The 72,089-nt window shown below is 37.9% G+C and overlaps 4 protein-coding genes across 12 annotated transcripts; 3 read left to right on the plus strand and 1 right to left on the minus strand.

Annotated features, from left to right (window-relative positions):
- Nucleotides 1-356: 356 nt before the first annotated feature.
- LOC130433175 (endothelin-2) lies at nt 357-3,937 on the plus strand. The gene is made up of 5 exons (XM_056762896.1): nt 357-725; nt 1,272-1,422; nt 1,787-1,900; nt 2,411-2,569; nt 2,673-3,937. Exons 1-5 carry the CDS (start codon nt 671-673, stop codon nt 2,761-2,763), a joined length of 570 nt encoding a protein of 189 aa, XP_056618874.1. The 5' UTR covers nt 357-670; the 3' UTR covers nt 2,764-3,937.
- Nucleotides 3,938-10,705: 6,768 nt separating this feature from the next.
- phactr4b (phosphatase and actin regulator 4b) lies at nt 10,706-48,572 on the plus strand. 9 transcript variants are annotated; one of them, XM_056762130.1, is made up of 16 exons: nt 10,706-10,839; nt 20,385-20,491; nt 20,955-20,999; nt 34,264-34,431; nt 35,076-35,156; nt 37,121-37,579; nt 38,552-38,950; nt 41,490-41,621; nt 43,509-44,019; nt 44,096-44,382; nt 45,763-45,943; nt 46,081-46,136; nt 46,509-46,570; nt 46,709-46,846; nt 47,109-47,185; nt 47,280-48,572. In XM_056762130.1, the coding sequence occupies exons 3-16, from the start codon at nt 20,987-20,989 to the stop codon at nt 47,293-47,295; spliced, it is 2,580 nt and encodes an 859-aa protein (XP_056618108.1). In that variant the 5' UTR covers nt 10,706-10,839; nt 20,385-20,491; nt 20,955-20,986; the 3' UTR covers nt 47,296-48,572. The 9 variants fall into 9 exon arrangements, with proteins under 9 accessions (XP_056618108.1, XP_056618109.1, XP_056618110.1 ...); XM_056762131.1 differs by lacking the exon at nt 10,706-10,839 and adding an exon at nt 10,888-11,707; XM_056762132.1 differs by lacking the exon at nt 10,706-10,839 and adding an exon at nt 13,798-13,891.
- A 2,102-nt stretch (nt 48,573-50,674) lies between these two features.
- Nucleotides 50,675-56,458, plus strand: rcc1 (regulator of chromosome condensation 1). Its single transcript, XM_056762564.1, has 10 exons — nt 50,675-50,797; nt 51,721-51,826; nt 51,922-52,109; nt 52,305-52,484; nt 53,723-53,819; nt 54,303-54,425; nt 54,645-54,791; nt 54,887-55,006; nt 55,243-55,395; nt 55,689-56,458. Exons 2-10 carry the CDS (start codon nt 51,745-51,747, stop codon nt 55,862-55,864), a joined length of 1,266 nt encoding a protein of 421 aa, XP_056618542.1. The 5' UTR covers nt 50,675-50,797; nt 51,721-51,744; the 3' UTR covers nt 55,865-56,458.
- A 3,640-nt stretch (nt 56,459-60,098) lies between these two features.
- oprd1b (opioid receptor, delta 1b) lies at nt 60,099-66,875 on the minus strand. The gene is made up of 3 exons (XM_056763518.1): nt 66,478-66,875; nt 62,633-62,985; nt 60,099-62,515 (listed from the first exon to the last, which is right to left on the minus strand). The coding sequence occupies exons 1-3, from the start codon at nt 66,702-66,704 to the stop codon at nt 61,986-61,988; spliced, it is 1,110 nt and encodes a 369-aa protein (XP_056619496.1). The 5' UTR covers nt 66,705-66,875; the 3' UTR covers nt 60,099-61,985.
- Nucleotides 66,876-72,089: the final 5,214 nt, after the last annotated feature.

The following is a 72,089-nucleotide window of genomic DNA, read 5'->3' on the forward strand; positions in this document are numbered from 1 at the left end:
ATTGTGTACCACACCCTTACCCCCGCCAATATCCAAGGGAATCATATAAAACCAGATCATTTTTCTATCCCCTTAGGAGACTCTTTATCAGTCATTCATTTGTGCATTCAGAATCAAAGATTGACCCGAGGGCACAGGAAGCTCCCAAACACTCGCATCCTTTCCATACTGTCCACCCACACCTGGACCTCACAGATTGAACGTTTCCCATGGTCATCATTCTTTCCATGGGACACTGGATCGTCCTGCAAAGTGTCTGTGACAGGATTCATGCAAAACCACAAATCTGTAGATATCCCTCATGCCAAATGTCCACCCCCACAACCTGCATTCCCAGTCGAACCGTGTTTACCGGTTAACGTTGTATTTTACCCTAAAATTTATACCTTTATCGTGTTTTGGGTCTCTATCTCACAAACAATCCACTGACCTCGGTTTTGCCAAAGCAGAGATTCTTGGGATGTCACACGGTGCGAAGGCAAGCTGAAGTTGTGCAACTGCCACCCATGAGAGTCACCCTAGCAGGGGGTGGTGCATATCTCCAGAGCTATAAGTGAGGCCAAACAGGACGCTTCCACATTAGACAAGCACCTGCAGCTGACTAAGAACTGTTGGAGTTGCTTTAGGTGAACATCTGGACTTGTGTATATCAAGACTTAACTTCTGCACAATGGAACCAAGAACTACACTGATCTTCATGTTTATCTTGTGTACAACTCGGGAAGGTAAAAACCTTTTGTGCATATATGTCTGTCTTTTTGTGTGTGTGTTGTATTTATTATTTTATAAAACCCCATATTTTCAAAGCAAGATTTCTAGGATTCTTTAAAAAGTTTTTTGTACATTTATTTATTTGATCATTTATACTTGACTGCACATTTCAAGTTTCATAAAAGTAATGGTGAATTTGTATTTTGTTAACACCAGTTCAGCTGCCTAACAAAATGTGTCAAGAGCTCATAATCGATTCAGTGTCACTTTTATAAAGGCAAAGTTGCCACAGCTCCCACAGAAGCTTGTATAAATTATTGTGGACGTAAGCCACCCGCTTCAAAGATTAAGATAAAACGTCTTGGATCGTGTTTGACTACTTAAGATATTAAGATAACGCAATTTGCACAGAGCAGAAGGAACGAACCGAACGCAATTGTGTGAATAATTTGATGTACAAAGCGTTTCATGTTGTACAAAACTTTTCTCTTGAATCTTATGGCCTTCACTGTTTACGGGAAATTTAAAGGAGTTCTATTTCCACTCCTCTCTCTTTGCAGGTGGGGGGTTGCCTCTAGTTTCCCAGACTGACCCGGGCGACCCGCCGGCAACCCATAGGGTCAGGACCAAACGCTGCTCCTGCAACAACCAGCTGGACTCAGAATGCCATTATTTCTGCCATCTGGATATTATCTGGGTGAACACGCCAAGGTGAGTGTTCGCCCATGAATGGGCTAGCCCGCGTTATTCGTACGCAAGTAAACAACATTACAAAAGTTCAACCGATGCTGAAGACTCTTTAGATAGATCGCCAGATTGTAAAGGCATCATGGCAGAGCCGTCCACGTTCCAAGAGTTGCACAGAAATGCAGTGAAAGTGCTTATACATGAACTCAGTTCAGTAGGACGTAGGACTCGAGTCAAGTGCTGGATTTATTGCTTTTTATCTTGAAATGTCTTGGCGCCGGTTGTAATCCTCCAAGCTTTAAACAGTACAAAGTCCCGTTGTGCTATATTTGATGCTATACCCATTGTGATAAGTTAATCAATGACTCCCTGGGTGTCTTCTGTACAGTAAGACTACAATTTACGGATTGGGAAGTCCACTGTCTCGCCGGCGAAGGTCCACTGGCCGCTGCTTCTGCGCCAACCCTGCAGATCGGACCTGCAATGCTTTCTGTCTCTACAGGTGAGCATTATCTCTCATCTGCGTCAGACGTCACTTACTCATAAAGGGAGTCATTGGACATGTTGTTTGAATACCAGTGTTCGTAGGAAGGGCGTACTCAAGGTGTAAAGAGTTATCAATAGGGTGTAAAGTAATACCAGAGGAGCAGGAGGATGTTTTGTTGTTCGAAATACTTAGATGAGAGCGTTTTATCTGATGAGTCAGTGTTTGAGAGCGCACAAGAACAACTCGGGTGATAGGAATGCAATTTCTCAGAGAAAGAGAAACCCTTTGTCATCAAGACGGGTTGCTTAGTCACCGTGACATTCGGGTTTATTGTCAGCTTTATCAGCTGTTTTCATAAGTTATGAACTGCCGATGGAGTTTTGGTGTAATAATCTTGTTATTCGATTCTTATGACCTCATGATCTAATGAATAATAAACCTATCGATACATGTTGCTTAGAACAGTCAATACCTTGTTTATTCAAACGCATTTACAGTCATTTCGATTATGTTTGTCTTTCCAAGTTCTGAGAATCCTGCCATAATGCTCGTGAAGCCATCTGAACCCGTGCGTGAAAAAGAGGATCGGCCCAAAAATGACTCGAAGAATTCCAGTCCAGGAGTTCTGGTTTTAGGGGAGTCTACCGCCCCTGGGGCTCGGTCAGACGTCATGACTTTCCTCAGGTAAGGTCAAATTGTGCATTAGGTCCACACCTCATTCACTGACTCAGCTGTGATCGTTCCCTTATTAGCGCCATTGCTCATGCAAATTCATCTGTCGTTTCAGGAACCTGGTTCAGGCTAGAGTCAGGGCCATGGAAAAGGCCACCGGCACTAGACAGTGGGCATCCGGCGCTAGTAAACCTGGCTACAGATGAAATCCCGACCCCGAGGCAGGAGGGACGGGAGAGCGAGCGTTTGAACAAGAAATGACCCTTGTGCAACATGGGCTAGCAGAACAAAGGGATGCTGCAAGCGGGAAGCAGCACATCGCTAGTAACGGAAGCAGGGCGTTTTACTGGAGAGCCCAAGGAGGTTTTTCTGAGTCTGGGGCTAGTTGAACTGTTTCTGTTTGTTGGGACAGGTAGGGGAGGTATGAGCAAAGATGGTTAGTTGCTTGAGTGCTTGAGTTTGTTCAGAAACAAGTTGGTTTAAAGGACTCAGATATCCAATGTCTGGCAACTATTGGAGTTGCGTCACTATTTTGGCAAACGTAGTCGGTAGATTTGTTTATTATTTCCTTTCAAAAGGAAAACAGAAGATAATAGAAGTGAATGTTTGGGACAGACCAATTTAAAGGCCTGAATTTTAGTTAATTCAATATTTATGTGTGCTAATATTAGGCAAAACAATTTTTGCATTTAGTGTCAAAACGAAAGGAATCGAATCTTTGGACTCTATTTGGGCCTTTGAACCCTTTGAACATTTTTACTGAACGTGGATATAAATGATGAATCATTTCCCAAATCATTTAGGATGATGTTCTTTATTTCTTGAGCAAAAATGACCAGCGTGAATTTCTGCTGGTTTAGCAACCAAAGCATAGCTATGCAAATCTAAGATGATGAATCTGCTTTGACGCATGGTCTTTCAGATGAATCTGGGTACGCTGGTTAAGAAGTCTTGTGGGTCACCAGCATACTGGCATCCGATGCTCTGAACCAGTGCACACAGCACTATTTGTGATTCTATCCAAGATGCCAGTGTGAACACAAGGATGGGCATTTGGTTTGGAATGGCCCATAAAGATAATCCCTTTTGTTTACGTCCATTAAATATCTATCCTTTAACTGTTGTTATATAAATCTATAAATGCTGTTTTGTTGTTGCAATCTGTTGTTATGGCCACAAGATTTTTTTAATGGTACTGATCATAATCTTTTCTTTATTGTATCTAAATGTCTTAATAATTACCATCAATTTGATGTCTGTGGAAAAAGGCCAAAGGGAGTTACATGAGAGATCTGAATGGTTAAGTTATTAGTTTCTATCTGTAGAGATAAATGAGATGCTGTTTGTTTCTTTCATGTTCTAGCAGCATACTTTCATCAATATTTGTTCTATTTATTATATATTACTTCCTGAATTATTGAGCACAGATTAAAGGCAAAGGGTACATTTGTAATATCTGTCATAAATATAGTAATAAATCCATTCAAAAATGATAATTGTTGTTTATTTTTTATAATGATCATATTTTGTATAACGTGCAATGTGTAAATATAATTTATTTTATACATTTTTATGTCCGAGCGGAAACACAGGTCAACCTACAGTCTGTTCCCTGCATAGACAGGGTTAAAAAGAAAATACAATTCCAAAGAAAGCTCATATCATAAGTAAATAAATTGAAATCCCCTGGATTGCTGCCTAGTCCTCGATTGACAAAGCACCTTGGCATTTTAATCGTATGGGTGTGTACAGTACATGGTTGAAAAGTCATTTGTTTTGAGCTCGCTGGCATGTTGTTGTGATGTGAAAGATTGAGTTTTGTAGAGCAGGTGAATTATGAAGGAAGCTTGCAGCCGCATGGGAAAGAAAAAGTGTAGACAACAATAGCAATGAACAACAACAGTCGTTATGTTTTCCATTTTCCTGTCAAGACCGACAACAAAGGCGAAAAGTGCACACAAGGCCAGTTCCAAATTCCACATCCTCCATCAATGAAATGATCATTTTGTCAAATGTGAACAGGGCTTTTATTTTGAATTAAGCATGCGTCACACATTTTTTCCACAACTACTGTGTGTCACATAAATCCAGATCTTTTTTATTAAAGAAGTAGTTCACTTTCAAAATAAATTTTCATGATAACTTACTCACCCTCATGCCATCCAAGATGTTGATTTAGTTTTTTCTTTAGTCAAAAAGAAATGAAGGTTTTTGATGAAAATCATTCCAGGATTTTTCTCCATATAGTGGACTTCAATACCAGATACCAGAGAATGAATAAAGGTCTTATCTAGCGAAACGATCGGTCATTCTCTAAACATTTTTTACATGTTTATGCTTTATAAACACAAATGCTCGCCTTGCACGCGATGCAAGTCATGACTTCGCGTAATAAGTAATTATGTTGAAAACTTGCACATTCAAATTGTAAACACTGACTTTGTATTTGCAAGCATTTCTGTTTATTAAGCAAATACTTCTTTTTTTTTTATAACCGATCGTTTCACTAGATAAGACCTTGATTCATTCTCTGGTATCATTTAAAGCCCTTTGAAGCTGCACTGAAACTGTCATTTTGACCTTCAACCATTTGGAGTCCATTGAAGTCCACTACATGGAGAAAAATCCTGGAATGTTTTCATCAAAAACCTTCATTTCTTTTCGACTAAAGTAAAAAAACTTGGACGACATGAGGGTGAGTAAATTATCATGAAAAATTATTTTGAAAGTGAACTACTCCTGTAAGCAAAACTAAATGTCTCAAGCCATCTTGGTATTTCTTCTAAATCAAATGTCAGAGGATTGCAGTGATTGATGATGTAAAATAAAGCTTTGATGGTCACAATACAAAGGAATATATATATACGTCATAACACGCCTCTTGGTAAACAGTTACGTAAAGATCAAATATAAAGCCTAGGTAAATTAAATCTTAAGGCGCTGTGAGGATTTGTAGGCAAGTCTGTATTTAAGCCTTCAAGTTAAAGTTGCCAATTCTTTCACCCCAACACAGGACATTAACTCAACCAATGATGTAAGTTTTGTGCACAACTTTCTGTCTGTTGACCAGTGGCAGACACGAAGTAACAGTTCGAAAACGATAATTTCTGCATTGCGTTTGGTGATTGTTGGTGTCACCAAATCTTTATTGAACTCTATCTCTATCTTTAGTGGTACAATTCCTGTTAAACCGAGATTAAGCTGCTGTGGCAAGTTCATAAGGTTTATAGTCTACCAAACAATAGTCACGTTTTAAACAATGCTAGCAGCCGTAGCCTCTATCTCTCTCCTGAGCTTGAAGTCGCATGCGCTGCCAACAGCCATCTTTGTCCCACATTGAAAACAGGATGCCTATACACATTCCATCCCAATTGCCACTACATTGAGAGTGAAGAGAATGACAGGAAAGCCCATCAGAGGTGAATGAAAGGAAGAGATATAAAGTAGACGGCGGTTGATAATGCAATGGATAAAACACTGGCACGTTTTTCCCTTCAGTCACGAGTGCAGGCATTAAAACTGGACAAGAATGTAATTACGTTCTTAATGAACTGTTTCCATGCAAGACATGTGAGAAACGCTTTTGGTCCTGACCTAGTTGCCCCGTAAGAGTTCACATCAGCTGTCTTTTGTATTAATGTATCAGTGTATCACTGATAGAGATATAGTTTCTCTACTTTGATATCAAATTATTGTACAGGGTGATAAGTTATCAGGTATGTTGTTTGTGTTAAAGCGTGATTATACAATATGATGAAAGGTGTATTTAATTACTGCCCAGTTACATGCCCAGTTTTCTGTGTGTCAGTATTGAACTAAGCATCTGTAAATAGATGAATGGTACACAGACCTACGGTTGATCTCATTTGAAAGAAAAAATCAGCAGATACGCATTTGAAAAAAAATTATGTTGGAATATTGTAATGTTTATTGTAATAAAAAATATAAACATTTGAATTTACAGGACATTTACGGGTCAGCTCCAAAATTTTGTAAGTCAAAATCCCAAGGGTCACCAAGTCAACCAAATATTAAGGTGTCTGTTATTTTTTTTGGCCGGTCATCCACCAACATCCACTAGGGGGCCCATATGCTTTAAATGATTTTAACGCTTGACCTAAAAACTTGACCACAACTGACACTAAGATGTTTTTGTTTCATGTTTTACTTTTTCAATGAACAGACACAACGAAAAAATAAAAAACATAAAAACAATACATTTGTATGAAACTATACTTTTGATGCACACTAATTTATGAATGAATCATCAATGTCTCTTCCTACATAGATTAATATTCTAAACACTGAACATGTGTGTATTCGACAGCCTTAGACCTTTCCAAAGATATAATGTTTGTACATGTAAAGTATTGAAGTAAATGTAGGTGTTCCGCAGGAGGTATTTATTTTTGATACGCACGCTTGTCGGTTATGAATCAATTACACTTCCTATATACTTTATTTTATAAAACTGATGAAACATGTATTTTAGAGTCTCAGACCTTTTCAACGATGCATAGTTTGTCATGATTAGATCAGAATTTTTACAAAAATAACTTAGTGGTCCCGCTGACGGGTCTGTGTCATTTAAAAGGTCATAAACAAATCGAAGCACACTCTCTATAAAAAAGAAACAATCACTCTTCCTACATAAATTATTTGAAAAAAACCTAAGGAAATCTGTATAGAGTGCCTTGTTCATTTAGTCCTCTGCTTGTAGATTTTGATTGTCCTGATGTTGCAGTAGATATCTGTACTTAGATCTGAGTTTAACAGTCTCCCCAGGGCAACAGCAGCCAATGTTTTTTCAGCATTTGGAACATTTGGCAATGACAGTGTTTAAATATTGGCGTATTGTGTAATGTGTATTTGTCTCCACCACAGGAAGTGTCTGCTTCCTTTTAAACCCAAACAAAATGTTTTTCCAATTTAAATTCCCTTTTTGATAAGTACCTGTTCATTGTTTTGTTTCTGCTAAGTGATTTTCCAGACTATCAATAATTACTGTAGTGCCTGAAAGACTGACCAAACATTAGAACTTTGTGACTTGATGCGTCTTATTAATCAAAATACATGTTTTTTTGCAATATCCAAAAGCTGATTCAGTTTGTAACACTTCAAAAACAAAATAAAACAACTGAACATTTAGAACTGAACCTCCCTCAAGATCTGCAAAATCAGTACATACGTATGTGTCAAATTAAAAAGTGCTTCTTGCAAAATGGTCTATAGCTATATTTGATGACTTTTAAACCAACAATGCACATTTTACAGCTGAATAGAATCTGTTTTATCAACACAGCTTTAGGTCTGATGAAAAGTGCAAATAATATTTTAGCGTACACAAAATGATATAACAATGATAAATATTTTTAATAATACCATTACCAAAACGTACTCTCATCCAAATTATCTTTTTATGATCTACGTCCCATTCATTATTTTATTCATCACAAGAACAATCATTGGAATTATTTTACCAGTGCAAATGGTCATTTATATCATTATTTTTAGACGTACTGAATCAGCCTCAAGGGAAATTAAGCTCAGATCAGTCTGTTATTACCAGTCTACCCAATATTTATGGTTCTTCTACACAGTTAGATCAGCAGTGTCTTGAATAAAAACTCAAATTATAAACTGGTGCCCCCTGGTGAGTATATTATCAATAAATCTAATCTGCTGTAGCCAGAGCTGTTCTTTCTACATTATTTGTATCCTGTGACATCTTTGTTCACGTCTTTATTTCTTTATGGCATGAAACTGCATTGACGTACAGTAAGCAATGATGTTAATCATTTTTCTATTATATCTTAAGTGTTTTTGATAGTGAGAGGTGCCTTGGATGAAGACAGTGTTTGTGGCAATAAAAAATAAAGTTAAGAATGCAAAGAATTCCTCCATGTTGTGTGTGTTGTGAGGTTTACCCTGTGGTTTGCATCACGAGGGGCAGCAGGTGCTGGGGGGATACAACATCTGGCATTTGATCCGTTTCATGGTGAGGAATTTGAGTCATACTTCGAGTGTGAAACTAACCTAGAGATTGTTATCTCCACTGCATTTCAGAATGAAAGCTAACCTCTAAAGAAAGATAAATAGTGGTTATAAATTAATAAAGTTGCATTCTTAGTATTTTGTATAAATACACTCATTTATTACAATTACATTTTAGGTATATATTTTGTAATATTCATTATTATTGACAATAAAAGAAACTTAAATATACTGAAATACTGTTCTCAACCATTTCATTCACATAATTTGTCAACATTCTTACATCATAGCATTAAATATATTGGTATTCATCCTAAAGGTTTGATTTTCTGCTCATATCACACTGATATACCACGAAAAGTGTCTAAGTGCGAGTTTAGTTTTTTTCAGAAGCTGTCCACGAAACGCAAGTATTCCAGCGTATTATGTCTGCTGAACTCTCTCACTGTCTTATTACTGAGCTATTATTAGAGCTGATGGTGGAGGAGGCTCCCAAGCAATCTACTTTTATAACTTTATAACACATCCACAAACTGCGTGTAATAATTCAAACAGAATATTACTAAATTGCACTTTTGGACTCGATACATTGAATCCAATGTGAAAGAGAAAGAAAACCCACTTTTGCATAATTTATGATAATATTTGTCAACAAAAATGAAAATCTTTAAGGATACTGTAATAGTTTCTGCCATTTTAAATGTAAATTAAAAGGTTATTTTCTCAACATCTCAGTTGTATGTGCAACTAGCCTTTATTTTATAAGAACATTCTTTTTTTAGTCAGAAGATGACACCTAATTGTACCTTTTTCTGCTAATCATTATCAGTTAAAACTGCTGCCATTCCTTCAGTCATGCAAGGTGTGGTCAGCTGATTTGTGAACTTTGATTTGTTATGTTGGACAATATTTAATTATACAATTGTACAATCTGTTAACACATAATCATGTGTGACTTTGCAAAAAGGATGACCTTAAAAAAATGTGTTAAGTACCGGATGTAATTAAGCAAAAACCAAACTTAGCTAAACTAAACTAAACTAAATTAAACTTAACTTAACTTAACTCAACTCAACTCAACTCAACTAAAATAATAACGTTTATAAAACCTTTTATTAGCCATAACCTGCCTAATAAATATCCCAAAGGTGGTGAAAAAATAATCTTGTTAACATACCAGAGTATATCTCTATGCAGAATATGCGGAGTAGCAAAATTAATTAGATGCTTTCCTTTAGTAATTTTTCGTATACTTTATTTTCATACATAATTAAGTGAATCTTTTTTAAGACCAAGTCACATTGAGCCAACAAACGCCAATAAACTCCAACAATGTAAGTGAATTGTGATTTAATTTTTTTAATTTCACTTTAGAATTGTCTGTATTATATATTTCTATGAGTCAATAGGAAAGAAATTTGAAACATTAGTGTTGGTTGTGTTTTTTTCCAATTGTCAAGTTTTAGCTCCATTTTGTGTGACTGTTTTTGATCTTTTGTTAAACCCATAGATCAGAAAAACAGAATAAATGGGATTAACAATCATTCTGCGCAATGGATCATTCGCTTCTGCTTAACCACTTCTCCTGAGGTCCCAGTAGATGGCAGTGTTCTTTAACAAACAATCCCCAAAGTGTTAATCGCAACACTGCTGCAATTACATGTTAAAGTTGTTGTAAATTGAAATACAGTCAAATTAATAACTAAATGTATATTTTATTTGCCTATTAAACCCGTCTCGTGTTGTATTTTGTGGTATTCATATTCATAAATATCATGTATATCTGTGTGATCTAGAAACAAATTTGACCGTTCAATGTAATAATTTCAAATGGCAGTAATACCATGGACATGCAGAGCAAACACTTCGTCTTCAATTAAATATAATAAATACTACATTCTGCTTAAGAAAACAAACATATATTCGATGACATATTCCCAAATGTTCTTATTCAATACTTGTACATATATCGCAGAGTTTCATTCCGATTTGTTAAGATAACAAAACGACGATATTTTGTAAAACTAGCTTAGTTCGTTTCCCCCGCAGAGCATTATGGGTAATGTAGTTGATCGTGTTTAGCGAGCTCTTGAAAGCCGACAGACGTTCTCGAAACATAAAACTACAAGAACCACATAACAGGTCCTACAACTTCCGGTATCTTTTGAGCAGTTTCAGCGGGGGCTGGATGAAAGAGTGCAGCGAAAAAGTCTCCGCGTTGTGGCGTACACGAAATGAAACTAGTCGGGGGAAGAGGAGGGCCAATGCCTCAGACGTAATAGGGGAAGGTAAGATACCTGAACTACATTAACCAGATGATGCGCGGATCAGCTCACCGCAAAACACCGCATTACACTTAGTTGTCATCCACCGTAGCTATGGAAATCACGTCGCCGTTTCTAAACGTTACTGACAGAACAATGTATTGGAATCTGACGTGTTCCCTCCACAGATACATCTGAGCGTGCGTGTTTAATTATTACACATAGAAATAATATCACTGCACGACTATGTGGTTGTGATCAAGTTTCGGCGGCTCATCGTGATACAAAGAAAGTGCGCCGATGCCCAAATCGTCTCCGCTCGCTTGCGTTCCGTTCAACGCGTTTAATCGCAATTCCCCAACGATACATTTTTCATATATAAATGAATAAATAAACAAAGAAGTGTGATAACGACGGAAGCACGAGCTGACTTTCTACCTCAGAGAAACGCTCGAGCTCGAGATTTAACGAATCCGTGTTCCTCACTAACATTAGTCGGATATTTGTTTGATGCATTTTATAGATGTACTATATACACACGGACATCGAAAGCTCGAACCTATGTGTGTTTTAAATGATATTTGCTATAATCATATTCGAAAGCAATTGGTGCCACAACAGGAGCCGCTCGCCGGTTTCTCCATTGTTACCGTGAACTGGAACTATTTAACAGACCCTGTGTCATGAATGATTCTCCTCACACGTGACGACTGATCTCGTCGGCAGCTTGCTAAACATTGAAGAATCGTTTGATCATATGAGTTATATGTGCACGAGTGAAGGATTTGACTTGTTCAACCATCATTGAGCATCATTTATTGCGCGAATCTTTCATTTCTCTGGCGTGCAAGAGCACAGTCGTGAAAGATTGAGATGGATTTCACGTTTCAAGGTAAATTCAATTTAGTGATAATAACAGTTATTTTCTCTTTTTGTCCGGTAAATATAGGTGATGCAGACCATCTAGTTTGGTGCATCGGTTAAGCGGTATCCTATGTGAAGAGTTGGAAGTGTTTGGGTCAATTTTGTAGTCGTGACAATATTGCTTATGAGGTCTTTAAGTTGAAAGCTCTGCTTGTAAATCCTAAACAGGTTTGTCATGCTGTTATAGATTTTGATAAGGTGTGTGAAGGGGGTCCAATCCATGTGATTTAAATGTTAAAATATTTTTGCTTGCATCTATTGGTTACATGGCTGTTACAGTAAGGATGGACTTGAGTCCGTTGACAGAACCGCAATTGGCTTTATTTGGCCCTTGCCTCATTCTTGATTCAATATTTGTTGACCCATCTCTTAAATGCGCCTTATAGACTTAATATGTGATACAGCAGTTTGTTTAAAACGAGACTTGATATCTGTCAATTGCCAGAATCTTCAGGGATAGTCTTGGAGGCATCTCGTGTTTTCATGGTACCAACATTTCAGTTGGTACCAATTGCACAGTTCTCGGTACCAATTTTGATGCCAAAGCAAAACACCAGTACATGCTAATTGAAGCACAATATTTAAATAAAGCTCTTTGTTAATATATATGTATGAAAATACGTCAAGTATATAAGTTATTTGTTGCTGGAATTGTTGCGTGCTCACTGGGGTCTTTCGTGCCGAGGAACATCCTCAGTCTGCTGCTGTATAAGACAAATATAATCGACTTCAGTAAGTCAACTGACTTAACGTACATGCATATGCAATATTAACACAAGCCTCAGTTTTATACTGCATTTACAGAAGATTACTTGCATTAAAGTAATTGTATATAAAAATAATAAATGCAACAGATAGATTTTTCTTTAGTTCAAATTTGGCGTTTTAAACTTAATAGACTTATCTATCCAAGACACACACATTGATAGTCATACATCTAATGTTTTCTAGCACAAAGATTTCGGATAGTCCTATAAAAAATAGGTACTGTAAACCCTATCACAACCTCCTGTTTATTTTACCCCATTACAGTTATAAAAGCATTAAATGGTTGATAAGGACACTTGACTGGACTAGCATAGGCGCTAACAAATTAACAGGCATACATGGAGGTTTTTTTTAATGTAACATTTATCTTAACATTTGATGCAACGTTCATAATGCAAACGTGAACAGAATTTGAAACCTACCGCTTGAACTTGTTCAAATAAATCTCCTTTCGTTACAAAACTCAGTTTGTTTTCTTCAAGATGTGACTTTAATTTAAAGTATTTCTCCGGTGGATCACAGCCGCGGTTATCCAGTCATCACGTCTTATTGCGTCTATAAAAAGTTTCCGACTGACCACCTGTCAGACAGAGCACCAGTACCTATTTGACGGGGTACATCGGTGCTACCGGGTCTTATGAAAATTAGGTACCGCCAACTTTTTTATTTTTAGGTACCGACATGGACCCAAAGTACCGGGACTTTTGACAACACTAGAGGCATCAATTACAATTGGTCTAGTCATAATCACTTCATGCCGTCAAATTCTAGCAGAAGCGTGTACAAATATTTATTGCTTTCATTTTGTTGCTGTATGCCCCTACTTTTTGGTCTCCCTAGGTCACTCCACAAACTTTGAGCATATTTGAGACTATGTGGTTCTCTACACCAGCACTTTAACGTCATCCTATTCCGAATGAGTTTGTCTCTCATAGATCTCTTCTCACTAAATCCACTTTGTTAGCAGTCATGATTCAATCTTGAGATATTTCTTCACTGGCAGGAAATGTAGGGGGCTTTTAAAATACAATTTCTGTAGAAAAAAATGGATTGAAATGCATTGCAAGGGAGGAGCAAAATTCAAGTCAAATTGACTTGGTCAAGGATGTTGGTGTGCCAGGTGTTGTAGAAGGTGGACTGAAAGGAGGGATGAAGTTTGGTTTGGCATTTTGGGCTTCTTGAAAAGTGGGCCACAAGTCCCTGGAGTGACAAAGCTTTTCTGGGGCAGGCGTTGCAATGACGTACAGGCGGTTCGGAATGGGAACGAATAGCAATGTCCAGTCATTCTGAAAGGTGCGAATGGGGATAGGAAATGTACTGCAGGTCTGCTTCATTGTTAACTTTACGGAGTTCTTCTGTTCTGGTTGAGGTCTTGGGAAGAGAGGTAGGCCAACGTCTAGAGCAATCTGTGTGATTACACTGTGAGCGTGTGGGTTAAATTGTTTTTTTGTATTGGAACTTGGAATTGGAACTCGCTTTTGACTTTGTGCAGGTTCAATTTTTTCCTTATCCGCTGGCAGCTTTTTTAGTCCAAAGCTGCACTTGCGAACGAGCCTTGACGCGCAGAGGTGGTATGCTATTTAAAGATCTCGCAAGCGTATCCAGCTGTTACCATTTCTGTACTGTGTAACTAAGTCACCGAATCCTGTCGAATAACTTGGATCTTTTGTTTTGAAAGTTCTGTTTATAGAAAAGGTCGTCCTTTTCACGTCTGTCATTTTGTTTTTTTGATCTTTGTGTTCAGAGAATGAAGTGTTGTGCTTCTTCAGACATCTTGATGTAGGACACTAAACCCACTTGTATGTGTGTTAAGCTATTCTTAGGCAGTAAAGTTGCAGGCCTAGTTTAATACATTGGAGGACGGTGCTGTGAAGTCGCTCTTTTTAACAGCGAGGTTCAGGGACGATTGGAGAGAGCCATCTGCTTTTTAATGATGCTCTGGTACAGCTTTACTCATATCATCGTTGTTTCAATTATTTAGTGACACCAAAGCTTCAGATCATGCAGAAGAGCTTGTTTGGATGATTTATTTGTAGCTCATAAGTATTTTTATTGTGAACATATTATTGTGGAAATGGTTTGGTGTTCATATAACAGTTCTAAAGGAGAACGAGACGTCAGAGATGCACAATAAATGCAATAAAAAGTGCATGTCTGTTTCTCCTAATAAATTGGTTTTCGTTAAATTGATGTGCAATAGAAAGTGATTGAAAGGTCATTGGGTGAAGATAAACACAACATTTAGTTTAAAGTAAAATATATAAAATGCACTGGTTACAGAAAAGTGCGTTAATTTCTTTGCATTATTGACAGTGTTGCTTTGTTATATTGGCAGCATCATTGCAAATGACGCCACATTTCAGTTCTTGTTTGACCGTGTCTGTTTGGAGTGTCTCATTTACAGTATGAAGGATTTTTAGTGAAGTGTGAGGGATTTAGCACATAAATGGTGCATGATTGAGGATGAGGAGTTAAAGAACAAATATGCCGGATACATTCTTTTATCACACTTCAATTCCTGGGAGGCTGTGAGTTTGTGTGTGCACATACATGAACGCATGTACATGCATTGGCATGTGTTTTGTATGACTGTGTGTCACTTAAAAAAACATGTTTACCTTCTGTTCTCTTGGTACTATTATAGCGTGACACATTAAGGGAATGAGTTGGCAGCCTCTGATCTTTGGTTGAAATGATGGTTTATCTGGTTGGGAGAAACACACGCACACTCAACTATTGAGACTATGTATTGAATATTGACATTTGTTTATACAGTTACCGTAACTTTTAAGGAAGTTTTCTGCACAATGTTCCTGTTACACTGTGACTCACCACTGTTGATGCTTCTGGTCCAGTAGTGCGAGGGTGGATTTGTCCTAGACAGAGACATCTGCTCTCTGTTAAGGCACTTAACTGTCTCGGATTCATTCTCTCAGCTCTTTTGTCCATCCAACACATGTTTCTCAACCACTTCCCATCAGCAAATATACACACAGCATCAGCATTTCTTCATTAGTGGACAGTGTCTGGTCGAGTTTGGAATGGAATGTGCATACTATGGGAATTACATAAAGTACATTTTGATTTATTGTAAATATTTAAAATGTCTGTAACAAAGACAGTTTTTTTCACATCTCATGTTAATCATAATTACAACTTACAGAATAGTACCGAAGCCTTCAAATATCTGTAGAGTCTTTAACTTGAATGCGTTTATAATAGACAGATACAGCTGTACGTTTATTTCCGAAAAACGTATGACGCATGCGGGTGGGAAGTGCGGAACTAAGCACTTGCGCACCCATTGCCAACAAAACACAGACATGACTCCGTTTCACTTACCGCGTGTGGTTCATGTCCGCATCTTTTAGTGCTGGGACCGCTCCATCTATTAGTTTCAAACCATCTTCAAATCCAGCGTTTCATGCACCGTTTATATAACATCCGTCACTGAAATGCTGTGATCAAACAAACACACCTCAACTTCTCTCACTATCGCAAGAGTAACGCAGCCAATCTTGATAGTTAGCAGGTCTTCCTATCACTCGCCGGTTGATGCGTGGGCGGGATATCTTTCGCCTTGCCGTGGGTGTGCTTTTCCGGGAGAATTGTCCAATAAGGGACTAAGAAAGGATGTTACGTAACGGTATTTCATATTCGAAAAACCTTCCCAAACCTATATGAACCTTGGGGAGTGATACTACGTGATGCATTCAACTCGTTTTTGGACAAGTTGTCCATGTCAAGCATGAGAAAACAGCACATTTAACAATGGAAAGAAGTCATGCAAAATGCAATAAAAAATGTTTCATTGTCACATGAGTCACATTCAGTTACCACTTATCTGGTGTCTCTAAAAATGTATGTTTGTTTTTCATTTCTCATGCTGAAATATGTCATGTGTATAACAGACTGGACGAGGCCACATTAGTGAATTGATTATTTGATGTACGCATCGCTCTGTCCAATATTACCCTGCGGTTTAGAGACCACAGTCACAACACACTAACCACTTGGCCTATGACAAGAATGTACGGCTTTAGAGACTAAACAACAAGAATTCCTATGCAAGCCAAAATCAAGCTGTTTCTGAATTCTTATCGTAACAGGATCCAGCAGAAGTGCAACACATGGAGCGTTCAGTTTAGATGATTCCAAAACAATTGAATGTGATTATGGAGATCAATTTCAATATTGGGAAAACACAGCTTGATTCTTGCACATGAATGAAATTGAGACTTCAGCACTTTGGCCAGTATTTGTGTTTTCCGCCAGCCTGGGCACGGCTTGGTCTCAGCAGTGTGCCCTGTTGTTCTCAATGAGATTTGCATACGGGGCAGTGTGGACTCCCTGGGGCCCGTTTCAATAAGGAAGTTCAACCAACACCGAGTTAAAATCTGAACTCTGAGTTGATTTACTCAGATAATCGCTACTCTGAGTTTTCAGTTTCAGTACAGCTGATGTGAGTTAGTTCAGTCGACCCTGAGTAAGTTCACCCTAGGTTAAACGCGTGCACCATGGCTATGAAAAGCCATCATCAATGGAGTGAAGATAGCACGATTCACCATGGCAACGGCACGTGACAAAAGCACGTGTTCATTTGTCGCCAATCGAATTGAAGCTACTGTTACAAGCGTACGGTGATAATGAGCACATATTTAGAAAAAAATAAAAATATTCACTTGTTAATGCGCAAGTTTATGTGTCAATCACTTTTATATTCATTTTGTTGAAACTGTGAAAATGGAAATTATATTTAACGCTCCCGCTCTCTTTAGCTCTCATGTAGGTTCAATCCTTCTGCAATAAAAATATCTCGGCAGAAGCTGAATATGAAATACAACAACATCATTCATTCAGGAAAGTTTAAGGAAATAAAATACTCTAGTAGGATGCCTGATTGGGAAATGTTAAGTATACGACTTAAACTGGCCTTAAAAGTTAAGATAAAACGTCCAAACGGGGCCTCACAATTCTCTCCAGACAAAAATGTAACTCTCTGCGAATTAATACAGCTTCCTCATCCATGGGTTCCTGAATAAACGGACATGCCATTGTAAAGTCTGTCTGACTAAATTGAGCGCGATTAGGAGCACGAATCAATAAACTAATGACGCATGCAATTTCAACACCACTCGCGCTTCGAAAAGGGGTGGAGATTGTAACAAACCCTGGGTTTGCGGAATAAAACCTGCTCCCGACCAGGTTAGGTTCACGGAGTAGGTTACTCTGGTTACTCACTCGGAGTATAAAATACCTCGATTTCTGAAATGGGCTTGACTTACACCGCGGTCGCGGGTTTGACAAACCTCGCTTTCTGAAACCAAAAACCCTGAGTATTCCATTTTGTGGGGTTAACTTACTCTGAGTTTGCACTTACCCTGCTTTCTGAAACGGGCCCCTGTAGACAAGCTTTTTGTGGAGTGTGTCCATGTCTGCAATACAATAATACTAATACACCTCTTTTTGTATGGAATGTGATTGTTGGATTTCCATTATCAAAGAAAAACTAATGTTTTTCACCACCAGGAAATACAATTTTGCCCTTTCACAACATAAAGGTTAGACAACTCAAACGTGTCAACTATGAATCAATAACCAACACTCAGTCTGTATAATTTAAAGGCAAGAGAGTCGATTCTTTAGTTATAACAACTTTTTCTTATGAAGGAGGGTTTTTTGAAGAGAGAGTTCACAAAAAATGACTGTCTAATCTAACAAAGTGGCCCCTATTGACTTCCATTGTATGGACACATTTCTCAAAATATCTTTGTGTTTCACAGGAGAACGTCATAGATGTTTTAACCACACGAGGGGGAATGAATGATTAAATAAAATGCTAAATCAACAGAAGTTTTATTATTTAAGATATTTATATTTAATTTTTTAATTGTGCAATTTCTTAAATTTATTAGCTTCAGTTTAATATTTGCTTTCACTCGGAGAACATACTGAATCCTTCCTGAGGAAGTAACAAACACCAGTGAGCACACAGTTAGGATTATTTCGGTCTCTAAAATCTCAAAAATGTCAGGCTGATCATAGCTGAAATCATTAGAACCTCAGGCTGCTTAATTCTAGCGCTGCCTGGCTCATGCTTACTGCATTCCTGCATGCTTAATGAAAGTCTGTGAATTCTATAGACCTCTGCTTACTGTCATTTGGCAGTATTTGAAGTGAAAATATATACGAATAACTGTTTTTTGAAAGTCACAGTTCAATTTTCAGCCGTTAATTATGATTACAGTAACAACGGATAGCTCCAAGCATATGAATGCATTAGCATCTCTTTCATAACAGATATGGAACTATTCCATATATACAACTAACTGAATAATTCATAAAATGTGTGTTCCTCTATCTGACGAACACATTTTGTTGTAGAATCCAGCTGTGGACTAGCCCGTATATTACTATTGAAATTATTACGGTTTCTTTTAGGATGCACTATAAATTATCGCTCATATCGGCCGAGAAATGGTAGTTTTTTGTGTTTTCGGTATCGGCCGATAATTAATGTTATGCTGATAATTATAGCCGATACATGAATCATTTTCTCTGGCTAAACCACTTCAGCTGCACGCTGCTCATAGTTAAAACCCAATACAGTACTGACTTTCTGTCACTATCATTCACTTACTGTTATTAGCAAAACATTGTTAATGTAGGTACAGTGTGTAGATATTTATAAATGTGTAAATGGGTTTTTTAAACCGATCGCTGTCTGAATGTTTTCTCTCTTGACACCAGTTAGACATGTGGCCATTAAAAACACTTTTCTGGGTTGCTCTGGAAGAACATCTACAATTTGTTTATTAAATAAACATACCAGAAAAGTTTAATAGTAAAAGAATCTCTAACTAGTGTAAAGTTGCTTGTACATGATTTTCAGGGGAAAAAAGAGAACTAATGGTTTTCTGCAGTGAATGTTTTCAAATAAAAGCTGTTGTCCACTTGTTGCCTTTTGTTTCGGTCTATATTAGACAGGTCTATATTATTTTATATATAATATTATATATAAAATGTATATATATATCGGTGCATCCCTAGTTTCTTTCTAAGTTTTCTGGTTGATTGTTTTGAGTTAACATTGACCTGACACTAACGTTGTGTCGTTTTGTTTCTGCTTTTTAAATTAGTCACATCGCACAATTGACATTAGCAGAGCTCAGGTAAACATCGTCCAGTCTTCTGCAGTTCTTATCTCTCCTACTGTGATGAAGCAGAAGTCAGTGTGCACTGTGCCGTGAGACGGCTGTCTGTCTGCGCTCAGCTTAATCGATCTGTGCCCCTGGAGATATTCATTTGCTTCTCCATCTCTCTCATTCTCTCCCCCTCTCGTTCATCCATCATCCACTTCTACTGACAGTCCATTACGTCGTGATTTGCCCCGTCTGTTTTCTGAATCTCTGTTAGACGTTTGCTCATTTTATTTGCATGCGTTATCTATCCTTTCCATCAGTGCCTTTCAGATAATTGCCTGTCTTTTATTTGCGGTCATTTCTTCTCTTCCTCCTCCCTTCAGATCGCTTCTCTCTTCTGAAGCTCGCCTGTGTTATTTTAAACAAACCATTGTGGTTTTTTCGCACATAAGCTGTGCAGACTGGAAGCGTGAAAGCTGCCTTCAAACGTACGAGATGACTTGCGACTAATTTTGTGTAGGAATGAGCAAACTATTTTTTTCAAGGAATTGTAGAGATTACACTTAAAGACACAAATGAGAAGGATCACTCTGGTGCGAGAGGATGCTTGAGAAAGAAACACTTTACTGTTTGCTCTGGAGATGATGTGATCACAGCCTGTGAGGATTTAATGGACATGTTTGGCCATAATTGACCTCTGATCAAGTGAGTAACACATGTTCTGTTGTGTTACAGGTGACCCCTGGAGATGAACAAATGTACCTTGTGTGCTTGTAGGAGCCATTTGAGATCGAGACACAACTGATGACCATCGCCTTACAACGCCAATGACCTTCAACAGTGTATGTTTGCTTTTTATTTTTATTATAGTTTTATGTGTTGAAGCTCCTGCTGGTGGTTAAAGAAACAGTTCACCCAAAAATGAAAATTCTGTAATATTTTGAAGAACGTTCTGGGGCACTTTTGTCTACCAATGCACTTTTTCCTACTATGATGGGCTAGATCTATTTGGTTACAAGCATTCTTCCAAATACCTTCCTCTGTGTTCATCATAACAAAGTAATTTCTACAGATTTGGAACGACTCGCGGGGGAATAAATGATGACAGAATTTTTCATTCGTGGTGAACTGAATCTTAAAGAGTGTGTTATGTACTTGAAAGTGTGTGTGTCCGTGTGATTTACTGACAGTAAACCTTGACAATTACATATTTATGGCAATCATTTTAATGTCTCTGGATTAATTCATGTGCAGCACTGTTATGAATTTGCTGATTATGTAAATATATTTTTGCTTTCATTACAGGATCCATTTACTGTTGTGTCTCAGATTCTGTAATGGAAAATCAAGGTAGGCATTTATTATCACCTTATTTCTATCTCTCTTTATGAAGGTGCTGCTGTAAAATGTAACAGAAAGTTTAGCTCATAAACACAATACGTGTTTGTACGTTTTGTCAATATGTATTGTTCCTCCTGTTGTTGCAAACCTGTATTGCTTTGTTCTGTGGAGCCCAAAAGGAGAACGTTTGAATAACTAGTTGCTCTTTTTCATGCGATTACGCTATGTGTGTCATATGAGTTTGAAACCATGGAGTGAATGAAAACGGAAATGTCATTTTTGGATGAAGTGCTCCTTTAAGGTGCTTTGGTTAAACGCAACACATGATTGGAAACGAGATGCATTGTGGCACGTTCTGTAGGATTTTTAGCACAAGCAAAGGTGTTTTTTTAAGTAGCGTAATGAGGAATTTTCCTATTTTTAAGCTTCGTTTTGGTTAAAATAGATGCATGCTGAAAAGGAGCTCTCTGGTGCCCTCTTTAGGAAGGTCATTTAGGAAGGCGTCATTTGTTCACTTTTCCAGGTCATGGCAGTACTAGTTTCAGCCTCCCACGGACTGCCCACATTTTATTCTCTAACTGTCTGATGCATAATGCACACAAGACGGACTGATTTTGGACGACCACAGAGAATAGGGTTTTCAGAAAGTATTCAGAGAATCTCTGTATGCTTGCATTGTTTTGCTGTGTTTGTGTACAGTGTGACACCATTAATTTTATTGTGGGCACGTTTATCCCCACATAACTTTACTCCTAAATGGCACATAAAAACAAAACAAACTGTGATTGGTCACATTAGACGTGAGTCAGACAGATCTTCCTGTATAAGTAGGTGGTTCTTTGCCAGTTTGTACTCCAATTATCACCAGACTTTTTGCCGCAGTCAAAAATCTGGCTGCATGAGATGATAGCAGCACAGATTTTGGATCCAGTCGGAAGTAATGAGCAGATTCTCTCTCTCTCATTCTCGCTCTCTCTCAGTCTCTCTTCTCCTTCTCTTTTTGGAGTGGCGCCCAGTGTAGGTGCTGTAACTGGGACAGTGAGAGCAGCAGGGCTATGGCTAAATCCTCTCATTTATTTTTTGTTTCCAGCATGCATGCACACATGTGGTTACTGCTGTGATTGGGTTTGAATGGTTGCAGAGATCTTGGATTGACTGTAGTGCTGGGGTAATGGGTCAGGTTTCCTGATGTGTGAGATATCTATGCATATTAGTTGGAACCTTGTAACGTTATTGATAAAATCCATTTTTTATTATTTTTCAAAACAATTCTCTGCTTGTTTGGTTTCTCATTCTATCATTGCAGGCTCTTTCTATGTGGGTCTCGCAGAATAACATTAGTGTTGCATGGTTTGGGGATTTCATAGCTCCTGCACCATAGAAAGAAAGGATTGTTTGTGCTTGGCTCTCTGTTACCTTATCAAAGCCCCAGACGTTTTTTGAACGAATATTTTGAAATCCATGTTTAGCTCAGAGAGCCCAAGATTATTGCATCATACCCTATTTTAAAGGTGCTGAGTGTAATATTTAGAAATATGTATTGACATAAATGCAATATAATGAAGCGTTATGTTTTTATTATCTTAGTATGAGCCATTTATATCTACATACACCACAGATCCCCTTTCTGTAGAAGCCCAAAACGGAAAAAACTGCTCTACAGAGCGTGTTTCATAAATACATTATCTCCTTCGTGAAAGAAGCAAAAACCTCTTTGTCCTGTGTTAGCTGCCGTAGTGCTTTGAAAGGGAGGGTTGGAGTGAGCCATTGGTTGCAATTCGTAACCTCACCACTAGGGATGTAACGATTTACCATGAGCCGGTTGAAAATCGATTATAATGTGCGGCGATAAAAATCGGTTGAGATGTGAACTGAATCGCAATGCATGTTATGAACAGCAGGGGCCACCGTGTTCACTGCAAACCTTAACATGGACATGCTTATACTTCTTAAATTAAAAAAATCCAAGAAAAGCACAGACAGTTCACATGCTCTCTGAAATTTGATAATTCCCACTTCTGATGTCAGGATTCCGCTGGTGGTGTTCAGGTGGTTTGTTGTGGGAAAAAAAATGGAGGACACCAGATTCATGCTTGCGTGTATCTTGGGAAAATGTTATATGGTAATAGATTTCAATCGTACATCTTACTGTATAGTTTTACTAATCAGCTTGCTGACTATTCTGAAATATTGGTGAGATGCATGCTATTTTCACAGTGTATTAAACATGCAGTATGCTTCAAATGGTAATTTATGTAAATATGTACTTATTTAACGACAAGACAAGGCAATGAAGTGGTTGCGGAAAAACGTATAAATCATATCTGTCATAGCAGAAATCCTTCTCCCGTCCGCTATGTTGATTGAAGGCCCGCCCTTCTCGGGAACTCTGGTATCAAATTTATTTCATTTGTTTGTCTTAATTTAATGCTATAATTAACATTTATCATGTATAGGAAGCGTTTATACACATAAGTGGAATTTACAATTCTGAGCGGTGTGGGTTTTGTTATATGCTGTGGAGTAAGAAATCATCACTGGCTGTAGGAAATGTGATTATAAGTGTTGTTTGCTAGTCCTCTTACACAGCTATATACTTCCACATTCTCTTTCTCGGCTAATGTACTCTGCGGGATAAAATTGCATTCCTGGAATTCCTGGGGATGAAGACTTTTAATGTGTTTATTAGCTTCATGCAGAGGAGTCAAGATCCACTGAGCATGTGTAGATTTAATCTTTTGGCTAAAGAGATGGTTTCTTCAGTCAAAAGCGTGTAATACTATCTCATTTATCTTTATGCATTTTTGTATATACATCATTGAATAGATTATGGTCACATGTCTTTATCAGTTTTTCTTTAATTTTACCAACTTTTGCTTTCGAATACGACACATTAAATCGTAATTAAGGGTTTAATTTATCCACACATACTTAATTTTCAAGCTTTATTTTTTGGCGTTTTTTGTACAGATCACACAGTCATGGTTCATTTGTTGTGTAATAAACATACTATTGTGACGAATTTGATTGTTTATACCTAGGCGTTACCACTTGGTTATCTAAATCAGTTTTTACAAAACCAATAGCGGCAAAAATATCTCAAGGTTACTGTGATAAATACAATCCTACCAGAATATTACATTTCTCTCTAAACATCCACCTCTAAAGCGCCTCTTAATTTCATCTGAAGGTAGTTGGGTCACAAATGACTTCATAGATAAAACAAGCACAAACGTACTTAATTTAGATGAACGTTTTGATGATTAGTCAGATGTCACTTCCTCTTCCTTTCGTGTTCTTTGTAAAATCAGTTGTCTACCCAGCTGATACCATCTTTTCCTTGCTTGCCAGAACGTCCCTTTAATCCCTTGCTGTTTTCCTCTGCCTTTCATTAGAGGCCACTCGAGTGCGCACACACACACATTTTACACTTTGACCTCTGCTTTAAGGAATGATAGGCATTCGTCAGCGTCAACTCTGATCTGCTTTGCTGCTCGTTTCTGAAGTGGAGTCAGAGAAAGTAGGATGAATGGAGGGAGGGTCCCGTGTGGGAGAGAGAGGGGGTGGAGAGTGTTCCTGAAGTGGAGGTCTCTCCAAGAGAAAGGGCAGTTGGCATGAAGTTACTCAAAGAAGACAGAGAAGTGTAGAATATTGGTTTGGAAGGTAAGAAGAGGCATGAGATCGATACTAGGGAACAGGAGACCGGTTCTTTTGAGCTGGAAGCCCTGAGTTGGGGAACCTGAGCTGGTGCGAAGCTACACCTGGGTGGGAGTTGCAAACGGATACAGGGGTTGGAACATGGGACAGGCGTTTATCCTAGAGACCGCGCCTCAGAACTCCTGCGCGCACTTGGGTGAGTTGAGCAAACGTTATTTGTTCCAAAACCAAGTGAGCCGTCTGCATTTCAAGGCATGATCGACATGTTCGGCAGTTTGTTTATGGGGCCTTTTAATAACCAGCTTTTCATCAAGCCTCTTCAAGAATCACATATCTTTTTAAACACAATTTGCGTTCAGTACGTATTCATTTAGCAGCAGGTCAACATCAATTGGTCCAATATTATGCATCGAGCTCTATTAATATGCTGTGTAGAGTATGGCAGTTTTTCCGCCTCAATGCTGGTTTTACGAATCGCCAAGTTTTGAAACCGAGCTGTGAACAGCATGCATTACCTCAGCTTGACTTTAGCAGCAGGAACTGTTTATGACTCAGCTGTGGGTATCAGCTGTAAGTGGAAGGAAACCAGACATGGATAAGGCAGGCGGGGGGGTGTTTGAGTTTGAGGAGCTCCGAGGAAAAATTCTTCCATGTTTTTCTTGTTCCGTGAAATCACAGGAACAACCTTATGTCCTCAGACCTGAGATATGGAGACACTGCTATGCGAGTCTGTGACAAGAGTTTCTATACATGTGTGTGCAGTATACTGCTAAATATAACAACTTGCTAAAAATGAGGTCATGTCTATCTCTGTACAAGCATATTACTGCTGTTTTGGATCTTCTCCAAACATCTCCCTTTAGACACTGCTTCATCTGGTACTAAAGACCACTAATGCTTTCATATTACCTGTTTTCAAGAGCAGTTGCCTACTATGAATTAAATGAGGTTCCTCATAAAATTTTAACCAGTGATTATCCAAATATGGATGTTTCTTTAGAGTAGTTGTAGATGGTTGGTTGTTATTCTGAACAGAATGAGCTTTATCGTCACTTAGAGCATGATGTAAAGCATGGAAGAACATACCTAAAATAAATGTATAACGTCGTTCAGCCTTCTGAAGTGTCTTTATGATGCAAATGATCAACATTGACTTTGGAAACACGGTTGAAGCCTTTCCTCCATGTCTTTGTCAGACGTCCTTGTGCTGCTTTATCTTTTAAAGGAATAGATTAAAGTGGCCCTGTTGACCTTTTAAACTTAAACCGTTAACCCATTTAACCTGAGAAGATATAATCCTGGTATATCTCAATACAATTCTGGGCTATTTTTAGCTTTAGCAAGTGTACAAAGGGCATGATTTTTTAATGAGGTCATCACTGAGGTTCTTAATGAATGGCTGTCTGTTGCTAAACAACCAGCCGTAACATTCTAGCACTGCACGCGACTGGCCCAAAGTTAACTTCTGGTCTCTGTTTGGTTATGATATAACAGTTCATTTTAGATTTAATTTATATGAACAGTTATTTATATTAATGTTTTATTGTATATTAATAAGGGCTGTCAAATGATTAATCTCATCCAGAAAAAAGTTTGTGTTTAGATAATGTATGTCTGTGTACTTAGCTTTTTTGTTTTTGCATACACATACATGCATACATATTTAGGGACTAATAACATCCATTTATTTATATTTACCAATAATTTAATCTATATAGTAATTAATTAAATATATTTATACATGTTTATGTTTTTATAAATACAATCCTAATAGGCTGATTATAAGTTGGTAAACATTCGGGATGCGCGCATCTTGGTTGCAGAAAAACCCGGAAGAGATAGCCTTTATAAGGACTGTAGAATTACACTGATACGGTATACAAAACAGTTTGACTTTTTAGATTATAGAAAACCTTACCTGAAATAAAATAAACACAGATCTGGAGGATTTCGTCAGTCCAGCCTGTTCTTTTAATTACTTTTTTAGCTTAAAATTCAACGACGGTATTCCATAGGAAATAATACCATAATTTTTTCCTTTCCTATTCTGACATTCAACAACACAAAAACACGTTTTTGAAGGAATCGTCTCCTCCGTTTCACTCATTGCTGCTTTGTTTCCACAGTTTTTCTGCAAGCAATATTCATGCACTTTGCCCGTGCAGCTGGTGTAACGTAACCGTGACCTTGACTCCAAATTGGTCTATATACACAGTACACAGACATACTATGTAAACAAACTTTTATCGAGCAATTGTTCGACAGCCATAATATTAATAACAATTAATTAAATTAAATCTACTCAAAAGTTCTTGATTCTTTGCGGAGGTATTTTTTGGCCCAAACATCATTTCTTTATGTTGTTGCTTCCGAAACCCTCCCGCAGGCCTTCGCCCAGTTTTAACAAAGGGTTGTAAAGATCCTGAGCTGAGTGTAGTGCGTAAAGCTTCTGTTAAAACATCCAAACATTGTGTATCTGTAAAGAAAAACCTGATGCCTGTCTTTCCACAGTATATGGTGTGTGAGATGCCACCAATCGTGATGGAATAACAAGGAAACAAAGCACAGCTGACATTCACCGACTGCACAGAGGAAGCAATCAAGTCTGCACGATTTTCAGCCGAACAGCACGGCTAGGTTTCATGTCACAATACAGACTTCCTTGTTCTCTCAATAGGCTCAGCTCGCTGTAGCCTCTACCGATGCTGTATTCATTTCAGTTGCGGATTCTTCATGCGAAATGTCAGTTCGCTGGAAGCGTTTCGTTTGTTTTAGCCTACACCAACTGCAGCTTAACCTCAGATGACTTGAGTCCTGACGTTCACCTTCAGATCTGTTTTCCTAATCTGCCGTTGTTGGGTCGTTTGAAAAAAGTTACAGGGCTTTGTCGTTCGAGGCTGTCTGGATTGAGAGTGTGTTGTCTAGAAATGCTTGAGGAGGTGTTAATGTATGTAGCAGCAGGCCAGCGACTCTTCATGGTTTCTCCTGGAGGAAACTGACTGTTACATAATGAACGGGGTGCTCCAGGCTGCATGCCTGACTTATTTCCGATATCACGACTACCAGCTATAAACCTTTTTACCCGAAGCTGCATAGAGATGCATCCAATTCATACTCATGCATGGGCAGAAGATTCATGCATGCATGCTTCCAGAATCTTCGCTTTGCATGTCTCTGCGTTAAAACATGTAGCTTTATGTGTAGTATGTATGGATCTTTAAAAAGTTTTTCCGTATTTTAATATTTATATGATTTGCTCACTGTGTGTGGTGTAAATTATTTTGAATAATCTGTGGCGTGGTTGCTTGTACCGTACAGGGGATTGTCATCTTGGTCTCTCTTTGGAAGATAGTCCCGTTTCGTTGGCTGTAGGTGATGTGCTGGGGCTTTCCTTAAATGGTTTGGAGCTCTTACTGTTCTGTTCTAAGTGCCTGATTGTTGTAGTCTGGTTAGGTAATGTCGTTCAGAGTCCTTCAAATCACTTGACCAATAGAAGGTAAACCGAGCTCATTATGGTAGAATAAGTGGTGCCAGGTCCCTTGAGAAACATTTCAGCTTTTGAAAATGCAGGACGCTTTAAAGAAAGATTTGGAGTTTGTTCTGGTGTACCTATAATTTGTTTTGTAAGCATATATGCTATATAAGATATAGTTGCTTTCAATCGGACATAAATGGCTGACCCGAAGTTAACTTCGGGTCTGTGTTTGCTTATAATATAACCATTTTTTATATAACAATTAAATTGATATTAATTTATTTTAATATTTTGTTATATTAATTGTATTAAATTAAAACTACTCAACAGTTATTGATTCTTTGCAGATGTACGCATCTATATTAAGCTTAATTTAAAATAAGGCTGTGCGATTTTATCATAATTGATTTTCAATCAATAACAGTAAAACAAACAAAATAATAGAGGTCGAATGATTATTGTGTCAAACTTTTTTAAACAAGGATTGTCTCATTGTTTTATGTTTTTATATTATTCATTTAAGAGTGTCGCTTAGCGTCGAGGGTGGAGCTGCACGCAACATGCGAGATAGAGGTGCTGAACGTCAACACGCTGTTTTGAAGTTAAATAAAAATTTAAAGGGGAATCGTGAACGATCTATTCGTGGCGGCCTGCCACACTGTCAACACTTGCCGCCACGAATAGATTTTTCACGATTCCCCTTTAAATTATTGTTTTATGAAATTTTTATATGAATAAATCAATATATGGGAATCACCCTCATACTGGATGTTTACATTTTCTATTTGTTAAAAAAGTGATTATAATCCAGTATTAAATGGAGTTATTTAAAAGTTTTTTATTCATTAATAATCCAGGGTCAATGAGTAATTATGTTAAATATTTATGATCTCAACACTGGGCAAAATAACCATGACTATAGTTTTTGTCAAACGATTCTTATAATTATAATCGTGATTATAATTTGATACCATGAATATTCAATAAAATATTACTATAAAGTAATATTAATATATATTAAATATCAAATAAAGAGTTAAATTGTAACCATACACAAACCGGAAGTTAAGGATGAAACCATCTGAATTTATTCATATACTCTGTGGAAAATACTGTAAATTAATTTACATAAACTCCCTAGTGCAGTGCTCCAGACTCGCGACCAAAGTACTCGCGCATGTGCGACATGCAAATTTGGAATTTCTTAGTTGTTATTTTGTGTGAAAAGATGAGTAGAACGCGAGCTCGCCACCTGTGCAGGCTGTGTGTGATAGTCAACTGGACGGGTCACTCGCATCGCTGATGTTTCATGCTGATGTCGCGCACAATCCAGGTCGTCATTGACAAATTTACTCACACACAACGTGAGCACATTACTACGAGTAGATTTTTTGAGACCGAAGACGAACAATTTGATATACGAGACGTTAAACGATACTAACCGCGGAGGAGTTCAGGAAATGTCATTTATCTGTGGATAACTTGACAGCGCTGGATCATTTCAAATCCGTTTACAGCAAGAACGAACGACAGGCAAATGTTCTTGTTAAGTTTTATTTGACATAATATTTTAATGTGTTGTGAACATGACGAAAAGTGTCCTTAATACACAATTATGATTGCGCTCCTAACATTTATTGTCAGGGGCTACAGTGCTCCTGGTAAAAAAAAGTTAGTCTGGAGTCCTGACTTGGGGATAACGGTGAACCTAAACCACCATAAGCATTCCTTATGACTAGAGTTGGAAATCAATTCCAATTTGCAATCAAATGGAATAGGAATTGGATATTTGATAATAAAATTTGAATTCCTTTTATCAATTCCTGTGTGCATATTTTCAGAAAAGTACATGAATTGCTTGATCCGCTGATATCTCAAGAAAAGCCCTTATGAAAATTTACAATATTTTTACTATAGTAACCATAGTTTAGCTATAGTATTTACATAAAAGAACAGGGACCACAAATTAACCATAGTTTCATTATAGTTACTAAAGTTTAACCATTATGTAGTTCAACTATGATAATACAAATTGTAATAAAGCAGAATAAACATGGTTCTATGTGTATATACAAAATGGTGCTCATATATATATATATATATATATATATATATACACAGACCACACAGGTTGATATATAAATGTTCTACTTCATCTGTGGAATCGAAACAGGGTCTCGATAAGAATCGAAATCGATAAGCAGAATCGTAATCGATCAAATTAAAATGATTCCCAACCCTAGTTATGACTTGCGAAAGACCATCTTCAAAACCATGAATCGCTGCTTTAAAAATATTCGTTTTGGACATATCTATTGCATTTTAATGCTTTTGGCAGATGCTCTTTTACAAAATGACTTGGAGCACATTTAAGCTATGAGTTTTTCTTTAGCATGTGTGTTCCCTCGGATTCAAACCCACAATCTTTGGGCTGCTGACAGAATGCTATACCAGCTGAGCAGGAACACTGAAGCGTCTGTCTGTCTGATAAAAGTAAAAAAAAAACATTCTTTCTGATTACAAAATCTGATTGCAATGGATCACAAAACTCAGATTTTGGGTCACGGATCAGATCATTTTTCGGATCAGATCATTTTAATGCTCATCATAGTTTTGTTTTATAATATAGGCAGTTTAAAACTGAACTTTTCAAAGCACCTAAAGATATCAACAGATTAATTTAAAGGAGCAATGTGGAATTTTAAAGAAGATTTATTGACAGAAATGCAATATAATATACAAAACTAATTCTTCAGAATTGTATAAAGACCTTACATTATGAACTGTATGTTTGTATTACCTTAGAATAAGCTTTTTCTATCTACACACAGAGCGGGCCTACATACACTGAATTCGCCATGTTGCGCCGCCATTTTTTGTACAGTGGCCCTAAAAGGACAAACAGCTCTACAATGCATGTTTTATCTTCCTCTCCGTCTACCCTGCGGTACGTAGTCAGTTTATCCTCCTAAATGCTATCTTGCTTTTAACTGTTAGCTAGCTCTGGCCTCAAACGATTCCAATCGGTTATCATTACCAGACAGAATTTACATATCGTTGCAACTCAAATTTTTTGTCTTAGATCAGTTTAATTGGAGAGAAGACTCCTCGCACCACTTTATTAAGTCATTAATATAGTCATATTAGTCATTAATACATCAAACGCGCCAGGCCTGGTCTCATTGCCATTAAACTTATTAAAAATGACAGTGTCATCTGCATGCTTTAAAATAGTCCTGTTTTCGTCCTGGACAAATACAATATTGCGCTTTAATATTGAACTTGTCCAGATACTGGAGAGAGAGCGTGTGTGTGCTTAAACTACCTTTTACTCTATGATCAACACATTTACTGTAAATCCACAATTATCGGCAAATGCAATTCGAACTGTAGACCAGGATCCGTACGGATAACCGTTGATCCATTTCACCACTGATTCTGATGAATCTGCACATCAAAACATATCTTTGTTTTATATTCTGTTGTCTCTGTTTTCACTTCACACAGCTGTGGACAGTGGAAGGGGGTCATCTCTGTTCTCAATGCCCTCTTCCCCTCTCTCCCTGCCTGTTTCGGGATCAGGGTGGAGTGCCGTTTCCTCCCTCTGTTTCCTAGGCCTCTCCCCCCCTCTGTTGTCCGAAGCAATCTGGATCTCTCCCTACCATTAACCCACAGCTTCGGAGCTGATCGGTCTTTAGACACCCCTCTCTGACTGTTCTCTAAGTGGCATCTTCAACGCTGTCTTCCGGATCTGTTTTCAGTTCACTGATCTAAGGGCTGTTAGTGATGGCTGGTCCATTAATGGCTAAAATCTCGGCACGGATTGGGTGATATGCGTAACACACAGGGGTGTTTTCTCACCAAACTCGGTGGATGTGCGTCATTCTGTGATTGTTTTCACAAGGACTGAGCGACCTGGACTACTACAGCTGAAATTTCTGGCTCTTAGTGTGGATGTCCGATTGACATCTAGCTGTTTTCAACTGTAAAACGACTCTCTTCTGATGGATCGAACCCTTTTTGGGTTCCTCAACGTGTCAATAGGGGACCAAACTTTGGGTTTTACAAGTCCCATGTGGTGAAGGAACGTCGAATCGTCACACCTTTGGTGTGCCAGGCCCTCTGTTGGATATACAGTCGGTGTGCTGAAGGAATATACCCTTTTCTTTCGGTACTCTCAAGGTTTTCCTTTCTTCCATACTGAGGACAAGCAGGAAAAAAGCGAACCCGTCTATGGCTTGCTGCTTTCAAAGTTGCCATGGCAGCTGGAGTCCAGGTAGATCGATCTTTTTTGTGGTGAAGTAGTGAGGGACATCTGAGTTTTAACTATATACATATCATACATGTATAGAGAGAATAAACATAAGCATACAACATAAATATAGTATATACAGGCATGAAAAAAAGAGACCATTTCAGAATTCAAGAACAGTTTTTCTGAATTTTGTTTTTAAAAGGTATGTGTTTAGGTAAAATTATCATTTTTGTTTCATTCTGTGAACTATTAACAATATTACTCCTGAATAGAAAAAAATCATCTATACATTTATTTGCAGAACAATGAAAACTGGAAAAAATGCTTTTATATAGTTTCAGTCCTCAAATTCTGCAAAGAAATCAAGTTCATATTCACTTTTAAGCATTACAACAGTAATGTGTATTTGGGTTTTTTATTTATGATAACTGATTTTTTATAAATAATGTCAGTATTTCACATTGCTGTTGGATGACTTTGTCACTCCTGAGGTTTGATTTTATTGAAATTCAACAGACTTGACTGGAATGGCCACAATACATCTTGAAATGCTGATTTGAATGTAATTTTTTATTTGATATTTATAAACAATAAACAATACACAATACAAAAATATAGAAAATAATAAATTACATTTTGTTTTGGGGTTGTTCTGGTATTTCATAGTGTTTTATTTATATGTGCTTTTTTTATTAAATCCTAGAAGTCACAATTTTAGCCAAACCTTTATTCAAAAACAAATAAAAAGTATTGTTTAAAGCAATTAATCCATATTATAATTGAAAATATAATTTATGATTTAAAAATTTCAGAACTTAATATTGACCAGTTATCGGCCATTATAAATATTGCTCTGTTATGCAGTAACAGTGTTTGTGGAAACAAAAATACAGCCCCATGTTGCTTCTTTATCAGCAGGTACAGTGAAGTTCAATCCCACTAAAGAAAAACTTAAAAGCTATGTTCAGGACCCTCTTGATGGGGCCAAAGATGTAAGATTGTGAATATGCCTGCGAGGAATGTGAGTGTGTAACACGGGATAGTGGAGGCCCCTGCCAGCTCACCATGAGATGCGATTGAGGTCTGTTGTAGGGATCTGCTTGCCTTCTCACGAGAGCAGCCAGAAAACACTCAACGTTGGGGTTTAAAACAACAGTGACTCTTGTGAACCTCAGCTGTTTGTTATGTTTTGATATTGAGGTTGGAGAAAGTTTGTGGTGTTTTGCGTGAGGGCCAAGCCATCGCACACGTGAGGGTGCAGCTGCTTGTCCAACGCATACATGATGGCATGTTAAGTGTGTACATTTTGTTAACATATGATGGCACAATATGATATGTGCTCTAACATGAATTGTTTTACATAATACGCTTGCATAAAGTCTTTACAGAACACATAATGTTTAAATTATGTTAACCAAGAAGTTCTCTATTATTTAAAGTTGACCGACATAAATAGGCAGTCTGACAGAACCAGATGCTGAACTTAATGTTGAGCAATGGAAAAAAATCTTTTCATAATTTATATTCATTCAATGAATTCTGCGTTTGTGCAGAATAAGGACAAGACTAGACAATATTAAATATGAATGTTGAAGGCATAGTTAACTCAAAAATAAAAACTCTGTTATCATTTATTATTTATTCCCCCTCATGTCATTCATTTTTTGTGAAACACGAACGTTCTTCAAAATATCATCTTTTGTATTCTGCGGTAGGAATTTAAAATGACATGAGAGTATCAATGAAAGAATATTCAATTTTAAGTGGACTATTCCTGTACAGCGAAGTTTTTCACGGCTTTGTGCAATAATGTTCCGTCAATATCTCTGTCCGAGGTCAATCTGATCCGTATTGATAGACCTCTAAACTCTCTGTTTGTCCACCAGATGAAGGTGACCATCAGCACAGCACCACAGGGAGCGAAGGGGGAACGCCTGGTGATGACACTCCACCCCCAAAGCGCAAGGGCAAGTTCTCCACCCTCGGGAAGATCTTCAAACCCTGGAAGTGGAGGAAGAAGAAAAGCAGCGAGAAGTTTCAGGAAACTTCAGAAGGTCCTTTGTTCCGTTCCCTTTATGTGTTTGTTGGAAAATATTAGGTTTACTGTAGCCTTTCCTTTGCGTTAGATCACAGTGATGTTTGTTTGCTTTCTTTTCTTTGCTTTTGTAAATGTTGTTTTTAGCTTTCTCTGACATACTGTGGTTAGGGGTACATGAACATAAATCAAATTTCAATATCCTTTAGTGGGTATTTTCTAGTGATTTTTGCTTTGTGGTATGATATTGGACATGAAGTGGCAACCTGAGAGAATACCAAAATTGATTAACACAATTTCCTTTAGCCTAAATCCCAAACTGTAAATGTACGTGTTACATTTAAGTGATAGATCACCCAGAAATGAAAATTCTGTTATCATTTACTTTTTTATTAATTTAAATGTATTATTCTTTAAATTATTTATTATTCTGTCATGCTCTTGGCATTTCAAACCTGTATGACTTCTACGCAACACAAAAGAAGATATTTAGAAAAAATGTTGTTAGCAAAGCAACAGCTTTACCCATTGACTTACATTGTTTTTATGTACGTACAATAAAAGTGAATGGGTCCTAATGTCGTCCGGTTTCATTTTGGGGTGAACTTCTCGTAAAAAAAAAGTTGAGAGATGCTCATCTCAAATTTTTTGTTTCCTTCACAGTTTTGGAAAGAAAGATGTCGATGAGAAGACCAAGGCAGGAACTGATCGAGCAAGGAGTCCTTAAGGAGCTTCCTGAGAACGGTAGGAGTTTGTGTATGTGTCATGTCTGTAAAACAATGTGCATGCATTTGAAATGTGTTTTTGAATGCTGAATATTTTTATTGTGAATAATGTCTACATTATTTTGCCAGATTATGGAAAAAAGTGTGACAATTTTGTATTTCCATAAAATGCATTTGTTATAAGGCCATTCTATTCTATAAATGTTTAAAATGCCATCTTCACCACAGAACGTTATTGAACAAGAAAGTTATTTGAAAGGGTGGGATTATTTCATATTTAGACAGTAAGAACTGCCTTGTGGTGCATATATATGTATATATAATGAAAGTATATTTATTTTCAGGGCCAAAATTGTTGAAACATCTGTGTGTGTGTTTGCTCCTATAATTTCGCGGTATAATATTCTTCTCATTATGGTCTTTGAGGCCACTGGACTTTGTCAACAAGTCCTAAGGGACTTAAAGGAAAAACAAACATTTGGAATGATTTTCTGCTCTGTTAAAAATGTGTGGCATCAATCACTGAATTACATTTTCTTTGTGACTCAGTGCTATTTTGCTACATGTGTTATATATTGTCTGTCGGATCTCTTTATGACGGAGATACACAAACGCCTCCGTGAGATTGTATATCATCACAGCTCCCTTAATGTGACCGCAGTCTTTGGTCACACTTCAGTATAGGAGGCAATTCTCGCTGTTAACAAACCATTAACTATGACTTTTTCCCCAATTAAAGGAGTAGTCCACTTTCAAAATAAATCTTGATGATAATTTAATCACCACCATGTCATCCAAGATATTTATGTATTTATTTCTTTAGTTGAAAAGAAATGAAGGTTTTTGATGAAAACATGATGCACGTTCATTACTTCACGTAATACGTAATTATGTTGAAAAGGTCACGCTTGACGCAAGCGGAAGTGTTTAAAAGTTGCATGTGCAAGTTTTCAACGTAATTACGTGTTACCTGAAGTCATGAACGCGCATCGCAGAACGAAGCAAGGCGAACATTTGTGTTTATAAAGCATATACATTTTTATTTTTTGTAAAAAATGGCTGATCGTTTCGCTAGATAAGGCCATTATTCATCATCTGGTATCGTGTAAAGCACTTTGAAGCCGCATTGAAATTGTCGTTTTGACCTCCAATCGTTTGGAGTCCATTGAAATCCACTATACGAAGAAAAATCCTGGAATATTTTCATCAAAAACCTTCATTTCTTTTCGACATAAGAAACATATACATAAACATCTTCGATGACATCGGGGTGAGTAAATTATCATGAAAATTTATTTTGAAAGTAAACTACTCCTTTAACTCTTAATTTGTGGTTTATTAATAGTTATCAAGGTAGTTATTAGGTTTAGGGAACAGGGATGTAGAGTATGGTCATGCAGACTATGTGCTTTACAAGTACTAATAAACAGCCAATAATAGGCATGCTAATAACAACTAGTTAATAGTGAGAATTGCCCCCTATACTGAAGTGGTACCCAGTTGGTCTGCACTTTTCAAAGCAGGCGAAGTGTGGAAGTTTGATGCCTTTTTTTATTTGGTAAGGAAATGACATGCAGTTTTTCTTGAGACAAGAAAGTGGAGCAAATTGTGCCCTACAGCAAAAAGCTTTGAAAGTCGTGCGCTGTGAACTGGCTGCTTCGAAGGCCTATTTCTTTGAGAACTGCTCCTGTAACCTCGGAGAGATGTTCGACGAGAAACAAACTTGTACTTTATCAGAGCTTGTGTGAAACTTTAGAAGCAAATGTTCTTTCTAACCTCATTTCAAAGGAATTTAACATAGCTTATCTCTGTTAGAAATGCTCATGCGTTTCTCTCAGAGAAACCAATATTTGCACAATAAGAGGTTTGAAAGCACTTAAAGGTGAAGTGCATTACTAGAGTACGTTTGATAATTTAGCTTTCACAATTGTCCATTTTCTAAATTTCTTTGTTTACCTATATGTTCCGATTTTTTTGCCGTAGCAGTTGAGACCCATAGCCATAAAATGCCCTACGTGAAGAATGGTCACACTCTGCCTATAGGAGGAGGTGGGATTGGTGGAGGTCTGGAGCAGATTAATTCGCCCTCCGAATCGGAATTCAGGGTCAACCCCGTCTGGCTGCCACAGCCTGACGACCGCAGAGGACGTACCCCATCTGATGGGGATCATCGCGGGGCTTTGGGACCCCGGGTGTCCACTCAGGATGAAAATAGGGAAGCCAGGAGAAGCGGCTGGTCTTCAGGGACTGAGGACTGGAAATCTAATATGGCCTGGCATGGTGATGATGGCCGTCGCGGAGGGAGATTACACCCTGATATGGATAAAAGACCTGGGCTAATGAAAGCCCCATCCGAGGATGGACGCAAGACTCGTCCCGAATCGGACTGGAAGCCGACTCTTCCCCGCCACTCGTCGGTCGAGGATGGAAGGGGACGGCGAGGTATGAAGTCACAATTGTCTGTTTATGGTTCTGGTAGAACGTGGCAAATGCGGATCACAAAACATTTTGGGTCACAATTCTTTTCACATGTCTTTTTCTCCATATTTCCACCACCTTCTCTTCTGTTGGGCCAAATGGAGTCAGTGTGTCTGTGTTCCCACGGGTCGTGCTCTAGCTAAGGTTCTTATTTAGGAACTGAGCGCAGCTAAGCTGAATTCTCTTGCTCTTTCCTAATTAATAAACCGCTGTCACCTCAATCCTCCTCAGCGTGAACATTATCATTTAGTCCCAAACCCTTCCTTTAGAGACAGATTTGTCCCTCCACTAGGACTGATAATCCAGTTCTGATTTAGATTATTTAGGCGCTATTCTGATCCTGCGTTGTTCACAAAGAGGAGAGCAAATGAGCATTTACAGTCTTTTCCCCACATACACACTGTTTTATCTGACACTTGGGATCTTTCCTCTACCAGGAACATAGATTTAATATAGATAATGTAAATAATTTACTCTGAATTCAAAACATCAGCTTTGAGGGTTCAAGGTGGATTGGAGTAAAGTTGCAGATGTGTGAACAAATATATATATATATATATATATGTATGTATATATATGTGTGTGAATAAAGCGTAACTAATTTTCAAAGCAAGTCAGATCTAATATTATACTTTTTCATTCTAGTAAAGCAATAATTCTCTTGACCTTTTCTCACCTTTGTCATTCCAAACACGCCTGACTTTCTTTTGCAGATTACAAAAATGATATTTTAAAGAATGTTAAAACTTTGTATCCAATTGACCTCCATTATATGGACATTACTCAAAATATTTTTTGTGTGTTACACTGAAGAAAGAGTCATATACAAGTTTTGATTAACATGAGGATGGATAAATGATAGAATATGTATTTTTGGTTATCTCTCCCTTAAACCATTCACATGAATTCACCTAAATATTAATATTTTTCTTCTAGAATCTGACACTGCTCAGTATTTTCCTAACTCTGACGTTCTGAGGGACACACTTCGGGAGCCCCTTCCACCCAAGCAGTCCGTCATGCCCCCAAAATGGCTAATGACCTCCACCCCGGAACCCGGTGCCGACAGCTTGCCCCGCACCCCAGTCCACAACCCCGCAGCTGCTTTCTCCTCTTCCTCAGCCTCCTCCAATTCTTCCTCCTCCTCAGCTGTCAGCACGGCAGGAAAAACACTACGAACTGTCTCTTCAGCTGGAGCCAGCACGCAGGGCGCTGTTCACCTCACCACCTCTTCAGCACCGTCCTCTATGAGCAATGCCCCGATGCAGCCCCCCAAACAGCCTCCCGTCCCTCCACCCAAGCCAATCAACCGTACCAACAACCCTGCCATCCTGGGTGAGTGATCACGAACATGTCATGCAAGATATAATATGACCTCTATAAAAGTCAATGTAGAGTCACAATTCATCTACATCTTTGTGCAAGCTCACAGACATTAACACTTACAGTGTAAATATACAGACCACATATACCTTCTGTTGGAGCATTTGGAATGGTAAAGCGTGTCATTTTACAAAAAAGAACAGCAATGATTGTTCAGTCTTAACAAGTTTCAAACACTCACTCCTTCAAAATGTAGGCAAGGCATTCTGTCTCATATTCATCACTGAGAAGAATTTGATTGTGTGTACTTCCTTTAGTATTTAGCCACATCGTAATGGTGAAATAAATGTTATTTTTTTTTTTTTTTACTGTGATTCAGTATTAATAATAATAATATAAGGGCTGGGCGATATATCGTACGATCCTTCTCAATTATTTACGGTTAAATGCCGCCACATCCGAAGCCAGAGGGTGCTCTTGCGCAAAAACTCAGAAAATGGGAAACGGAAGAAGAACAATTAGTTCCAGGAAATGCCTGTGGTCATATTCTATCGCTGTTCTTCAAAAATTTTCAGGTACTTTCATGATAATAAAGTTGACTTATAGTAGTGATGATAGACTTGTGTTGCTTTTTCAAACACACATTATAAACGACTCAATTTCGTAGTGATTTTAGATCGAGCAGTCATTCCTAATGATCAAACAGCCGTAGTTCAAGGAAGAGCTGTGCATAGATAATTGAATCAATTTCAGAATCGATTTAGATGTGTATAATTGGTGTCAATCGCACTACAAATCGCGCAGACCTAATAAAAATATAATTTGATACTTTTAAATTGCGCTTTTCTGGACACTCAAAGCGGGAATCTCTTTGACCCCCTCCAATTTGCAGCAACCACCTGGAAGATGTCACGGCAGCCATATTGCACCAGAGCGCCCACCACACACCAGCTTATTGGTGGGGGAGAAACAGAGTATTTAACGTCTACTCCAAGTGGTCAACAGTCCTTCAGAGTTTATTTCCAAGTTTATTGCAATACACCTGACTGTCATTTTTTAGGTGTTCCTAAAAACCCTGATTTAGATGCTGCGGGTGTGTTTAACAGGGAATGTTTGTAAACTCTGCAGAGACAGTATTCAAAAGCGCTGCTGTCGCAGATCACGGATGATTGTTGAGTCAGCTGCATACTTAACACCTCCAAACACCTCAATAACAGGAGAGGATGTCACAGCTATTGACTGTTGTTACAGACATCTCACCACTTGATAGCATCTGACAGTTCACACTAATTATTCATCACATTCGGCAGCATGTTTTGGCCGATTGTTGCTAAGGGAAACAAAAGTTCACTTTTTACTTCTGTGTAGTGGACTTCTGGAGCCAATGATATGAGAATTGAGATTAGGTTGTTGTTTGTTGTTTCTTGTAGGTTTGAAAGTTGTGATCGTTTTAGCAGGGAGTTTGGTTATATATTGGTTGAGCTATAAGGCTAATCTCTAAACATCATTGAAAAATTTCTGGCTTTAGATTTGCTTTGTGTTTGGTAACTCTTTACCTTTAAAGTGCTAAACCAAACGCTACCAAACGCTATATTAAAAACTGATGGAGCATTGAGCAAAAAGGAGCAATATGGAGATTTTAGCGGCATCTAGTGGTGAGGTTGTGATCTGCTGCAACAAACAGCTCACTCCACCGGCTCTCACAGGACAAAGTTGGCACGCTTTCGGTTCTTTGCCGAAGGAAACGCGTTCTGAAGAGCAGTTTGTCCCTTTAGGGCTACTGTTGAAACAACATGGTGAACTCCATGTCGGGGACACGTGGTGTATGTAAATAGAACTAACCATGTATGCATGTTTAATTGCATTTCTGTAAATAGATCCTCCAAAAAATTACACCAGACTTTTAAGGACCTTTAGCCATAGATAGTTATCACTAGATCACTGTCATTTTTTTAAGTCCTCATATAACCACGACATATTAGGGAATAAGATGAATTTGTACCGTCTGTCTCATTTATCATGCATATGTTAGAATTCTTACCAGCAAAGTTATTACTTTTGTTTCCAATAGGGTTATGCAATATATCGAAATGATCTGGGAAGTTCAAATGAGAGCATCCGTTTTGTTATTACTAATAAACCTGGCTGTTCACTTTCAGAAGTCGTATGTTCCTCCAGAAAGAATGTGAAGCGTGTATGTTAGTTATTTAATTATAACATATCTAAGGATCATTTAACAAGCTTTTTATTTGTTTATTTTATTTATTGTATCACATTCATCAAGTTGTGCATGTTGCATATTCCTTTCATATCGTGCAGCTCTAGTTTCTAAGAAGAAGTTGATGTATTTATATCAGGCAAATGTGTCTCTAGATATTCGTATCTGAGGCTATATCTATTTCGATACCTCACACATCCACTGTTTGCAGTCTCTCCATCTGTGTGACGTTTACATTTAGAGTAACTCTGCGCGACTCGCCCGTACTTTGTGAAGGTACTGTTCTTGTGTGGTTTGACGCCTAGGAGCTGTGTGTTTTTTGTCCCCTGTCAGCCTCCACCCTACACGGGGGTGACGGCAGCGAATTCCCCCTTTACTGGTCCTCCTGGAATCGTGAAGGCGACTATGACGTATACCTGTCCCTGCCTGTTTACCTCTGCCGGCGGGCAGGAGGCTTGCGCACAGGTAAACGTCGAGGCCATGCCTGTCGCCAAAAATGCATCGGCCTTTTGGGTCCATCGTCTGCCGCCCTGCGTGCCCGCCTCATCTTCCTATCCCCAGCTAGCACAGCCTGAGAGCGTGACTAACGTTCGCCGGCCCGAGCGGCTTTGCTTGTTCTCTTTCTAACCTGTTCTCAGCTTTCTCTCCTTTTCTCAAATGAGTCCTTGCAGCATGTTTCTGGCACTGAATCTAGCGCACAGCACGTTGGCACACTATTAACAGGTGCTTAAACCGCTAGCTTTTACCCCCTGTGAAGTTCAGCTGATCATAGTCACCGCTGCAGGAAATGCCCTGTCATGTAAAAGCAGATGCAGCAAACTAACAGACGTTCTGGAAAACAGTCATTCCAGGGAACAGCTCCTCCACAGACAGCCGATAGATTGGAGGAAAATGAATTCAAGTCACCTCATCATATGCTGAATGCTGTGCAGGTTGCTTAGCTCTAGGGAAAACTTCATGAATTTGATATGTAGAGCATCAGTCTGCGCGGCTTACCTCTTTACCTGAAGGAAGCACAGAAAAGCTTAGCATGTTTAACTATGCGGTTTGCATGTTTAACTTTATTTACGCATCATGTACACACTTTTTGGCTGCTGTACTTCATTACAGTTCGACTATATGTCGTGTAGTCATGTGACATGGACATCTGAATGCATTGATTTTGCGGTCACATGATTTTTTTGTCGGTAAACGTGGCTTTTCATGCTCATTTACTGTTTTTGGCATTTTTAATGAATCATATAAATTCTGTGATTTTGATGATCTTTTATGTTACAGGAATAGTTCACACTAACTAAAAATTCTTGTCATTTGTTTACATATATTACTTCCCAATGGAACCCGAATTGTTGTTAGTGACTTGAACTAACCCTTCAAAGTTAAAACTATTGCGTTGTGTATAAATCTTTATATAACTTAATGTATTTAAAATTTCATGTAAATTACACTTTACTGTAAAAAAGTGCGTGCGTGTTTGTGTTTTGTGTGTGTGTGTGTGTGTGTGTGTGCGTGTATATATATATATATATATACACATACACACATACATACATGTGTGTATATATATATATATATATATACACATACACACATACATACATGTGTGTGCAATTTTAGATTTACATGTAAATGTTCATTAATGTCCAAAAGTCTTAGGATGCTTTGTTGTTTTAGCCATTTTAATTTTTCAGTGTCTATTTTTCCATGTTTGTATATTAACCCTGCTGAAAAACAACAAAACATTGCGCAAAACACAATAGAACATTTTATGGATTTAATATAATATGAATTGGATTGACTTTAATGGAAACTATGATGGTGTCTACTGATATGTGATGGAGTCTATTGGTGGGGTATTATCCCTGCCCAAAAAACAATAGAGGATTTAACATCCCACCAATAGAATCCATAATACACACCATAACAGTTTCCATAAAGCCAATTACAAATCCCTTTAACACCAGTAAAACCATTACAACGTCTTTAATGGCTTCGATAACACCTCACCAATAGAATCCATCACATACCAGTAGACACCATTATAGATTCCATTAAAATCAATCCAATTCCTATAATATTAAATCCAACAAATGTTCTATTGTGTTTTGCGCTGGGTTCTGTTGTTTTTCAGCAGGGTTAAATACAAACTGAATTTATATCAAAATGGCTTCTTCGGGTAGAAGTCAGCATTTAGCTCCTTTGGCACTAAGCTCATCCTGAACTCTTCTGAAGAGACTGTCCTTCATATATACTGAATACTTGCCATTTAAGCTTATTTTGATCTTTTTTTTAATACTACCTTTTTTTGGAAAACTTTAACCTCATTGATTTTCTTTGTGCAATATTCTACAGCTGAATTATCACAAGGAGGTACCAGCCTCGTACCAGCCAAGCCCTCGCCCCCCATGCCACCCAAGCGAACCACGCCCGTCACCAAACGCAACCATGACGACTCTCCTCTGACCATTTCTTCTCTTCCCTCCATTCTGTCTGAGGACCTCAGGGCCAACATCCCCGGAGGATACCAGCTACTTCCACAACCTCCTTCCCCACCCCTCCCCACACACATTCCCCCCTCCCCTCCACGGGCCCACACGCATCATCTTCTCCACCAACACTCATACCCGTACCCCCTGCCACAGCCGCTGCCTGTCCACTTTGACCCCCCCAGCCCACCAGAAGAACCACCTGCACGCCAAGCCCCCGTTCCACTACACATCATGATTCAAAGGGCACTGAGTAGCCCGGGACACTCCCTCCCACACCCAGACGGCTCTCAGCGAGCCCACTCCCTGTTGTTTGAGACTCCACCGGAGTACCAGGGCAACCGTCCGCTACCTGTCACCATACAGCCTCTCAGACTGTAAGTGTTATTTTTTTGGCTATGGTTCAAGTATGAGCATCATATGTTGATATGAACCATATGGTTGTTTGCTCAGTGATGAGGATGACTATTCAGATGAAGACGAAGAAGAGGATGATGATGATGAAGAGGAACCTACTCGCGATCACCTCCCATCTCCTCAGTCCCAGCCAGAACTGGAGCCTCGCAGCCGAAGGTGTCTGGTTGGGGACCTGAGCGTCAGCATAATCCCTGAAGGAAACAACAGCAGCGAGGAAGAAGAGGATGAGGACGATCAGCAGCCAGAAGATAGCGATTCAGACGGTCCGGTGCTCTACAAGGATGATGATGAATCGGATGAAGATGAAGATGACACCCCACCAAGTATGTTTTGCTTGTTTCTTCTGCCTACACTGAAATATTACCGATCCAAAATCCACTGTCACATAAGATAAACTTGTTCTGATTGGCTGTCACATTTTGTGTCATTTGTCTTAAGAACATCGTTTCATTATAGTTTATGGTTTATTATAGTAGTATATCGGGTAACCCTATATTTTAAAGTGGACGTAACATACGTAGTTTCTGCCAATCTTATATTAATCTTGAGTATTAATCAGGTTGATGCGTGGGTGTGCTTTTCCGGGAGAATTGTCCAATAAGGAACTAAGAAAAGTTGTTACGTAAGGGAATTTCATATCCGAAGAAAAAACTTTCCAAAACCTATACGAACGGTTGTATCAAGCACTTACTAAGTCATACGTCCAAGTTTACCATGTCAAGCATGAGAAGCTAGCACGTTTTACATTGTAAAGAAGTCAGAAAGCATGAAGCACTGTGGCACTGTTGTATCTGTTAAAAATTAGCTAACATAAACTAACAATGAGCAATATCATTTTCTGCCTTTTTTAATCCTTTTTAAAGTTAAAGTTCACCTCGCACAATTCACCATCGAATTATCCCTGCATAACTGTTGATTCACTATAAATTTGTGTGGTTTACAAATAACACGTATACGCCGATTGCAAACAAAACATACATATGACTTAAGTTTCACTTACTGCGTGCGGTTCATGTCCGGCATCTTATAGCACTGGGACAGGTCCATCTATCAGTTTCAAACGATCTGCAAATCCAGCGTTATATCCCTCTCCACCGTTTATACATCCATCACTGAAATCCCGTGAACAAACAAACACACCTCAACTTCTCTCACTATCGCAAGAGTGAAGAGCTGCAGCTCCAGACCCACAGCGCAGCCAATCTTGATGGTAAGCGGGTCTTCCTATCGCTCGTTGGTTGACATGTGGCCAGGTTATTTCTTTCGCCTTGCTGTGGGTGTGCTTTTTCTGGGAGAATTGCCCAATAAGGGACTAAGAAAGTTGTTATGTAACTATTTTAAATCATTGTTCGAAAAAACTTTCTGAAACCTTGGTTTCGAGCACAGAAATACTACGTAATACGACCAGCTCGTTTTTTGACAAGTTGACCCTGTTAAGCATGAGAAGCCAGCACGTTAAACATTGTTAAGAAGTCAGAATAGACGAAACTGCGTTAAATCAGTTTAATAAACTGTTATTAATCAGAAATGTTTCATTGTTAAACATGTTCATTTTGTATACACCAAAAATATTTTGGTGTCCATACGTCACATGTGCCACCTTTCGCCTGTGTTAATGATATTTTAGTCAGATTGTATGCTCGGACATCTGTCAATGTAAGCGAGCCAGGGCTTATGACTATATATGTATGTTCTCACCGCAGGTGCCCTGGCCAGCAGGGTAAAGAGGAAGGACACACTGGCGTTGAAACTGAGCAGTCGGCCCTCTGCCCCAGACAGACAGGCTCCAGAGAGGCAGGCAAGAGCCGAGCACACCAGTCTGTCGTGGCAGAGCAGGGAACAGTGGGAGGCCATCCGTACACAGATCGGAACCGCGCTCACACGGTACTGACCCTTACAACCACACTCACTAAGTCCCAACTGAACAGATGCTGTTACACTATACGTATAATTGAATTCTACAATAATATTATTGTTCATATGGTAAAGACTTGGGAAATAATTCTTGTTTTTTTCTGTAGGCGACTGAGCCAAAGACCCAGTGCTGAGGAGCTGGAACAGAGAAACATTCTCCAACGTAAATAGCCTCATTCCACTGATTTTATTGTTGTTTAATTTTCCGTGGTGTTCTTCGCTTTCCTCTAATTTCACTTACTTATGTTCATTGATTCACTCCCTCGATTGAATACAAACACATATTTTACTTTTTATCTCTATTGGTTAACTTGTCAGGAGAGAGCACTGATCCTTTTGCTCATGTGAGCCTAAGCTGGCTGTATTCTAGGTATACAAAGGGGAATTAAATCCAGAATATTTAAGTCTATGCTTTTTCTGCACTTCAGCAGGCTGGTCTGAATAGGGTTTCCTGTTCTACGTGTTAATTTTCAGTGAATTTGCATTTGAATGAGCCCAATTGGTGTTATTAACGGTGTCTCTCATTTCTTTCCAGCCAAAAATGAAGCAGACAGGCAAGCAGAGGTCCGAGAGATCAAGCGCAGACTCACCAGAAAGGTGCGGTTCAGGATGCACTCCAGTGAAAGACAGCATTAAAGTCTATTTTTAACAAGAAATGAGAAGGTCGTTCTTCAGGAAATTTACTTTTACGTGCACAGCCATACAAAATGTCTGTTTTTTGCTTTTCACCTTCAGTTGAGTCAACGGCCGACTGTGGCTGAACTACAGGCCAGAAAAATCTTGCGGTTTCATGAATATGTGGAGGTCACGTGTGCCCAGGACTATGACCGGCGTGCTGATAAGCCATGGACAAAACTTACCCCTGCAGACAAGGTAAAACTTCAAAACTATAGTTTTTGTCATTATTATCTGAATAATGTGCATGTGCAGGAAACTAGACAAAATATTTAGAGAGATTTGTATACGTCGCAAAATTTATGCGTTGGATGAAAACCTTAATATTAATTTATCACTCGTAAAATAACTCGTAAAAAAACGTTAAAATAACAAAAGAGAATGTTGCATTTATTCCCTATGAGTCTATCTGTGTGATGCATGGTCTTGCACATTTAAACCAACTATAAACTGTTTTTAGGCTGCTATTCGTAAAGAGCTGAACGAGTTCAAGAGCTCTGAAATGGAGGTGCACGAGGAAAGCAGAATTTACACAAGGTAAATCCATCGTTTGAATTATTTTTCAAAATGCCATTTTACGTAGCAAGTATATTGACTGGTGTTATGTGTGATCTTGTTCTCTTGTTACTAGATTCCATCGCCCTTAACGTCAAATTTTAACTGGAAAATAAAGCACTTGGAGGCTGATGGAAAATGGAGAAGAAGAATTTTGAGGGAGCCACGATTTCACCTCTCCCTTACAGAATGCTTTTAATGTTACTGAATGAACTTCTTCAGATGCACAGAGACACTTGGTGCATTCACAATATAGCCGAAAACAAGCCGTTTCAGTGAAGGAGGAGGGACCTCTGGAGGACAGATTGTGTATTTCTCCTGGACTTAAGGGAGACCCACGTGCCAAGACAGAGAGGCAATGAAGGACTCATTAGAGGATATGTGGAATGTTACCTGTGCCAATGATAGACGTTCATCAGAAACCGTTCTCATTGGCTAATATGCCACTTTTCAGTCTATTCTCGGAATGACTTGTTCTGCTTTTACCGATGACACACTTTATTTCCTTTCTGGGAAGTGTAACAGTTAATAATAGTAGAAATAATAATGTGACAATAATAAATACAGTAATACTACAGTAAGTGTTAGTAACTGAGCTTAGCGGGAAGCGTGGACAGAAGAACTGCTAGAGTCTGGAGGTTATTGTGTATTTGTGTATGTTTGTATAGGCTGCTGTAATTTTCTTTTAGATTGAATTTTTGGAATGTTCCAGGCACAAAACGTTTCCCCAAGATGCTGTTACAGATTGCTCCCACTTTATGGTTTTCATTACCGGAGCGGTCACCTGTTATATAAACAAATACGATTTTAGATTAAACATAAATCGCCTTGTTTAGTAAAAGTGAAGTCCGGCCATTTTGACCCAGACATGTTTACAAAAAAAATTGTTTTGCATAAAAACTTTAAAATAATTTTCTGATTATTTATTATTCATTTAAATGAAAAATGTACAACCAGGGACGCACTGACTGAAGTTTTCGTAATGTGTTATTGACAGGGAGATTATTGCGGGAGGAACTACTCTTTATTTTTCTCAGTTTTATGATTGTTTTTGGCCAGTAGGATGATTGAATTTGCTCTGCTGTACAGATCCATTCTGTAGATGACTGTGTATATCTTGTCTTCCTTTTTATTTTGAAGAATATTTTAAATATATTGAAACTCATATAGGTTACTATTTTTTTAAGCACAAAATTATTAGTGTATTATTCAACACTACAACATTAGGAGCAGAACGAACCTGTTCCATGTTCATGTAGTGTTGTATATTCATGCTTTTTAATTATGTGAACTTTTAGAAACTGACAGTGAATTTGCTGTTTAGATGTACACTAAATCTAAATTAAAATTAAAATGCTTACAAATATTGTCTTGTGTCAGTGTCAGTTTTTATTTACAGAATACAGATTCATTTATCATATTGATGATAATCTTTATGCAAAGGTTTGAAAGCAAAAACCGAGGTTGGTTTGCTCTCATCAAAAAATTATCAAATTTACAAGAAAATGACAAAAATAGAATTATAATAATCTTATTAATAATTATAATTCAGTTGGTTTGAAATTCTATTTGGAAAAATACAACTCTGCACTATAAAATGTTTTTAATATATGACTCATGATTATTCATATTCATTTTTAGATGGTTTAATGCAATACGATTACAAAATGATGAAACCACCAATTTGGGGTTTTTTTGCACAAAGTGTCTATTAAATAGAAGTACATTTATCAAATTTATGAAAGCTGGAATTCTTATTGATATAATGCTAATAATATAATTATATATTAGTGTTGTATATTAGTTTTAAAGAAAACTGTAACTATCTCTACTGTTGGGTGGGACCGGATGAATAAGAATATTTGATTCGGTTTCAAATATTGCTGTGCATTTAAACTGTTTACTGCACACGCAGGTCCAGCCCGTTTGAAATTAACTGGTGAAAATAACTAATTATTACACGTCTGATCAAAAATTACACTGTAAACATCAACAACAGTTTAAACTTTGCAAACACAATGGTATAAGCAGAATAATCCACGGCTAGATTTTCCCTAACATAAACAATAATCATTTTGTAATGGGATTAAACAACTGATAATCCGAATGCTATTTGTGATAAAAAAAACATTTATTTTAGCAAGGACGTGGTCTTTATATATGTGACCCTGGATCACAAAACCAGTCTTAAGTAGCATGGGACATTATAAGTTAAAGCCAAAAATACATTGTATGGGTCAAAATTATCGATTTTTCTTTTATGCAAAAAAATCTTTTGGATAATAAGTAAAGATTATGTTCCATGAAGATATTTTGTAAATTTCCTGCCCTAAACATAACAAAACTTTATTTTTGTGAGTGGATGACCAGTAACAGTGCCTTTTATTTACAACTTCAAAGGCAATTTTCTCAACATTTTGATTCTTTTGCAACCCCAGATTCCAGAGATTTCAACAGTTATATCTCCAGCAGATATGATCATATCCTAACAACACATACATCAATAGAAAGCTTAATTGTTCCGCTTTCAACTGATGTAAAAATATTGATTTTGAAAAATGTACCCATAAGAGTGGTTTTGTTGTCCAGGGTCACATATATGTAATGTAAAATGATTTGTACAGTAAAATACATCAAATCACAAATATGACAGCGTCTTACTATATTATTATATTTTAACCATGATATTGAAGTTTAACTGTTGTAATAAGTACAAATGGTGATCAGTCTACAATCTACAGTTTTAGCTTATACAAAATCTAATATCCTTAAGGATAATGTATGAAAATTATGACCATCTAACGATTCCCTAAATGCATCAAACGTGTAATGGTTTAAAATAAAGGGATAAGGACAAGTGACAGAAGGCCTATGTGTACGCAGCAGTGTTGGGTGTAAATTACTGTAATTTAATTACTTTTCCCTTAAAAAAGTAAAGTAAGTGATTGCTCTGTAATTTAATTACAGATACGTTGGGCGTCATTGAACTAAATACTATGTATACAGTATATAATGAATGCAAGAATGGATTTGACATTAAAATTCTTTTAAAATCTGTGCTTTTATGTATAATTCTCACATTTGTAATACTTTAGTCAGTTAATAAGAGTACTTTATGCAGTTTTTATATTATTTATTTGAATGAATCAAGCGTGGTTTCATGTCTATCCATGAATCACATAACTAATCAAGGTTGATATAGGATATAGAAAGTAATGTGTAATAAGTATTGAATACTTTTTTGGAGAGAGTCATTTGTACAGTAATCTCATTAAATATATAAATTGTAATTAGTAACAAGTAATTAATTACTTTTTTAGAGTAATTTACCCATCACTGGTAAGCAGTATGTTTAGCCTGAGTTTCTGCGGGAGCCGAACACGCATTCGGATGCAGTTTGTCTAGCGTACACTAGGTGGCGGTAATACAATTTAGGAATGAATGACACCTAAAAAAAGACTTAAGAAGAAGACGGAGGTGAGACACGCGTGCGTTATACTTCATACTGGAGTAGCTGGTGTTCACAAACCTCTCCTGGCAAGCTTGAATCAAACTAAAACACGCATAGGTTATATTTAAAGCTTTTTACTGACGGTAAGTTCTTACATGTGGATGTTAGCGTAGACGTTTTAAAAATGTAACGCAAATGGAAATGTCTGCTGCTATAGCTGTGGAAGATTGAGCTCGAATGAGTTGTTTTCTTCATTCACTAACTTAAGCTCGAATGAGTTGTCGACTTCATTCACTAACTTACTCTTAACCTCACGATCCTCTGTATCTGTGGACCGGATCGCGGATGTTATTTGGTGTATAAAACGTAACGGTTAGCGGGGTTAAACCACGTAACGTTAGCCTCTCGCTCCGTGGTGTCATTGGTCAAGGTTTGATCCGTTTAAACTTTTCGCGGGTTCCGGTTTTGAGACTTTAAACTTGACTTTGGGGTTTCTGGAGCCTGATGTAACGCCTTTACTTTACTTAAACACCTTAAAGAGGCAGATTTGTTGTTTGTAAAGCGGCGTTTGGGCAATAAACCGCCATCAAACATTTGCCGCTGTCAGTCATTGAACGTGAAGTCTGCGCCAGAAAAACGCAGCGGCTGTCTCTCAAATATAATGTGGTGTCTGTGTAGACATTATGGGGCATTAGATACGCATTTTTGGGTTATCGGACGTGTTATGCGCGCTGGTGATGCAGTCTGGGTGTCTGTTTGTCAGCTCACAGTTTTTTCTAGTCTCCTTGTAAAGCAGCTGCGCTTTTGGAGTTTTAACAGAACTTTATTATTGTTGTATATTTTTTGCTTGTTTTATACGTTTGTTTTGTTGTTGTTGTTGTTGTTGGAGATTGTAGTGTCCGCAAAATGCGACAGAGAGAATTATATTTGACTTCATGACTCACTAAAAGTAGTTCAGGCCTGTTGTGAATGTAGGCCTCAGACTGGCATTTAGTGTGGCGTATATATTTATCAGATTAGTCAATCCACAGGTTGGTTGCTTATTAACTCTGCTTTATTCCTTTAGTTCTCTCAAAAGTTTGGAGTCACCATGCCAGCCAAAAAAGCTCCAAAGAGACACACCATTGCATCAACTGAAACTGCGAACTTGCCTGTTGTGAAAAAACAAAAAGGTAAGAAAAGTGAATACAAATCTCTGCTTTTGTTAGTCATTTATGGAAGCGAGTCTTGAATGTAGAATGCATTTGCTGTATGTGTTTGCTTGTAGTTTCTCACAGCAGTCATGGCCAGGAGAAGGGTCTGGTGCTTGTTCTTGGTCAGGGTGACGTTGGGCAGCTCGGTCTGGGAGAGGACGTGCTTGAGAGAAAGAGGCCGGCGCTGGTAACTCTTCCTGAGGGAATTGTGCAGGCTGTAGCCGGGGGGATGCACACGGTCTGCATCAGCGACATTGGAAACGTAAGTGGAAAACATTATTGTTGACTCTTCGTAAAGGCCCTGTGTGTCTTAAATACTGAACGTTCAGTTCATTTGTTGAATTTATATGTCAAGTACATTAGTCACATAAGACTGTTCTTATTAAGCTGTGGATTGAAGTCAACTCCTGATGGAGTCATTGTGTCCCAACCTTTGTCGTTCTGGCATCCTGCACAGGTTTATACGTTTGGCTGTAATGACGAGGGCGCGCTGGGACGCGACACCTCAGAGGAGGGTTCAGAGACGTTGACGGGAAAGGTGGACCTTGGGGAGAAGGTTGTGCAGGTTTCTGCCGGGGACAGCCACACTGCTGCTCTCACGGAGGAGGGAACCGTCTACGTCTGGGGCTCTTTTAGAGTAAGTGTAGCTGTCTTTGTTTGCCCTGCACAAATATTAGATTTTGGTATTTAGATGTGACTGCATTGTCATGAAAATTAGAGCTGCAGCTGTCGATTATTTTAGTATTCGAGTATTCTACTGATTTTCCATTGATTAATAGAGTATTCGGATGAGTAATTTTTCTTTATTAAAGAGCAATACTAAATATACAAGAGAAAATAAGACGGGTCTCTTAAAATGAACAACTAATTTGTTTCCTTTTTAGAAAAAACAATATTTATTGCATACGTTAATATCTGCCAAAACTAAACCCATTTAGTACATCCCACTGCCATATTACATTCAAAATGCAGTATAGTATCAATAAGAAACATTAATACAAATAGAAAGAATAATTTCAGAGGTTCAGCTTATGAAGAGGATTAGTTTATCTAAATTAGCTTTTCTTTTTTACTATTAAATAGTAATATATTTGTCCACATCAAAATGAGTTAAACAGGCTTTTATTTTGGCGGGTTGTCGGAAGACGCTTATTTTTAAATATGTCTGTTTCTTCACTCAAACAATAAAATGTTTGTGAAATAAACTCTCAGAGCAATTCTGCAGATGAAGTTCATGTGTTCATGTCCTCATAAAGCGCAGACAAATTCATGAGCATCACGCGTGTAGCACGTTAAACTGTGAAGTTAATTCACTCAGACACGCAGAACAGCCGGATGGCATGTGTAAATAAAAGGATTTGGCATCCAATAGTCCGCATCTAGTTTTATGGACTCAATACAAGTTTCACTTGCAAAATAGACCAAAAGTAGGTAAAATACATGCGAGCGTGTGAACAGAATAAAGTGCGTCTGTTTCATGGTAAATGCTTGAGACTTGAGAGCCTTGTAACATGTAGAGTTCAGCGGGCTGTGCGTTAGTAATAACGGTGTGGGGAAACGCTGTGCTCTGTGTGTAATATAGTTAAATGGATTAAACAAAGCTTCGAGGCAACAAAAATTGCCTCTTATTTTTTTGTATTAGAATTACTTGAGAAATCGTTTCAGCCCAAATGCAAATGATTTCTGTGCCTGTAATTGTAGAGCATGATACTTGCAATAGCGAACTCTGCATTGAGATTCAAACCCCCTTTTTTTCTGCGACACACCGATTTAAGTTGAATTTACTCAAAGATCAGATTTTTGCTGACTGTTTGAACAAATGTTTAGTACATTTTCTGAGTGTTTTGGTTTGATTAACCGGTTTAATTTTTGTAGGATAATAATGGTGTCATTGGACTTCTGGAGCCCATGAAGAAATGCACGTTGCCTGTCAAAGTTCCTCTAGACAAGCCTGTGGTTAAAATCGTCTCAGGTGGGTCCAAGAAATTTGTGCCATGCTTGTGGTTTTAAGCCTGTTTTTTTTACTCTCGCGTCGGACCTTCGCTGTTGCCTATGCAGAGACTTGTACCCTATACCGTAACCTGTGCGTAACATAACATGTAACTGTGTGTTAATTCAAAGCGGACCAAGCGCTGTGGTTGGTCTGCTTGAAACCTTCAGGTCAAAAAACTCTAAGCATTTCCGAATGAGTTATTTAAAGGAATGTGTTTTTAACAACTAAAGCTGCAAAAGTGCTATCACTGCTACATGCTTCTCAGACAGAGTACACAACCGCTTTTTTCTTGGTTACAATAGCAACACGACTGTGGACACTGATGTCTAGTGGCCCTTGCCTGTCGAAGCGGACAAGTATAAACGAAAGCAGTCACGTTGCGACGCAAAAGTAAAATACTGGCTTCAGTCATCGTTGTTTTTGTAAATGTTCTCATAATATTGTTATGGATGTGTGTTAAAGGAAATGATCATTTGGTGATGCTGACTGTAAGTGGAGAGCTGTACACCTCAGGATGTGGAGAACAAGGACAGCTGGGACGGGTGGCTGAGCATTTTGCTAACAGAGGAGGCCGGAAGGGTTTGAGTAAGTGTCGCCATGTTGATCAAACTGCAATAAACAGTGTGTCCCTGAGTTTATTGAATTTATTGTTTTGACATCTAAATTAAATCCTTATTTTTGTGTATAAGCAAAAATATGCATAAAAGCCTGTTTGTACATATTCTGTATCTGATTTAATTTAGATTTTTGTACTTGGATTTTAGTCTAGATTGATTCCATCTACATGCACATTGTTTTCCTCAGTGAGGCTGCTGGAGCCGCAGATGGTTATCATGAAGCCACGGGGCAAGGTTGTCTTTACTGATGTCTTCAGTGGAGCATACTTCACTTTTGCTGTGTCTAAAGAGGGTCATGTTTACGGATTTGGCCTGTCGAATTACCACCAGCTTGGTAAGCTTTTGCCACAGTCACTTAGAGATTTAAATGTTTTGCCTCATGCGTCCTTTTGCTAATGTCTTCTCTTGTTTTGGTTGTCATTCTTACAGGCACTGAAAGCACAAACACTTGCTTTGTTCCAGTCAAGCTTACTGCTTTCAAGAACTCTACCACCTCCTGGGTGGGTTTCTCAGGGGGACAACACCACACTCTGTGTTTGAGTTCTGACGGTAATACATTTAAGATGTAGAGAATATTACATGGGATGTTATCCTGTACATTTGAATGATTCAGTCACCCTCGTAACGTCAGTATAACTTTATTCCAAATCATTACACTGTGTTTTGTAGATGCATTATTCTTGAAAGACATCTTTGAAGAGGTTTCCTTTAGGGTGATGTGGCTGAAGGGATTAGATCATGTGGCACCTATATAAAGGGACTGAAAGTTCGGTTGTCTTTTCCAGGACAAGTGTACAGTCTTGGTCGGGCAGAGTATGGCCGCCTGGGGCTAGGGAAGGATGCTAAAGAGAAAAGTGAGCCCACACCGGTCGCTGGGATCAGTGATGCTCAGGTGGTCGCCTGTGGTGCCTCTGTAAGCTACGCTGTCACTAAACAAGGTATGAATTATTATGAATAGTATATTTTGACTTGTGTGCTCAAAAAACCTTTTTGTTTAATGTTAACGTATGGAATACCTTTGTGATCTCCAAAGCATGCAGAGATCACTTAAAATTTGTGTATTTCACATATGTGGAAAATGAAACCATGGATTGCCCAAATATACAATGGACTGCATCATATATTGCAATATCTGTGTAATGTATTTTTGATGTAGTAATGAAACGCGATTTATTTCAGTAATATCCTTTCCTGTTAGCATGCTTACATGGTGTTCTTGGTTGTTTATCAGGCTCAGTGTTTGCCTGGGGCATGGGCACCAATCTGCAGTTGGGTACTGGTGAGGAGGATGACGAGTGGAGCCCAGTGGAGATGACTGGTAAACAGCTGGAAAACCGTGTGGTTCTATCAGTGTCCAGTGGGGGGCAGCACACAGTCCTGTTGGTCAAAGACAAGCAGGAGAGCTGATGTTTACTTCCTTGACTGAAAGCTGAGCCAAACTGCTGTATCAGTGGTATCTGTAACCTATAGCTTCATCAAGAACGGGGGGAGTCTGGGGTTGATAATACTTCCTGTGCTGAGCTTAGCCAGAAAACGAGGAAGGCGATTGGTTATAAAAAGGTAGGATGAAAATCATCCAATTAAACCTTTTATTCCACCTTGCGGGGAACCCAAACATTCACTGGCTATGGTCTGGTAGATCATGATCAAAGAGAGATCTTTTTTAAGGACACTTGCTCTGCTTTATTTTCTTAATTCCTTTTAGTATGCCTTCTGGAGACTGTCTGTTGTGAGTGATTGCGTGCATGTATAAAATGATTTGATAAGTCTTTTAGAGAAGTCCCTGTTACTGTTTATTTTTAATTCCACATTTTGGTCCAAGCAATAAAAAGGTTACAAAAGCAGGTATCACTTACAACTTTTGGGAGAAAAAAAACTGATTTGGTATTGCTGTATTTTTGTGGCTTTACACTGTTTCTTAAAATCTTAAGTGGAGCAGAAAACTGTATCCCTGGATTGCTGGCCCTGTGGACGTTTAATAAAAATCTAATCTTTACAGAAGCTGACTTCTTATTTAACTTATGGTCACTTAACCAGGACCATTCTTGATGTTCTTAATATGTGGTTGTCTATAGCATTTGCATTTATAACATTTGAGCAGTTTATGTTGCCATATGGACAAAGAAATCTATAGCACTGTAGTTATGCTTGAGTTTTATCACTTTTTATTATGTCTTAATGTATCTTAAATAATTTTCTTTTTAGTATTAATTATTATATCACTTGTTGCCTTGTATGAGTAGACTATGCATCCATTAGGTGGCAGTGCTGGAGTAATAAAGTATTTAAAGTATTCAGAGATAAAAAAAGGTTTTGTTAAACCATAGATTAATCCTCAGGTAGCATTATGAAGATTTAAAAATGCTAATCAATCGGCATATTTTCAAAGACACCGTACAACAAAAGAAAAATTTATATATTTGCAGTTGTATTTAGCGGAGTGCTAAGAATGGTTATTTGCGATGTAAGAAGTACCAAACCCATAAACTACCAATTTTATTTACTGTGTCCCAAATTGTGATTGCAAAAGATTGCGAGCTGCAATTTTACAACTCTTCCAATAGAAGGCAGTCGTAGCACTTCCCAAACCATGCTGGGAGTTATGAAGGTGGAAACCCCACAATTATTTTTATAAATATATAGAAATACTTCATAAACAGTCATGATTAACAACAGAGGCACAACACTGTACGATCGAAAAGTCTTAAAATTGTGTGAAGTTTTATACAAAGCAACAGTGCATTCAAGCTCAAATTTTGGCCCGAGCGCATAACCTTTTTGACTCGCATAATGTTAATCGAATTGAGGAATTCATTTCTGGATGGGAAATTACTGTTAGCCCACCCAGAAATTGATAGCTCAATTCTTAAATGTAAACATTGATACATATTTATGTTCAATATGGGATTCATAGGATTATACATAGGATATGCGAAATGCATAGATAGTCCCTTATGTAATAAGTACCATGTCCTAAATTTGAAAAGTACTTGGGGCTGGAAATGGTTTGTTCGCTTTGATAAAACTGTTGATCAAAGCACCACTTCAGAGTATGAAGAGGAAATGTATTGTGCTCCTGTCCGATCTTTATGCTTCAGCCCACAGTGAGTCATGATGAGAGACTTTGAGGGACATTTCAGTTAGAAACCTCTTCAAGGCTCATTTTCCCCGAAAGCTTTGATATGCTAACGGCCTGTTCTGCAAGCACTTAATTGACCACCAACATTTAGTGCTGTCATGCGTGCTTTTTGATGCTCGGTGTGAGACAGCTCGTGGTTGCTTCACATAGGAAATGGGCACTGTAAGAAATGAGAACTTTCGATTTATAATTTATGACACTATTATTAACCTTCTCTGGATCGTTCCCACATTTGTGGAATGATCTGCCCTCTACAAGATCAGCAGATTCTGTAGCCATCTTTAAGTATGGTGTGAAAACACATCTCTTCCGTCAGCGCCTGACCTATCAGATCTGACTTCTATCTCTTTTCATCTAAAAAAAACAACCTTAGATTTGTATACTGTGGTGAGAGCGGTTTTATTGCACTTATGCTTTTTGTTGTTCCAATTGTTTCTCTTGTTTACCTCATTTGTAAGTCGCTTTGGAAAAAAGCGCCTGCTGAATGACCAAATGTAATGTTACCAAACTACATGAAATATGTTAATGACAGATGATACAGGGTTTTTATTGTCGCCATGGTTAGCACAAGACAGAAACTGCAGTTTCAAAAAGGTCAAAAAACAACACAGCAGACAAGCATGAGGATATCCTACGATATATCGATGATAGTTTTGACATTTGTGAAGACCGTTTTCAGGTCATTGTTAAGCCCAAGGCGCTACTGTTTACATCGACACTGGCAGACAGAGATGTTTTGGGATCTTTCAGGTGAGGACATTTAAGAAAATGTGCAGGAAATATATAAAATATCAGCCTGTTTGTTTTTACCCTTAGACCTGTACTTGTTGAATAGCATGTCATGTTTTTGGGGTAAACAGCCACATGTTACCATGGAAACTAAAAGGCTCAAATGAGGTTTTTCTTACTGGATATATGCTTTTGAGCATACTTCCCTTTTATAAACGTCATATTATATTTAAAGAAGCTTTAAGTTTTAGCACATGACTAGCCTGATTCTTACCTTTATTTTATTTTTTTACATTAATATTAATCTTTTTATACATATTCCTGATACGTTAGATCATTTTAATAGTGTGGTATTGGTCAAAAATGCATTGGCAAATTATAAATTATGTGTTACTCTAAAATTAGTGTTTACCTCCATTGTTCACATTTTCCTGAGTGCGTTTGTGAGTTTTTGTCAGTCTGATATAACCTTGACAACCAACATAATGTGACATAAATGTTGCTCTACATTTTTAAATCCATTCTCTTTTATTTTGCTTTAAATAAAGCCGTGTAGCCAGTAAATACATGTAAATAATGGCTGTGTGAAATATTGATCCCTGTGATCAATAAACTGGCATGTTGTGTCCTTTGCCATTGTGCCGTGATACATCTCTCCACCCACTCTTAACAGCAATGTGCCAGCAGTGATCTCTGATCCAATGTTTGTGTCATTATGTAACAAGACACTTCAAACTATCGCAAGGAACCAGAAAGCACATGAAAGAAATGTGTCGACCATAATGATGTTGCTTGTTGTTTAGGCCATGTGTACAACTATGTTTATATGTGTTTATATGTGCAACTATGTGTATATTCGTTCATGTGTAGTTTCCCTAATAACTCCGATCCATTTTACATTACATTTGACATTTATGGTCAATTATGTGAAAATGTCAACCCTTACAACGTTTTTACCAGCGGTTTTTACCCTGGTAACAGCACAGATTTTAACATTTGGTGGTTCGAATACACAAGCATGATCTCTCTTGAAACAGATGGTTCAATATTATCGTAACAAATTAATTCTCTGTGTATTCTTATGTCACATCCATAATGCAAAATGTCACATCCATATCGCTGGAATTCCCCTTTTTTATTTAGCAAATGATTTGAATCCAATATGACTTACAAATAGTTTACACACAAAGCAAGCAGGTCTATTGTATAAAAACAACGCATTTTGTGTTGTCCCTTTATTCATTTATTTATTTTACACAAAAACAACACAAAATGTTTTGAAATAACACATCGCCTAACACAAAAAGTGTGTTAATATTAACAAACACTGTTTTAAGGGATTGTGAAATTCCCAAAAATGAAAATTCTGTCATCATTTACCCACCTTGGATTTGTTCTAAATCTGTAAACATTTCTTTGTTCTGATGAACTCAGAGAAAGATATTTGGAAGAAACTTGTAACCAAACAGTTCTTGGACCCCCTTTCTCACTTTATATGTTTTTCGTTCTGTAAGACACGAAAGAAGATATTTTGAAGAATGTTGGACAGCAAACCGTTTCGGGACACTTTTAACTACCATTGTAATTTATGGTGGTCAATGAGGTCCAAGACCTGTTTGGTTACAAGCGTTCGTCCAAATATGTTCAACCAAACAAAGAACGACTAGAGATTGGGTAATTCATGAGAGAATTTTCTTTTTGGGGTTAACTAGTCCTTGAAGAGTTTACTTCAATGCCTTGAAGTGTAAGTGTGCTGCATCAAAACAAAGAAAATAAGGGAAAAAATAATACACTATTTTATTGTTCTATACTACAACTATCACAACAATACACACATTTGTGCAGCTTGTGAACAAACTTCAAATTAAGACGCATGGTTTGCTTCAAGAAGATGACACTTGGATGCCATCAAACTTCCAATACTCATCTTGCCAAAATATTACCAACATAAATTAGGTATTAGAACCACACAAGCAAAAGTATGTTTTGTTCCAAAACCAAAATAACACCATAAGGATACACTAAATAATAAAGTGTAATACATTCTGCTGACTCTGTTGCCTCTATAGCAACACACATTGCTAGTACGTTGCGTCCTTAAAGCAATTATACAATGGTAGCTGCGCGCTGTCCGGCGCTTGACTACAAGCACACTTTTCTGTTGTTGTATAATTGGGGTTTTGTAAGTTTACTATGGTGAATCCAGCTATTAACGGACCTTCAGGAATAATAGCACGGCAGTCGATTTGCAGTGGTCTTTACATTCCTGTTAGATTTTAATTGCTCATACTGGTTTTCTTTCAAAACGTGTCAAAAACTTTGAACCTTTTTAAAGTTTTGTAATACATAACCAGATTAAAATCATTTTAGATTCTACAGAACTATATTAATACGCTCAGCTCTCACAATATAGACACTGTTCTGTAATAATTGGCTTGCATACATAAAAAAGCTCATCAATGGAATATCCAACAGTTAAAAATATACGTCATATGTTTTTCCACAGCAACGGTCACTGTCGCTAACACACAAAACGTCTTAATGAAGCTGAACTCTCAAGAAGCTAAATCTTTTACCGAAAAGCTGATATTTAGAACCAAACTCAATTGTTACAGAATTATGTGTTAAATGTCATTTTAAGTTTGAGATAAAAAAACACTTAAAGAACGCTGCCGTATACCACTAACGGCAAGGAAATGATGTAATTGTTACACTAGAATACTTAACAAGTAAGCGAAAGCTAGGGAAATATACAAGAACCCTTTTTACCATATTCATAAAGCACACTGCTCCAAACAGTTGTAGTTCATAGTGATCATAAAAATCCTTCACAAGTAGCACATATTCACTACAATGACAACTTATCAAGGAACAAAAACAGTGTTATGAACCCGTATAACAGTATAAACAGCCATCCCGAGGGAGTTAACCCTGTTATCCATATAGAAGCCACTAGACAGCATTGCAAAAAAATGATTGAGAATTCAAATCCGTGACCGTTAATTTGCAACCTCCTCCACATTTCTTTATCCTCGGGTTTAATGAAGTCATTCGTTGAGGGAAATGGCTTCAGTGCATTTTGCTAAACAGAGACTGAATGTTCGGTGAAAAGAGCGTGCTTGTCTCTTTAAATGAAAAGATCCATCTTGCCGCTTCTTTAGCCGTTTTGGAAACTCAATTTGTGGAATCGGTGATCTTAGACCAGTACAATAACGTCGTTTCAGTTACATGGTCCCCCACTTTCAATGAAAATTGAAAATTTCATTTTGAAATGCGATTAGAAGATTCCAGTTTGATGGCTCATGTACCACTAATGAATGTTGACTTCCTGTTGACCATTTAAGGTCTCGGCTTTGATGTCCATCCAATCAATGTTTGCAACCATAATGGCCCAAACCTATCTTATTTCCCCCACTTAGGAGATCATTTTAGAGCCATTCACAGAGTTTGCCACTCCGATAAGAGTGGAATGAGAAACAATTGTCAGTTATAATGAGCGATAGTAAGGATTGTCCAAAAAGACCATTTGCCTTCTGTATACGCTTGCTGTTTAACCTCAGATGGTTTCTAAAACTCGGTGGTAGAAATCTGAGTGACCTCAGTCTGTAGGTCTTTCTGCGTACTTGCTTCTATACTTGAAGGCATCTGGTCCAGGTCTAGTCAGGTGGTCCGCTTCCTTGACACTGTCTTGGCACAGACCGTGTTGGGCTCCCTGGTGACGCTACGGGCTCTGGAAAAGCTGCTCTGGTCCATGCGGGAACGAAAGGGCAAACAGAAATCTCTGAAGCACCTCTTGAAGTTTTCATCTAGGAATGCGTACAGGACGGGGTTCAGGCTGCTGTTCATGTAGCCCAGAGCAATGCAAAGATGCCAGCAGGCGACCACAACCAGATTCTTTTTGTCGATCTCCACCACAGTCTTGACGATGATGAAGATATGAATGGGGGTCCAGCAAATGATGAAGGCCGCCACCACCACCAACACCATGCGAGTGATGCGCCGCATGTTCCTGTCTTTCTCTTTAGAGCCGGAGAGCAAGCGCACGCTCTTGAGGCGAATGATCATCAGCCCGTAGCAGACGGTGATGACCAAGACGGGAACCACGAAGGCGAAAATGAAGACGCAGATCTTGGTGACGGTATCCCAATACCAGTCTGGGTCCGGAAATTTTAGCATGCAGATGGTTTTTCCTGTGGAGAACACCATACGTGAATGAGAGATTAATAACTATGGATCTACACTGAAAGACATATGCAAGAAATCTCATTTTTTTCTTCAATAAGGGAATTTTTAAACCCTGTCCTCACCTTTGTCAGTGACAGTGATAGCCATGACCATTACCGGGATGCCAACAGCCGATGACAGAATCCACACGCAGATATTAATGATCTTTGCCTTGGCGGGCGTGCGGAATTCCAGGGCTTTCACCGGATGGCACACGGCGATGTATCGGTCCACGCTCATCATCGTCAATGTGAAAATACTCGTGAACATATTGTAGTAGTCGATAGCGATGACCACTTTACACAAGAGCTCCCCAAAAGGCCAGGTACTCATGAGATATTTGGCGCTCTGGAACGGTAAAGTGCTGGTCGCCAAAGCGTCTGCCAAAGCCAGATTAAAGATGTAAATGTTGGTGGCTGTCTTCATCTTTGTGTATCTGGTAAAGAAAAGTGTTAGAGTCAGCGTGCATGCTTTCTTTCTTTAAATGTCACTCTTTTGTGCCGCACCTGGGTTTCCTATGAAGATGCCCATGAATGCCGGTGCAGGTGAATGGGATGCACTGATTGTACACAAGACTCCTAGGGGATTTGCCCTTTTCATTATGAATACCTCACATGATTATTAAAGTTCATGATCTTTTCCAAAAGCGACAAAAAACCCATTGATGGCTTATTTAAACCAGATTGTGAGGAACTATTGTTTTAATAATCAAAATTATTTACCTATTTATAAGCAGCGTTGGGTAAGTTACTCTGGAAAAACTATTACATATTTAATAAAAGTGTAATTGGATTACTGTACAAATTACTCTCTCCAAAAAGTATTTAATTACTTATTACTTATTACTTTCTATATCCCATATCAACCTTGACTGGTTAAGTGATTCAAGGATAGACACGAAACGTCTCTTTTAATTCATTCAAATAAATAATATATATAGTATTATTATAGTACAGATTTTAAAGTCAGACTTTGAATTTTCTGTTAATTCCTCTATTGCACACGCATATATTAAGTATTTAGTTTAATTCAATTAGAAGTAACGGTAATTAAATTACAGGACAATGTAGTCCCTTACTTTACTTTTTCAAGGGAAAATTAATTAAATAACAGTAACTAATTACTTAGTAACTAGTTACATCCAGGACTGTTTATATGTAGGTCCTACATTGGCACATTCTAAGAATTAACGTATAAAGACTTTTTTTAAAGACAAAAATTTTGTTTGGCTACATGTGAGCATCATTCGCAGAGGCTCTAACAAATATCTGCCAACAAATATTTCGCATTTAAAATTGAAAAAAAAATACAGTTTTGATATGACACACTTCCAAATGAGTTGCAGCATCACCCGTTTAGTTTGAATTCTATCCTTTCATAACGCCATCCTTTCATTATATGAAGACAGCACAAGTGTCCCTCTGTGCTATCTTGCAATAATCAGCTCATAATTTTCCGGGAGCGCTCTGTTTTCCAAACATGTAGTGAACTGAAGGGGCACAAAAGGATGCAACAATGCAACCATAGTAACAGGAGATCACAGTGCACCCATGCTAAAGGTTTAAATTATTATCCATTGATTATGATCTCAAAGCGCTAATGATTTGTCTGCTGCCCACACACTGTGATCTCTTTGGAGTACTTGACATTTGAAGTCAGGCGGTGTTAAAGAGATTAGATTTCATATCCATTAGTGACACAATCGTACAGGGCCAAAAGTGTGATATTTTACCATCCGTTACGTTTTTTCATACTGTGTGCTTAAAACGTTTTGTTGTATATACACGATGACTCAAGTCTCACGGGAAACTGTTGACCTCACGTTTTGTAAATATATGCTCCGTTTAGCATCGCCAGCCATCCTTTCGTGCTAGCTCTTCATTAAAAACATTTCTGAAGCAGGCTCTGGAAATATTCAGTGTTTTTGAGGTGTCATAATTGAGTGATTCAATTTAATTTGCTTTTCGAACAGCTTGCGTCGTGTTGCTTGTTTACTAGGAAGCAAACTCACAAAAACACCTCATGTTCTTTAACCTCAACATTGAACAAATTTGTCCTTTGGAAAGAATCTCGTCAATACTTCTTTTCTCTTGTGTCTTGTTATTGTGCAGTTCCTGTCTTGAAGGCTGTGATTGATATGCATTTTTAATATCCTCGGCTACACTCTTGAGAAAACCGCAAATGTGGAAAGGCATATGTGATGAAAAGTCAAACCAGGCATCACGACTTTGATTAGCTTATTCAGTCTGTTCCTCTTCTCTTTCCACACCTGAAGATTCATTACATGCTTTAAAGGGTGCTGTGAATGGAGCAGACAGATGCAATCGAGCTGAAAGAATTTTAACTTAACAGCACTCTGAGGAAACAGACTCTATTTATATCTCTGATGGTTTAGGATCATGTAAATATGCATAAAAAATATATATTTTAAAGTCTAAAGGCAGAATAACAACCAAGACAGAAGCAGTCCAGCTTGAAAACTCTCGGCTAATGTTTATTAAATCATTTTGTGTTGAGATAAGGTTAACATCATTGGCACGAAAGCAAATCGTAGGCTACTAAAATGTACGAATGAGATGTATAAATAAATACAAATTAGCAAATATTAGCCACCTCTTAAAATAGTTATGCTTTTGCCGTGAGATTGTGTTGGAAAACCTTTATCTCATATGATTATTTAAGTTCATGATCTTTTCCAAAAGCGATCTTATGGCAATTCGTAACTACAAGGTGGCTAATTCGTATGCATTCATACATTGTGAATCGTACAAAAGCGTACAACTACTAGGAAAAAACAATACTGAAGATCTTATCCTAACGTCACAAATGCGAATCATGCTAAAATATACAAATTCATACGAATAAGCCAAAATTAGCCACCTCGTAAAATAGTTAGGCCTACGTTTTTGCCGTGAGATTGTGTTGGAAACTACAATCGATGAAACGTCTTGAACGTGTGGACAGGCAGACACCTAATAACATCATCTCTCTCTCTCTCTCTCTCTCTCTCTCTCTCTCTCTCTATATATATATATATATATATATATAATGTCTACATTTAACATTTTTCATATTATTATTAATATATTCATAATCATACAAATGGGACCAAGATCAGATTGTAACAGGTGCTTTAAAGAAAGAGTTTACCCACAAATTATTTTGTAATAATTCCTCTCTGAATTTATGTTCCACAAAAAAAGTTGGATATGAGCTTGAAAACACATGAGGACGAGCAGCCTAACTATATTTTTGTATTTTGTATTTTTTCACTATTGTCCATGTAGTTAGTGTTCTTTTCAAAGCAAACAAATAAATCTGCTCCTTTTTTTAAGTTATACACTCCAATCTTTAAAAAAGGTGCCTCGCGGTGATAGCCTAAAGGAACCATTATTTTCCAAAAGAACCTTAAGAAAAAAGATTCTTAAAAGGAAGCCAGAAACGGTGCTTATAAGATTGAGTACTTCTAAATGATTCTTGGGAGAAGCAAACACGGCTCTTATGGTATCAATGTTAAAAAACCTGTTGTAGCACTTTAGGTTGTCATGGACACTCTCAATTAAGGACATCTGTCACTCTTCATTTCATCTTCCACCACTTGACGGTGTGCAAAAATTTGCATCCACCTGATATACAGGTTATATAAGGGACCATATAAACTTCCTTTCTTAAGTCAAATCCAGTGTTATAAGTCTTCCTAATTGAAATCACCATGGTAACGAAACAGAGATCACATTTTGAGTTATGATGCTTATATAATACAGTCCCCTGGATTACAATACAGACAACAGATTTCCGAGCACTAGTCCTCCTTTGGCTCTTGTGCGCATTTTGGAGAGTGTCTTTCACAAATGAAGTTGGCTGAAAATTGCTGCCAAAGTGCATTGAGTTAAATTCACACTACATATCGAGGACACCGGTTTCTTACCTGACCACACCGTACATAACCAGAATGTTTCCGAACAGCCCCACGACGCAGATAACGGAGTAGAGCACGGTGATGCACACAGCTATAGCGACCGCAGCACTGCCCCTCACCACCTTCTGCTCACCGCCTCGGCTCATGTTCGACACAAGTCTCGCTGCTTCCTCCATAAAGCTTGTGTTGCCCACAATCAAAGAGAAATCGCTGACGGTCACAGTTGGGCGCTCCATCCTGCGCCTTCTGTTTAATGTCAAACGCTTTCTAATACAGCAGAACTGGGATAAACTGTTAATGGTTGATGTAAGTATCAAGAAAAGCGACTGAATACTTCAACTGTCCTTTTACGCAGCTGCGTCAATCGTTGGTAAAGTGCTCTCCTCTTGTCGGGAGCGCACTCGAGCTCCGACTGCGCGCGCTGGTGTGTTGGCTCACTTTCTCCGGAGTAGAAGCCACTTCCCTGCGTGAAGAGACCACTGCGCCCACAAAGAAAAGTGACGCTTGGAAACTATGCCAAACATTTCTAGATTTATGGATTGCATTTCAGATCCATCCATCCATCCATCCATCCATCCATCCATCCATCCATCCATCCATCTATCTATCTATCTATCTATCTATCTATCTATCTATCTATCTATCTATCTATCTATCTATCTATCTATCTATCCATCTATCCATTCATTCACTTAATTGTCTGTAACCTATTAACAGTTGTAATAAAGTGTGTGACTTACATAACTGCTGTAAATTCGTTCCATTAACGTCTAATTAATATACTGCAATCCTAATGGGTGCAGTAAATAATTAAGATATGCAGGGGCCTTATAATCCAATTACCTCGCTGTCAGAAGAAGAGAAACAATTGTTTGACTTAATCACATTTATTTTTAGTGGTGCTTTACAAAACAATTAAAGACTTTGACATGAAAATGCCTAATGGGCAGCATGTCTATTTAACATCACCCTGAGTTATTACCACCTCCTGGATTAGGCATGCACGTGTAAACTACAACACAAATTACACATTTGCCATTAATCTGTAGCTTTTAGACTTTGGGGTGATATTCAGATATCTTGTTGACCTTAGAGATACAACAGACATTGTGGTTTTGTTCATCTTGGCTTCATCTCCTGAAAAAACGGGACACCATCTGGAGGCTTTGTGTTTAAATCAAAGCAACAAGCTGTTGCTGCATGTTGTTTTGGTGCCTGTGAAGACACAAAGTACATGGAACTTGTAGCAGGTCTGCAAACTCAATCTGCTCTGACAAGTAAAAGTCAAAATAATTAAAATGCGAACATTTACTGCCTTTTTGCAATAGCCGGTGTCCAAGCTTTTTCTCCACTGATAAATGCAAATAGATCCATCAGTTTGATAATATGGAGAACTGATTTCTTTGGCTTTTAATTGTGTAGAGGTGCAACATATTGTATTTAGTAGAAACATTACAGCTGCAGAATAAAATAAGATACCATTTCAATTTTTGATTGAATCAACATTTCTAGTTATATTGTGGCCATTTCAGTCATGTATTTCAACAAAATCAAACCTCAGGAGTGAGAAGGTTACACAACGGCAATGTCAATATAATATGAAAGTAAAGTAAATATGAACTTATTTTTGCAGTGTATGTATTACAGAGCATATTTTCTTTTATTCTGACCTGTTTCTCCACTTTTCATTTGAACTGTGGGAGAAATATTGTTAGTATGTCATAGAAACAAAACAAAAAGAATCCTTTTACAGAAACACATATAAATAGTAAATTTAGAAGAACTGAAAATGGTCTTTGAAATGGTCTCCCACTGTTTTCTGCAACTGTGTTTGTTTAGAAACAGAAAAGAGCTAAAACAATGAAAAGTAAATCATATTTCTGTTATTGTTTTGCATCGAGATTGCTAAAGGCACTAAATGTGCTACATGATGGCTTTGGTATTGCAGATTGTTCCTATTCTGGAAAATACTGACAAATAGCATTTGTGATTACCACACACTGTTCTTCTAAATGATAACCTGCAGAGAACACAATACACACTTCGGCTCACATCACTGAGGCCAACTCTGAAATACAAAAATCTAGACAAATCTGCTGTTGTCATTTATAATCTAATGTTGAATCAGTGATCACAGCTATTTTTCAGCTGTCTTGTGTCACACATTTCAACTTTAGTCTTTGTCTAAAGGTCACAGTAAACCATCTTGTCGCTCATTCATCATACCTTTTCAACGACTTTTATGTAGTTGTGTGCATTTACTCTTAATCACAATATAAATCAGAAAAAAGTACAATTACTGTGCAAGATAAAAAAAAAGCAATTTACTTTGATCACTGTCAATGGCTGCTGAAGAAAATTTCCTTTTCCAAAACAACAAGGGTGCCAGAGGTCCAAAGATTCAGGCAACAACTATCATTATTTTTGACCTGCATGGCATTACAATAAACAGTATGTATGATGATTATAATGGATATCAAATAATGACTGCAGACTTTGTTCCGAGCTGACGCTGTTTTCCTCAATGGACCCCGAAGGTCAAGCACATACAGAGACCATTATAGCTGGCCAGCAGAAATTTAAACGCTGTGAGCATCTGTTGTTACAGATGGCTTTTTAAATTTGCTTTGATGAAGAGAATGGACCATTAACTTTATAAGATCTGTTCAGTTACAGTTACAATGTGCACTTCCAGACCACATGACAAAAAATCTTAAAACACTCAAACTGCAATTAAAGCTTAAATGGCTCTAACTGCAATAAGATCCACCTGTACGTTGTAAGTGACCAGATGCTGAGCCAGACCACTAACAGATTGAAGTCTGATTGAGCCTTTTAGATCGAGAGACAGATGCTGCTATCAGACCATCTGATGACAAGATTTTGCCAAACAGTAATTCAGGTGTAAATGAACGGAACATCTTCTGTACTATTAAGACAAACATAAGTAATTTCTGGCAAACTAAAATCCCCATTCAAAGGTTCACAAGTTAAAATTGTAGCTAAATCATCCTAAAGAATGATGGGGATAAAAAAAGTAAAATTGTGTCTTCCTCTGACTGTGAATTTGATTTAGATGTCTAGTTACAATGCTTGAAGAGTGTCCAAGGTCAACTCAAGGTCTGCTTTAACTCCCACATAGAGTGACTTTAAACAAAGAATACATGAAGAGTTTGGTGCTAAAACGAGACAACTCCGTTCAGAAATCATGTTTTTTATTATGTAACCATATTTTTATTTTACTCTGGTAGTTGTATTTTTCAGTTATTAGTGCTTGAATCAAAACAAACTAACTGCAGTTTGATTGATATTAATTAGAATGGACAATAAAAAAACATAATTTTTGAAAAATGTTAAAAACAATTAGTTATCTCATTTTGGAACCAAAATTTATTTGACCTGTTTTTCCAGTTTTCATTTTCTCCAAAAACATTTGTTTAATTTGTGTGAAATACTGTTAGCAGTGCACAGAATGAAACAAAAGGGATAATTTCAGCTCGACACATTTAATTATAAACAGTAAATTAAAGTAATTCAAGAAATGTTTGAAACGGTCTCCTAATTTTTTTCCGCATCTGTGTTTATATGCAAATGAGTTTAGGTGGCTTTATCTTTGTATTACCAATTGATATTATCCTCAGATTAATCATTCAGACCTCATCAAGGCTTTACATCTGAAATAGATATGATTTAAGTTGTGTCTCATACCGTGTAGACAATAGGATTCATTAATACTAAACAGATGAAGTATTTGTTATCGATGTCTATGCTAATTAAGGTGTAGATAGTTACATTATGTAAAGCTCAAATGTTTTGTGTTAGATAGATCATTCTGGTCTGTCCAAGTAGGGATGCGTGATAAGACGGCGGGTTTGATTAATTATCATTACTGCGAGGGACAGAAGAAGCCACGAATGCTATTAGCATCTAATCAGTTTCAGGCTCTTATCATAAGTAGAACTGATGAATTCAGGCCAGTGGGAGATCCAGCGTCAATCTGCTTTTCAGCTTTTCTCTTATTTGAATGTAAAATTGTTCAAAGTAAATTGAAGCATTCATCATTATTTTTTGTAACCCATGCCAACCAATCTAAAATCTGCCCGATTGTGCGTTTCAGACGTTGACTAAGTGGTTTCATTGTTTTATTTTGTCCAAGAATAACAGATTGTCTGTTGTAAACATTCTTTTCAGAATTGCAGTTTACAAGGCCACAATGCATGTCAAAATGTGCTCAAAATGTGTCAGCGTTCGGTTCTTCCATTTATAGTAGTTAGGCATAAGAGGCATGTTTTATGTAAACTGAATTTCTTTGAGAAACATTTTCATGTGTTACGATGACTCAACCGACCGAAGGATCTTGCTTTGTTAAACCTGTAACAGAAAACAAGCAAAAAAACATGTATGTGGATGATACTTGTAGGCTATACGTGTTACTTTGTTTAATGAGCCTGGTTTTTCAAGAATAAACCTGTGTGGGAGTAAATATTGACACATTTCTGATTGACTGTGGATTGAGCCTTACTAATCGATAGGTGAGGAACAGAAAGGTTGGGAAACCCTGTATTAGATCATGGGTGACCGGTGCAGATTGATGAGATCTGAATTACTAGCCTTCTGCCCACGTATTGGCACGGCTCTTCTGGCAACCATCAACACTGAGACTGAGAAATCTGTCTATCACCTCTCACTTCAATCCAGATTTGATCCCACAGACTATCACAGTAGGGGTGAGATACTGTTGTAGGAACATACTCATTTCTGCTTCACAAAGCTTTGAAGAACTATTTTGCATCTTTAAGGGTGATTCACGAAAGTTCCTTATTTTAAATGCAGACACGCGGCAGCAGCACGCAAATAGGTAGCGACTTTTGAGAGTGCTGCGTGCACGCTCGGCTCACGTTTTCCGTGCGGTTTTAGACACTAAATGTGAAAAGACAGAATGGGCTATGTTATGTATATGTATTATTATACCTGCAATATGGCACAGCTCAAATAAAACTGCATAATGTAAGTATTAAAGACAGTTTTGTTTTTGGAAAATGATTACATTTCCCCAGAAGATACTTTAAAGCCACAGAAATGTAAACAATAACAGAACATTGATTTGCAAATATGATGAACCGCTATGAAACAATGTTTATAAATATTTATGGCATGTAAATATCTTTGTCATGCAGAGCACAATTAAATCCATTCACACACCTGCGCACTGCCATGAGAATAGTTCAATGAAGTTTCAAGGCCAAAAACCTTGTGTTCAACACAATACTGTAATCCTTAATGCATTTTATAAGATGAATTGTAGGAGTAAGAAATGACATTCGAGCATCAAAGCAAGCTATAATGCAGCAACACTAAAATGGTAGAAAAAAAACAAATCAACAGGAGCTCACAACTACAATTTTCCCTTTTCCGAACAGAAGTGAAAACAAAGACTTGAAAGATCAATGCAACAAAACATCTGTACAGTATGTGAACTAGAGCAAGACTGCACTGTCCTGCTGTGTCTAGCTACAGGGTTTTCACAAAATCTTTTTCTTTTTAGATTGAAGTCCATCTTCTGGTAGAAATGAAAAAAAAACTTGTAACCAACAACAGCCTAGTGCTTTATATTGTTTGTG

Source organism: Triplophysa dalaica, chromosome 12, assembly GCF_015846415.1.
Source record: "Triplophysa dalaica isolate WHDGS20190420 chromosome 12, ASM1584641v1, whole genome shotgun sequence".
NCBI lineage: Eukaryota > Metazoa > Chordata > Actinopteri > Cypriniformes > Nemacheilidae > Triplophysa > Triplophysa dalaica.

Coding starts and splice junctions, on each gene's coding strand:
- rcc1 (XM_056762564.1), top strand. CDS start 51,745: ATGCCAGCCAAAAAAGCTCCAAAGAGACACACCATTGCATCAACTGAA. Junction 54,792..54,886: donor GTCGAATTACCACCAGCTTG/GTAAGCTTTTGC, acceptor TCATTCTTACAG/GCACTGAAAGCACAAACACT. Junction 55,396..55,688: donor CTACGCTGTCACTAAACAAG/GTATGAATTATT, acceptor GTTGTTTATCAG/GCTCAGTGTTTGCCTGGGGC.
- oprd1b (XM_056763518.1), bottom strand. CDS start 66,704: ATGGAGCGCCCAACTGTGACCGTCAGCGATTTCTCTTTGATTGTGGGC. Junction 62,986..66,477: donor GTTATGTACGGTGTGGTCAG/GTAAGAAACCGG, acceptor TTTCTTTACCAG/ATACACAAAGATGAAGACAG. Junction 62,516..62,632: donor TATCACTGTCACTGACAAAG/GTGAGGACAGGG, acceptor TGTTCTCCACAG/GAAAAACCATCTGCATGCTA.
- phactr4b (XM_056762127.1), top strand. CDS start 24,789: ATGGGACAGGCGTTTATCCTAGAGACCGCGCCTCAGAACTCCTGCGCG. Junction 24,844..34,263: donor GAACTCCTGCGCGCACTTGG/GTGAGTTGAGCA, acceptor TTTGTCCACCAG/ATGAAGGTGACCATCAGCAC. Junction 38,951..41,489: donor CAACAACCCTGCCATCCTGG/GTGAGTGATCAC, acceptor GTCCCCTGTCAG/CCTCCACCCTACACGGGGGT.
- LOC130433175 (XM_056762896.1), top strand. CDS start 671: ATGGAACCAAGAACTACACTGATCTTCATGTTTATCTTGTGTACAACT. Junction 726..1,271: donor CTTGTGTACAACTCGGGAAG/GTAAAAACCTTT, acceptor CTCTCTTTGCAG/GTGGGGGGTTGCCTCTAGTT. Junction 2,570..2,672: donor GACGTCATGACTTTCCTCAG/GTAAGGTCAAAT, acceptor CTGTCGTTTCAG/GAACCTGGTTCAGGCTAGAG.